This window comes from Arachis hypogaea, chromosome 20, assembly GCF_003086295.3.
Source record: "Arachis hypogaea cultivar Tifrunner chromosome 20, arahy.Tifrunner.gnm2.J5K5, whole genome shotgun sequence".
In the NCBI taxonomy this organism is placed as follows: domain Eukaryota; kingdom Viridiplantae; phylum Streptophyta; class Magnoliopsida; order Fabales; family Fabaceae; genus Arachis; species Arachis hypogaea.
The window spans coordinates 125,319,765-125,391,853 of record NC_092055.1 but is presented as its reverse complement, the minus strand read 5'-3'; the positions used below and the strand labels follow the sequence as shown (position 1 = coordinate 125,391,853).

The window sequence follows — 72,089 nt, the reverse complement described above, 5'->3', positions numbered from 1 at the left end:
AGGTGCTGGCTATACCGGGAAAGATGGTGAAGTACGGGCAACAGAATTCAACGACGTGACTAAGGGATAATGCACTAAAGAAAGAGAGATTGCGTGGGAGGGCAGTAGATGGCGACGTCGACGCTTCTTGTCACGAACGCGACGGTGCTTGGAAGGACCGAATTTAGGTGACGAAATGATGAAGAAAGAATGGAGGAGTGGAAATGTGCTTCAATTAACACAGGGGTGAAGTTTTGATATTTTAAGAAATTATATCATTTCCAATCTCAAATAATAAATTATAAAATAACCCAACTATGGTTAAGTAAGGACCAATTACAATGTGACACATAATGAAGAGTAATTTACATGTTATTTTAGAGGGGGTTAGGCAACATTCACCTTTAATTATAGGTTACTGGGTTAAATTATTTTTGATAAATGAGAATACAAGCGGTGCTTGATTCCAAGGTAACCCACATTATTTCTAGATAACTCGGTGCTCATTTACGACACATTTTTATTTTTAATATTGGATTAACAATGGTATTTTTTGAATTGTGAATTACTGTGTTATTTTTTAAAAATGTGGGATAATTTAATTTAAGAAATAAAAATTGGACAGTTCAATTTTTGTACTCGAATTCTTCGATTTGTGTTTAAAAATTAAAAAAAAATTGGAATACACAAATTAGACCCGTATTACAAATTTTTTAAATTTTTTAAACACAAATAAGAGGATCCAATTTGTGTAACTCCCATAATTTTAAAAATACCAAAAATTATAATATTAAAATATATCACTCATTTTGTAAGACCCAGAAATTTCAGAAAAAATCTTATTAAGAATTAATATTGATTTATTTATTCATTAAGTACCTTAACCTCAGGAATTATTTTATTAAAGAAAAATTAAAACAAATTTTGATTAATTGAGTTTAAAGTAATTTAAGGTTCTATATTTGAATAATAAAGTTTAGCAAATATAAAATAATAAGAATTTTATATGGTTTGGTTTAAGTAATTGAGATTTTGGAATTTAATACTAATATTTTTATAAATAAAGAAAATTAATTATATTACCTTATAATTTTAATTAGAGTATTTGATTTCAAATCAATTAGTATTTTGATCAAATAAATGATATTTCAAAATAATTTTAGAGATTTAATTAAATTTTAGATGAATCCAAAAATCTCCAATTTTATCATAAAATCATAATTCCCAAATCAAAACCCTAAATTCCCAAAACACAACCCTAACCCCAATTTCCCTAACCTAGCCGCCATACCCTTTTCCCCAAAATAACCCAACACCCACAGCCAAAACCCAACAGCCAGAAAAGAAGAAAGAAAGGGGAAGAGATGAGAGGGGATCCGTGAGAGGGAGAGCGTCGGGTAGGAGGGAGGAGCTGTCGCACCACCGCCGCGCTGCTCAGGACGCCACCACACCACTGCGACCAGTCGCCACCGTGCTGCACAGAGAAGGGAGAAAGTGCGAAGAACAGAGGGAAGAGAGAGGAAGAACGCGCGCCAGGGAGCTCAGTTGCGGGGAGAGGAGACGTGTGGCTGACCCGTCGTCGCCGGTCCGTCTAGCTCGACCAGCCGCCGTCGTCGTCTCTGTCCTGAACCGTCGCCAGATCCGCCGCTGTCACCGGGAAAAGGAGTCGATGCAAGGAGAGCCGCGCGTGGAAGGGAGAGAGAGATCCGAGACTGAGCTGGTTCTCCTCACCGCCGATCTGTCCAGCCGCCGTCGTACCCTCCGTCGCCACCGCTGGTGATGGGTGGCCGAGCCTTCGCCGCCGAGAAACGCCACCTCTGTTACCTACGACCACCGTCGGTAAGGGTTTGAGTATTGGATTTCATTTCTTTTAAGTTTTGGAAACGTTACAAGCACTGCTTGTTGGTTTCAGTTGCTGTCGCTGCAAACCGGTCGTCGCTGCCGCGTGAGGTGGCTGCCGAGGCTGCCAAACCAGTTCAGAGACCGCCGCTATTTCGTTTTCGTACTGCAGTAAGTATTTCTGTTTCGGAGACCCTGCGTTAGTGTTTTGTTACATGTATTAAAGTATTTGCAACATTGATATTTTTAAGGATTAGAAATCGAGTATTGCGTGTCGCGATTGAGGCTGTTCTGCTATTGAGAAAGCAAGCGGAGCTGAGGTTTTGGTCGCAGTTGAATTCAGGCTGAGCGAAAAGAGTTCAGTTGACACGTTTGGGGTTATATGTTTTGACTTATCGAGGTAGGGGTTTTCTTAAAATTCATTTTATCTTATAGAGTTGTTATAAATAGATATTAATGTGAGAAACATATGTCTGTGATTATGATTGTCTTATAAATGTGGTTGTTTGTTGGACTGAATGACTGATTGCTTGATTGGTTGAGTAGTTTGTGATTGCTGAAAAGAAATTAGTTTGAAAGGTTATTTAGTTGATTATTATGAAAAGTGGCTTTCTTGGTTTTGAAGCTGTTTTTGAGAATGTAAACGAATTGACTTTGGAAATTATTTGAAATATGAAAATGAATTAATTTTAGAAACGGTTTAATTTTGAGTTAGTCTGACTTTATAAATGATTTAGTATTTGAGCTGGCTTGATTTTAAAAAGAAATTTATTATTGGCATTGATTCGCTTTGGAAATAATTTGATATTGGAATTGGTTGAGTTTTGGAAGATGATTAAGATTTGGAAATGGTTTAGAAAAGGTTTGAGAAATGTTTGGGTGGAACCCAAAAAGGGTGGCAGAATCCGAGTTTTTGAGGAGATGCTGCCGAAATTTTATAAAATTCGAAGTTTTGTTTGAAGTAATTGTTTAAAAAGACTTAGTTCTTAAACGTTATATGTTTAAGATTGATTTATTTAGAAAAGAAAGAATTATGTTTTGGTTTGAGATTGTTGATTAACGAAAAGAAGGATGATGAGGATTGATTTGAAATATGATTTTTGAATGAATTTGGAAATGGGATATGGATTGACGAATGATGATGATATTGAGAATGGCTTAGATATTGATGAATGATGAATGAACTATTTATGTGGCTTATGAATTTGAAATATCTGAGATACGAGGTTCCCTGGATTAAGTGCCGTGGCTTGCCACCACGTGTACCAGGTTAAAAACTCGATACTCTGTTGACCCTACGACGTAAGTGTGACCGGGCACTATATAAATTCCCGGGAATGTTACCCCCATTGAGCAATATTGATTATTTGAGAAAAAGCTATGCATAGACTCTTGGGGATGCACGTCGGGGGACAGTCTAAGGACAATTCAGACTTGTCGGGTTGGCTGGATAACCGACAGATGAGCCTCATCAGCCATAGGACAGGCATGCATCATATGCATTTGTATGCTTTGCTTGAGTTTGAACTTGTTTTGGTTTGCCTAATTGCTAAACTGTTCTTAACTGCTACTTGAACTATTTTCTGTAACTGCTACCTACTTGTGTTTTCCTTGTCTGTCTTGCCTGTGTTTGTCCTGGCGTGCTACATTTGAGAATGAACTTTGGTGCTAAAATAATGATTGTGTTGTTTGATTGCGTGGTTGGTTTCTAATTGATATTTTCTTATAAGAAAGGAAAGGTTTCGGATTTCTGAAAGATTAAACATTGTTTCTTTGAAAAGGTTTTGAACAATTATCTATTGGTTTTTAAAAGATTCATAAGGCAATGATAATCACTGAGCTTGAAAACAGTTTTCTTATTAAATATCTTCTTATGACAACTTTGAAACTTCGTGGTGAGACCGTGTGGTTAGGTTCTCACCCCCCTACAGTTTTACCTTTTCAGGAACTGGATGAAGAAGCATTAAGAAGAGTTATACTGCGTTTGGTTTATATGATGTTGCATTAATTAGATTATTTTCTTCCCTCGTCTTTGTTATTACAAGTTTGTAAGAGGGATAGGAATTGTATGTTTTATATGTATAATATATTGAATTATTAGGTATGGAGTTTTGTATATGAATATATGCCTGTTTGTATTTTTCTTAAGATAAAATATTTATTTCTGGTTTTTCAAAGAAAACAGCAATATAGTGTCGAGTTATAGGCTCCTATTTTATTATTTAGTATGTAAAGTAGTCGTAATACTCCTTGCTATCAGAGTGCGCAGCCGGAAGTGTGACTTCTGATAGTGAGAGTGTTACACATTCTACTTTCACATGTAAATTTTTTAGCCCATTTATGCCGTTTAAAATTTTGTTTCTCTTTTACTGTAGAAAATTTTAAGTTTCTTTTTTTTTTAAATTAATAATGCATGTAATTTGAATCTTGAAACAATGAAATAAATTTGTTTGTGTGTTTCGAACATTCCTATATTTATTTATTTATGTTGTTCTTTCACTCTAATAGAAAATACCCAATTGTAAGAGAAAATCATTTTTATTCCTTATGTTACTAAAAAAAACTGCAACATAAGTGTTCCGAGGGTTACCTGAAACTGGAGGTCGATCTCGGACGAGATCTTCTGTACTGGTCGGTGCCGACGTGTCCGGCTGGCTGATGGCGGCCAGAGCGGTCGCGTCCGACTTGTTGATCTAGCTGCCCTGCTGATCCTTGGTCACCGGAGGGTGGGGGTACCTGCAAGAGACTCCGATGCTTAAGTTAGCATGGGTATTAAGCAGGTTTTATGTAGAATCAGAGTGTGAGTTATACCTGGGTGCTCCAGTGTATTTATAGTGTTTATAGAGTGACCTTTATAGATAAAATAAGTTAGTTATCTTATCTTATCTTATCTTTTGGCGAGGTCAGCTTATCTTCAATGGAACTGCCCTTAGCTCTATAGGCTTGGACCGCCTTTGGATCTGGGTCGTATTCCTTGAGTTGGGCCCCTTTTTTGGGCTTTCCTGTCGATTTGGCCGAGCTCTTTTGAGAAGAGGTCGGATAGTCTGACCTGAAGAGGTCGGTTGCTTTGTTGCCGATCATCCCGGGTCGGATAGCTCGACCCAGGGTATGAACAGTGCCCCTGCTTGAGCTCGGTCTTTCTTTTGGAGGTCGAGTCTTAGTTTTAGGACTTCGATCCTTCTCGGGTGAAGCCAAACTCGAGAATTTTGTCAACTTCTTCTTTTGTAGAACCTTTTTTAATGTAGAACATTTTCCTCTAAAAGCGCGCGCTTTTGTATTAGCGCCTCGTTATGGGGAACGTGCGAGGGTTTAATGCCCCAATTAATTTGGCATTAATTTCCCCTGATTCCCTTAACTTCTTTATTTTTGAACTTTACACTTAGGAAACGGTTTCTCTTCTTCCCTCTTTCTTCGTAACTTCTCCCTCTCTCTCTCGCTTTCTGTTTCTGGCTTTGGGTCCATAGCTCCTTCCTACGACGCTTGCTTTGTTGTTGTTTTCGTGAAAGAGGGGTGATTCTGGATTTTGCTTTCCGTCTTTCTGCTTTTCTCCCATTTTCCAGGTTTGCTTTTCTTCCTTTCTCTTTTCCGTGTCATTTTCTTGTCAGATTTTGAGAAAGTTTTAATTTTTCTTGGAGAAAGTTTGGATCTTTCTGCTTTTGTTGTGCCCGATTGTTGTTGTAATGTGTGTTCTGGGAGTTTCTTTGTCTTTTACATGAACCTTTTCGCCTTTCCTCTTTGTTTGATGCTTGCACGTTTATCACCGTTTCTGTTTGTGCTTTTGATTTTGAAGCTTTGTAGTGATGATTTTGTTTGATTTCTGAGAAAAGGTTGTGTCTTTGACGATTTCTGCTGTGGCATGTTTGATGTTGGTGATGCTCCTTGCTGATAGACTGTAGGAAGATAGTGGCTTCGATGAATTTGTGTTTTTCTTCTTCGAAATGTTTGCTATTTGAGATCTTCTTTTCTTGTTTGAGAAATTTCGGGACGTAAGCTATAGCTTTTTCCTGAAACCTTGCTCTGCCTTCAAAGGATGCCCCAGGACTTTGGTTTGAGTCTTGGGGTTTTCCTTTTCTGTTTGTTCGTCTGTCGAGTTATTTTGCCCATCGTCCGAGATGTTTTTTAGTAATCCAATCTTCTTTTTTTATTGTAGGATTTAGTTGGCCTCATGTCTTCTCGCAATAACGTTGTAGAGATGTCTTCCCAGGTTCCCGAGGGCATGGCCGATTGGGTGGACTCAATGGTTCTTATGTGTGTCTCTTTGGTTGATTCCGACTTTTGCGCGCAGCTTACGCAGTTTCATAGGGTCTGTAGTAATCCTGGTGATAAGAAGAATTATGAACTTGCTCCTCCCTCTTCTGAAGAGAGAGTTTGTTTCTCTACTCGGGTTGTTAGAGATCGCCCTTTTTTCTATGCTTATGACTTCTTCTTTGGTCAGCTAGGTATCACCCTTCCTTTTACTGAATTTGAGACCGACCTGTTATGGTCCTGTAATGTTGCTCCCTCTCAACTTCACCCTAATTCCTGGGGTTTCATAAAAATTTTTCAATTGTTGTGTCATGGTTTTGGTATTCCTGCCTCGCAATCTCTCTTTTTCTATCTATTTGTCTTGACGAAGCCTGGAGTGGTAAAAAAGAAGGCAGCTTGGGTCTCCTTTCGATCTTCCAAGGGAAAGAAGGTATTTTCCATGTTTGACGAATCGTTCCGTGATTTTAAAAACTACTTTTTCAAGGTCCGAGCTGTTGAAGGAGCTCGGCCCTTTTTTCTGGATGAAAATGATGAGCCTGCCTTTCCCTTGGAATGGCAAAAAGATGTGAGAGTGTCCAGATACACGTGGGAAATGTTGGATGAGGCTGAGCGGGATTTTGTGACTATCTTGGAAGAACACTGGGGTCAACCTCCCCATCTTGATACAAAAAAATTTTTAACCAATCCCTCTCTTCTTCAAATTGAGCTGGGTATTTTGCGTTCCCTTTATTATCTGTTTATATTGCTTGTAAATGCCTTTCCGACTTGCAGCTTAATTTCTTACTATTGTGTTTTATTTGTAGAGGCAATGAAGAAAAATGAGTCCATGAAGGCTTTTAAAAGAGCACAGAAGGCAACTGCTGCCAAAAACATCTCGTCCAAAGCGGCTGGGGAGGGATCTTCCCAAGTGCGTGTGAGGCCGTCCATGCCGAGTTCTCCTGGGGCGAGGAAGGTGATCCCCACTCCCCAAGTTCGTCTGGCTGATCCTCACCTAATTTCTGGCGCTCCTCCCAATAAGAAACAAAAAACAGTTGAGCCTTTCAACCTTGATGCTCCCGACTTTAATGCAATTGAATTTGTGGATCAGCAAATCGGTCCCTATGGTGCGCTTTCCATGGACGATGTGTCCATCCTTCATTACTTGGAATTTATGACCCGAAACAGCGTTAAGATGGCGTATATGGGGGCTGCTCTGTACCGAACTGCTCAGAATCTTCCTCTCCATGCCACCAAAGAATTTATGGAGGAGGCAAAGCGAGAGTTCGACCGGATGAAGGGGCTGAAGGAGGAGCTCGAGTTAAAGGTGGCCAAGTTGGAGAAGGATCTAGAGAACGAAAAGGCGAGTTCCCTTTCTCTGGCAGCTTCTGTGAGGTTGGCCGAGGACACGGCAATGATGCATAAGGATAGTTATGTTACGTCTTATCGGGAGGTGATGCGCCTGAGGGGGGAGCTGGAGAGTGCTCGGGAAGATTATTCTGAGCTTCAAGGTCATCTCGTTAGCAGCGTGACTGCTGCTTACGAGAACTTGAAGGAGCAAGTTCGGGTCATTGCTCCCGAGGCCGACCTTGCCCTCTTCAGCCTGGATAATGTTGTCAGGGATGGCAAGATTGTCCCTGATGACGAGAGTGATGATGATGTTGATCCCCCCTGTGTCCTCTGCCAAGGTGTCGACCTCCTCTGCTCCTCCGGTTGTGTCTGATCCGGATTGCCAGATTCTGAACCGGGAAGATGGAACTGTAGATGCTGTGCCTATTCAAACTCGCCCTCTTTCTCCTTGCCCTGATGCTGCCAAGAAGGCTCCTGATGTTTGCTGATCTCTCTCTGGATATTTATGCAGCTGGCCCGGCTTGTGGGCTCTTAAACTTTGTTTTGTTAATTGCTGACATTTTCTAGTTGCTTGCCTAGCAACTTTTACTTTGAAAAACAAAAGTAGCTTGCGAGCCTTTTTAGGTAATTTTTGGTGGCCTCTGAAGCTTTATAACTTTGAAGATTTATCATGCTTTTTTGCGCTTGACTTGGTATCTCTTCTGTTTTCTGAGAGTGTTGGAATCTTGCGGCTTGACCTCTTTGGATTGCTTTGTACTTTATTGTTTGTAGCTTGGATCCTTTGAGGTTGTGGGTCCAACTTTCTTTTTCGGTTTTCTCGCTCTTGCTTGTATTTTTAGCATTTCATAACCGATTTCTTTACGTTGGTCCTCTTTCCAGTTATTTCTGTAATCCTCTTTCTTGGACCTTTGTCTGGTCTCTTTCAGGGATTACTTTTATAACTTGGTTTTTGTAGGGGGCCGACTTCGTTAGGTCGATCTTTTCTAAGTTATTTTTTGTAATCCTCTTTCTTGGACCTTTGTCAAGTCTCTTTCAGGGATTACTACTATAGCTTTTGTTTTTGTAGGAGACCGACTTTGTTATGTCAATCTTTTCTAAGTTATTTTTGTAATCCTCTTTCTTGGATCTTTGTCAGGTCTCTTTCAGGGATTACTTCTATAACTTTTTGCTGTAGGAGACCGACTTTGTTATATCGATCTCTTCTAAGTTATTTTTGTAATCCTCTTTCTTGGATCTTTGTTAGATCTCTTTCAGGGATTACTTTTATAACTTGTTTGTAGGAGGTCGACTTCTTTGCGTCGTCCTCTTTCTAAGTTATTTTTGTAGTCCTCTTTCTTGGATCTTTATTAGATCTCCTTCAGGGATTACTTTTATAACTTGTTTGTTTTTGTAGGAGGTCGACTTCTTTGTGTCGTCCTCTTTCTAAGTTATTTTTGTAGTCCTCTTTTTTGGACCTTTGTCAGGTCTCTTTCAGGGACTACTTTTATAACTTTTCATTTTGGGCTGACTTTGTCATGTCGGGCCCTTCTAAGTTAAAGTAATCCTCTTTAATAGGGTTGGCCAGACCTCTTTCCAGGGTTTACTTATAACTTGGGTTGACTTGGTCTGACTTCTTAACGTCGGCCAGTTTTTAAGTTATTATTTAGCAATCCATAAGACCTCATCAGGTTCTTTTTCGGATCACTTTTGATAACTTCTTACATTATTCTGTGTTCATCTTTGCCGATTTGTAGAAGGTGGTTGCTATCGTTAGATCATCTTTTGGGTGAATCGCGTTTTCACCTTTATCGGACGATTGTCTTTATCGTGATCGTGCAGTGAAATTGTTATTCACTTTCTGCCGATCTGTTGCTTTATAATCGGACGATGAATGCTTCAGATTAATGCATCTTGAAAACTTGTAGAATATCTAAAATATATATTTTATTCAAAGGAAAGTGCAAATATATACATGTGGGAATTTTTCATCCCTTTATGTCGGATAGTGTTTGAGTCTCAACTTGGTGCCTCATTAAAAAACCTTTTCAGGAAAAAGAGTGCATCCAATAGTGAGATCTTTTACTTTTTCTAGCTGTAGTACCTTCTTAGGTTACAGGCGTGCCATGATCTGGGAAGCTCTCGTCCATCGAGTTCGGACAGTCTGTAGTAGGCCTTTCCAAGTACTTTTACAACTCGGTAGGGTCCTTTCCAGTTTGCTGCCAACTTTCCTTCTCCTGGTCGAGTTGTTCCAATATCATTTCGGATTAGGATGAGATCGTTCTCCGCGAAACTTCTCGGCACTACCCTTTGATTATATCTGGAAGCCATTCGACGTTTTAGTGCTTCTTCCCTGATCCGAGCTCTTTCTTGGATTTCAGGTAGTAGGTCGAGCTCTTCCCTCTGAAGTTGGGAGTTTGCTCCCTCATTATAATGAATTCCTCAATCTCTACTGGAATCATCGCCTCTATTCCGTATGTTAACCGGAAGGGGGATTTCTTTGTGGTGGAGTGTGGCGTCGTTCGATATGCCCATAGAACTTGTGAAAGCTCTTCTGCCTAAGCTCCCTTTGCATCTTGTAATCTCCATTTTAACCCGGCCAACATGACTTTGTTGGCAGCTTCAGCCTGTCCATTGGTTTGCGGATGTTCCACGGAGGTATACTGGTGCTTTATGTTCAAGTCGGCTACTAATTTTCTGAAGCTTGCATCTGTGAATTGAGTGTCATTGTCTGTGGTGATGGAGTGTGGAACGCCGAACCTTGTGACAATGTTTCTATATAGGAATTTCCGGCTTCTTTGAGTAGTGGCGTTGGCTAGAGGCTCTGCCTCGATCCATTTTGTAAAATAGTCTACCCCTACTATGAGGAATTTAACTTGTCCTGATCCCTGGGGGAAGGGTCCGAGAAGATCAAGTCCCCATTTTGCAAACGGCCAAGGCGAAGTTACGCTGATGAGCTCTTCTGGTGGGGCGATGTGAAAGTTGGCATGTTTCTGACATGGTGGACATGTCTTTACAAATTCTGTATCTTCTTTTTGTAGAGTTGGCCAATAAAATCCCGCTCGGAGTACTTTTTTGGCAAGAGCTCGTGCTCCGAGATGGTTGCCACAAATGCCACCGTATACTTCTTCTAGCACTTCCTTTGTGTTGTTGGTCGGCACACATTTTAGTAGTGGTATTGAGATCCCTCTTTTGTACAGGATGTTGTTTATAATAGTGTAGTACTGTGCCTCCTTTTTAATCTCTTTGCCTCCTTTTCTTCTGTGGGGAGTGTTTTTGCTTTAAGGTAGTTAATTATGGGGGTCATCCATCCTTGGTCCTGACTTGTTACGGCTAGGACTTTTTCCTCTTCTGAGATTGATAGGTTCTGTAGCATTTCCTGGATGGGGCTTCTATTGTTGCCCCCTGGTTTGGTGCTGGCTAGTTTCGAGAGTGCGTCAGCTCGGGCATTTTGTTCGCGGCGTATGTGGCGGATCTTACATTTCCCGAGTTGTCCGAGCTGTTCCTTGGTTTTATCCAAATACTTTTTCATGGTGGGATCTTTGGCTTGGTAGCTCCCTGTTATCTGTGAGGTGACTACTTGTGAATCGCTGTAAATGTTGAGTTTTTGAGCTCCAACCTCTTTAGACAGCTTCAAACCGGCTAATAACGCTTCATATTCCGCCTAGTTGTTTGAGGCTGGGAATCCGAACTTGAGGGAGAGCTCAACTTGGGTTCCTTGGTTGCTTTCTATTATTACACCTGCACCGCTTCCAGTCTTATTTGAAGAACCGTCCACGTAGAGATTCCATTCTGTGGGGGTTTCCAAGGCATCTGTGAATTCTGCGATAAAGTTGGCCAGATACTGTGATTTAATGGCCGTCCGAGCTTCATATTGGAGGTCGAATTCTGATAACTCGACTGCCCATTGTAAAATTCTGCCTGCTAAATCTATTTTCTGCAATATTCCTTTTATGGGCTGGTTGGTTTGAACCTTAATGGTGTGAGCCTGGAAGTACGGGCGAAGTTGTTGAGATGTTAGAATGAGAGTATAGGCAAACTTTTCTATTTTCTGGTAGTTCAACTCGGATCCTTGTAGCGCTTTGCTAATGAAGTAGACGGGTTGTTGCCCACTTTCGTCTTCTCTGACTAGTGCTGAGGCTATTGCCCGGCTTCCTACTGCGAGATATAATATGAGTGGTTCTCCTTCTCGTGGTCGAAATAAGATAGGCGGCCGTCCTAAGAACTCCTTGAAGTCTTGGAAGGCTTGTTCACATTCTGTTGTCCATTCGAACTGCTTTCCCTTCCTTAAAGTAGCATAGAAGGGGAGAGATCTTATCGCTGCCCCTACTAAGAATCTGGATAGGGCGGCCAATCTCCTGTTGAGTTGCTGCACTTCTTTGACACAGGTGGGGCTCTTCATGTTGAGTATGGCTTGGCATTTATCCGGGTTTGCTTCAATTCCTCTTTGTGTGAGCATGAAACCTAGGAATTTTCCTGCTTCTACCGCAAAGGTGCATTTTGCAGGATTGAGTCGCATGTCGTGCTTCCTTATAGTGTCGAACACTTGAGCCAGGTCAGACAATAATATATCTTCGCTTTATGTCTTTATCAACATGTCGTCCACATAGACTTCCATGATTTTTCCGATGTGGTTTGAGAAGACTTTATTCATCAGCCTTTGATAAGTAGCTCCCGCGTTCTTGAGACCGAAGGGCATCACGATGTAGCAGTAATTTGCTTTCGGCGTTAAAAACGAGGTCTTTTCTTGATCTGGTGGATACATGGGGATTTGGTTGTATCCCGAGTATGCGTCCATAAACGAGAGGTATCTATATCCGGAGGAAGCATCTACCAGAGCGTCGATACTTGGGAGTGGGTAAGGATCTTTTGGGCAGGCTTTGTTGAGATCGGTGTAATCGGTACACATTCGCCACTTCCCATTTGATTTTTTTACCAAGACGACGTTGGCTAGCCATAGTGGATACTTGACTTCTCTTATGAATCCTGCCTCCAGTAGTGCCTGTACCTGCTCTTCCACAGCTTGGGATCGCTCTGGCCCAAGTTTTCTTCGTCTCTGCTGCACCGGCCAAGATCCTGGATAGACCGCCAACTTGTGGCACATTAGCTTGGGGTCTATGCCTGGCATGTCTGCGGCTTTCCATGCGAAGAGATCGACATCATCGCGTAAGAATTGTATTAGTAATTCTTTTGAGTTTCCTCTTAGGATCGTTCCGATATTAGTTGTTTTGTCCAAGGTGTCTCCAATCTGAACCTTCTCTATCTCGCCTTCTGGCTGCGGACGGAGTTCTTCTCGTTGCTGAACTCCGCCAAGCTCAATTGTATGAAACTCTTCTCCTCTGCCTCTGAGGTTTAGAGTTTTGTTATAACAGCGGTGTGCCATCTTTTGATCTGCTTTTATTGTAGCTATCCCTTCTGTAGTTGGAAATTTCATGCATAGATGCGGGGTCGAGACTATTGCGCCAAGTTGATTTAGTGTGGTCTGACCTATTAGGGCATTGTAGACTGAACTCACGTCGACCACAATGTAGTCTATCTTGAGCGTCTTGGATTGGTTCCTTTTTTCGAAGGTTGTGTGCAGTGATACGTATTCCAGTGGTTGTACTGGGGTATCTCCCAGTCCGAATAAGCTATTTGGGTATGCCTTAAGCTCCCTTTCTTCCAAGCCGAGCTTGTCGAAGGCAGTTTTGAATAAGATGTCGGCGGAGCTCCATTGGTCTATTAATGTGCGATGTAGATTAGCGTTTGCAGGTATGATAGTGATGACCATGGGATCGTCGTGTCCCGGGATGATGCCGGATGCGTCCTCTTTAGTGAATGTTATCGCAGGGATGTCGGGTGCTTCCTCCTTTCCCTCGACATGATATACTTCTTTGAGATATCTTTTGCAAGATGATTTAGAGATCCCACCTCCTGCGAATCTGCCGTGTATCATGTGGACGTGTCTCTCTGGTGTCTGAGGTGATCGTTCAATTCGTCCGGCATCTTCGTCCCTTCGTCTCTTTCTTTGGTCATCATCTCGGGTGGCCAGAAATCGATCTAATTTTCCTTCTCTCACCAATTTTTCTATGATATTTTTTAAGTCGAAGCACTCATTGGTGAAGTGCCCTCGGACTCGATGGTATTCACAGTATTCCTTCCGGTTTCCTCCTCCCCTTTTGCCTTTGAGTGGCCGCGCTGGGGGGATTTTCTCTGTATGGCAGACTTCTTTATATACGTCGACTAGGGATGCCCTGAGAGGAGTGTAGTTATGGTATTTTTTTATTTTCTCCCCTTGTCGATCTTCTTTCCTTTTGGATTCCTTGTCTTTATCTCGGTAGGGGGTCCCAGATTTTGAGGTTTCTCCTAACCGAGCGTTTTCTTCCATGTTGATATATTTTTTTTTGCTCGCTCTTGTACTTCGTCTAAGGAGGTAGGGTACTTCTTTGATATAGATTGGCTAAAAGGTCCTTCTCGTAGGCCATTGATGAGTCCCATGATAGCGGCCTCTGTTGGTAAGCTTTGTATGTCCATGCATGTTTTGTTGAATCTTTTCATGTAGTTGCAGAGGCTCTCCCGATCTCCTTGCTTGATCCCTAGTAAACTGGGGGCGTGCTTGGCCTTATCTTTCTGGATGGAGAATCTGGCCAGGAACTTTTTGGCCAGGTTGTCAAAGTTTGACATGGACTTGGGAGGTAGGTTGTCGAACCATCTGATTGCTGTCTTCGTGAGAGTTGTTGGAAAGGCTTTACAGCGAACGGCATCTGAGGCATCGGTGAGGTACATTCTGCTTTTGAAATTGCTGAGATTGTGGTTGGGATCTGTGGTACCATCATACAGAGTCATATCCGGGAGTTTGAAGTCTTTTGGAATTTTGGTTTTCATGATTTTCCTGGTGAATGGGTCTTGTTCTTTGCGTGAATTTTCCTCCGGGGTGGTCCGAGGAGCTTTAGATTTGAGATCGGCTTCTAATTCGTGTAGTTTTTCTTCCAATTCTCGACGCCGCCGTACCTCTCTTTGTAGATCCTTTCCAATCTCTCGTTGTTGTTGGGTCTCTTTTTCAAGCTGCTTTAAGCGATCTTGAAGTGCTTCTATTGCTCCCGGATTTGGTGAGTTTTTGTCCCCGTTGGATTCTGGGATATTTTTCAGCGTAGTGTCCGTGTTTTTGTGCGGCGTTCTATCTTCTAGATCTGAATCGTGGTCGTTGTCATGGTCATCCGCCATGGTGATGGGATGACTTCCAGGTTCCCCGGTAACGCCGCCAATGTTGCCAATGTTCCGAGGGTTACTTGAAACTAGAGGTCAATCTCGGACGAGATCTTCTGTATTGGTCGGTGCCGACGTGTCCGGCTGGCTGATGGCGGCCGGAGCGGTTGTGTCCGACTTGTTGATCTAGCTGCCCTGCTGATCCTTGGTCACCGGAGGGTGGGGGGTACCTGCAAGAGACTCCGATGCTTAAGTTAGCATGGGTATTAAGCAGGTTTTATGTAGAATCAGAGTGTGAGTTATACCTGGGTGCTCCAGTGTATTTATAGTGTTTGTAGAGTGACCTTTATAGATAAGATAAGTTAGTTATCTTATCTTATCTTATCTTTTGGCGAGGTCAGCTTATCTTCAATGGAACCGCCCTTAGCTTTATAGGCTTAGACCGCCTTTGGATTTGGGTCGTATTCCTTGAGTTGGGCCCTTTTTTGGATTTTCCTATCGATTTGGCCGAGCTCTTTTGGGAAGAGGTCGAATAGTCTGACCTGAAGAGGTCGGTTGTTTTGTTGCCGATCATCCCGGGTCGGATAGCTCGACCCAGGGTATGAACAATAAGTAATATGAAAAACAATATAAACTATCCATCGGTATACAAATAAATAAATAAAAGGTTGCATAAATTAAAGAGTACTAATAAAAAATTGTAAATAAGACAACCAGCAAAAGAGAAATAAAAAGTTAAAAACGAAAGAACGACATCTTTATAAAAAAGTGACATTTATTGCTAGAATATAATTAAGGTTAACAATATTTTTTTTAAAAAATAAAAAATATTTTAATATTAACATTGTTTAATTTTTATTGTGAATTATAGTTAAATGAAGAAACTAAAATATTGATTTAAATTCATTTGGAAAAACCCAAAAAAAAAAACTCGGTTAGCATTATTTCTAAAAAAAATAAAATACTTTTATAAGATTAATTTGATTGTTTGATTGTATTAAACATTAGAGATTTGATTCTAATTTAAAAAGATCAGAATACCTTTTTAGTTAGTTTTTAAATAACTTAAATAACCTTTTAAGAATAATTTCAAAATGACTAAAATATCAATTAATTTATTTTAGAGAAACAAAATATCTATACAAAAGATGGTGTGTTTGAAACAAAATATTTTCTTGAATTTAATTTAAAATTAATTGAACTAGAAATGAATTATTATTTGTAAAATAAGAATTGAATTAATTTAAAAATTAATATTATAATAATCTATTTTTATATTTTTGTTTTTTATTTATCAGAATTTTTTATCACCATCAATATCCAGAGCCAGCCGACATAGTTGGATAGGGAGGCTAACCCAATGTTTGGGGCAGCCTCCACATAATATTTAGGCTATATTAATACCTTAACATTGTGTCTGGTTCAAAAGAATATGGGGAGAAAGAAAATATAGAAAAAAATAGGTGAAAATCAAATTTTTCATTGTTTGATTTACCAAAAAAAATAAAGAGGAAAAGAAAAAAGTGGAGTGGAGTCTACATAAAACTTTTTTCCTCAACTATGAGATAAAAACTAACAAAGAAGGAAGAAATAATGATGCAATTACAGAGATTAATAATATGTTCTTTTCAGGTGTACAGTACCACCAAACTTCATCTTTTCCTTAAATATAATTAAAGAGATTAATAATATAACCTATGAATAATTTTTATTAGTCTTTTATAAAATTATTTACTTGTATATATTTAAAAAAGAGTTAATAGTCAAAATCGTTTCTAAAAGATACCCCGATCTCCATTTTCGTCATCGAAAGATAAAATTAATCAAAAGCGTCCCGAAAGTTACTGATGTTGATCGAGTTCGTCCTTCCGTCATCTCAGTTGCTGAGGTGTGTAACGTTTGCTGAGCTGGAATGTTAAGTGCCAGCGTGACACAGACCAAAACGATGTAGTGTCAATCCTCCACCCCCAAATAAATGGAACGACGTCGTTTATGGTCTTGAGTGGGATAGTCAAACATTTTTCCTATCACCTCCTCTCATAACAACCGTCTTCAACTTTCGCTCCAAAACTCCTCGTCTCTTCTCTACTCTGGGACTCTCTGTCCTGAGATACTTGCCTTTGATCAGAATCTCGTTGTGTACTTGACTATTTGTGTGCGTATCGACACTTGTGGAGGAGTTGGCGCTACTATATTGGAAAGTTGGAGGAGCTCTGGGGAAGAACTTACGCTGTTGGAGGAAGGAACAGTAACTGCCATAGGGTAAGATTTAATTTTTTTGACAGTTTTTGTTGATTTTGCAATGTTGGTTTGCGTTGGTTTATGTTGACGTAGTTCTAAGAACCATTTAGTAAGACTAGGGTTCGGATTAGGAAGAACATGTTCTGCATGTGGTTGCTGTTAGGGGTTTTCTGGTTATTATGCCGTGGGTTATTCTCGTGTTTGGTCTTAATCGAGGGTTTGTGATGATTATGATTATGTTGTTTGCTATGTGTTTACATGCAGTTGTTAGGCTGAAGTTGTTTCATATTTTGTTGTTGAGTAAATGTATTTTATTTTTGATTTTGTAGATGGAGGGTCCTCCTATGACGTTTGTATTTCACCATAGTAGAAAGTTTAAAAAGGATGAGGGTGCAAATCTGTACTATGAGTCCGATCACACAGAGGTGTTAATGGGAGTTGAAGGTGACACACTTGATGTGTTCTTTGTGAAGGATTACTTTAAGGAACTGGGATATGCTAAGGTTAGGGAATGTTGGTGGAAATCTCCAAGAGTTTCCCTTGAATTTGGGCTGGGAGGCTGGCCACAGATCATGATTTGATTACAATGGTCAAGGATTGCAGGAAGAACTTCAATTTGATCAACCTGTATTTTGAGCATGGTGTTTCAGAGCCATTTGTGGTTGATGAGCAGGAAGAAGATGTGCAAAAAATTAAGCCAACCCAAATCAAAAAACATTACTCTCAACCCACCAAGTTACCATCCCACCCAAAAGCATGCTCTCAATCCACGAAGGCCTCAGCTGATGGTAGCAGATTATCCTCTCAGCCCTCAAAGTTGCCTTCTCAGTCTACTAAATTGCCTACTCAACCCACAAAGGTACCAAGTCAGCCCACTAAATTGCATATCCAGCCCACTAATCAACCCTTTCAGCCCACTAAGCCCACTGGACCATCATCTAAGCCCGCTGGACCATCTTCTAAGCCCAATGGTTCATTTTCTAAGCCCATTAGACCATCATCTCAGCCCACCAAAAAATCACATCACCCTGTTAAAACTCCATCACAGTCCAAAAAATATTATAGTAAGCCTACCAAGCCTACCCCTGCTCCATCTCAGACCAAAGAAAAGCCCAAGGTCACTACCACCACAAGAGCTGGAAGGCATGTGAAGACATTAGAGGTTGAAGAAGACAGTGACTCTCATGACTCCTATGAGAGTGCTGAGGACAGCCTTTACAAACCTCCAAAGGTACTAGGAGATGATGAATATAGCAGTGACAGTGATGATGGTGTGAACTCTACAAAGGTGAACAAAATGTGAGGTCAAAGAGAAGCACAAGCCTGCTAAAACCATATTAGCAGAAAAAGAAACAGAGACTGACGCTTCGAGCTATGAAGCTTCTGAGGATGAGGATGACTGTGATTCAGGTATTTGACTAACTCAATTGATATGTGTTGGTGATTTCATTTTGGTAAAATGACTAATTACATTGTGGTTTTGATTTGGAAGACCTAGAAGATAATGATGTTGATGATGGTGACTTGGATCTCAACTCGTGGTACTCAGAGGACTCAGGCCAGGAATTGGACTCTGATGAGGAATCACCAACCGTCTATCCTCAGTATAATGACAAGGCAAAGTTCGGGGACCTTAAATTTGAGGTTAGTATGATATTCAAATCAAAGGAACATTTTATGCAAGCAACTAGGGACTACACAATCCAGTTGGGTAGAAACATATTGTTTACAAAGAATGACAAGGTTCGGGTTAGGGCTGTGTGTAAGGTTGAGGGCTGTCCTTGGGTAGTATACTGTGCACGTGGTAAGCAAGACGGGTCCTGGCAGACTAAAACCCTAGTTGACAACCATATCTGTCCTAGAAGGTAAAAAAAACAAGGCAGCCACCCAACAGTGGACACTGAGCAAACTTTTTTCAAAACTTAGGAAACATCCTACTATGAGACATCATGAAGTGTATGAGTGGTTTGTCAGGAAGTGTAATGTAAATCTGAATAGCACCAGTAACACTAGAGCATTGAAAGCTGCTAGGAAAGTGGTAAAGGGGGATGAAATTATTCAGTATGGGTTAGTTTCGGACTATGCTAATGAATTGCTGACAAGTAATCTCGGGTCTATAGTTCAAGTTGGTGTAATCCCGATGCCAGAGGGTCCTCCTCAATTTGAGAGGTTTTATGTGTGTCTTGATACGTGTAAAAAAGGTTTTAAGGCTGGGTGTAGACCGATGATTAGATTGGATGGGGCTTTTCTTAAGACCCTGCACGGTGGGCAAATATTGACTGCGTGTGCCCAGGATGCCAACAATCACATCTTTGTCCTTGCCTATTGTTCATACCCTAGGTCGAGCTATCCGACCTGGGATGATCGACAACAAGGCGACCGACCTCTTCAGATCAAGCGGACCAACTTCTTCTTAAAGAACTCGGCCAAATCGACAGGAAAGCCCATAAAGGGCCCAAGTAGAGGAACACGACCCAAATCCAAAGGTCGTCCAAGCCTATAGAGATAAGGGCGGTTCCCTTGAAGATAAGCTGACCTCAACTCAAAGATAAGGATAAGATAAGATAACTAACTTATCTTATCTAGAAAGGTCACTCTACAACTACTATAAATACACTGGAGCACCCAGGTATAACTCATACTCTGATTCTACATAAAACCTGTTTAACACCCATGCTAACTTAAGCATCGGAGTCTCTTGCAGGTACCCCCCACCCTCCGGTGGTGAAGGAATCAGCAGTACAGCCAGCCAGCAAGTCGGACACCACCGCTCCGGCCGCCCCTCACCGGCCGAACACATCGGTACCGACCAGCACAGAAGGTCTCGACCGAGATCGACCTCCAGTTTCAAGTAACCCTCGGAACATTGGCGCCGTTGCCGGGGACCTGGAAGTCATCCCATCACCATGGCGGACAACCATAACAACGACCACGATTCAGGTCTAGAAGAGAGAACACCGCACAAGAACGCGGATGTCACGCTACAAGATACTTCGGAAACCCACAAAGACAAAGACTCGCCAAATTCAGGGGCAATAGAAGCGCTCCTAGATCGCCTAAAACAACTGAAAAAAGAAACTCAACAACAACGGGAAATCGGAAGGGATCTACAAAGAGAAGTGCGGCGACGTCGGGAGTTGGAGGAAAAACTACAGCAATTAGAAGCCGATCTCAAATCAAAAGCCCCTCGGGCCAATCTCGAAGAAAATTCACGCAAAGAGCAAGACCCGTTCACCAGGGAAATCATGAAAACCAAAATTCTAAAAGACTTCAAACTCCCGGATATGACCCTGTATGATGGCACCACGGATCCCAACCACCACCTCAGTAACTTCAGAAGCAGAATGAACCTCACCGACGCCCCAGATGCTGTTCGCTGCAAAGCCTTTCTAACAACTCTCACAAAGACAGCCATTCGATGGTTCGACAACCTACCCCCAAAGTCCATCTCAAGCTTTGATGACCTAGCTAAAAAATTCCTAGCCAGATTCTCCATTCAGAAAGATAAAGCCAAGCACGCCCCCAGTTTACTAGGGATCAAACAAGGAGATCGGGAGAGCCTCCGCAACTATATGGAGAGATTCACCAAAACATGCATGGACATACAAAGTTTACCCACAGAGGCCGCCATCATGGGACTCATCAACGGCCTACGAGAAAGACCTTTCAGCCAATCTATATCAAAAAAGTGCAGGAACGAGCAGAAAAATACATCAACATGGAAGAAAACGCTCGGTTAGGAGAGACCTCAAAATTGGGGGCCTCTTACCGAGATAGAGACAAGGAATCCAAGAGGAAAGAAGATCGACAAGGGGAAAAAATAAAAAAATACCATAATTACACTCCTCTCAGGGCATCCTTGGTCGAGATATACAAAGAAGTCTGCCATACAGAAAAAATCCCCCCAGCACGGCCACTCAAAGGGAAAAAGGGAGGAGGAAACCGGAAGGAATATTGCGAATACCATCGAGTCCGAGGACACTCCACAAACGAATGTTTCGACTTAAAAAATATCATAGAAAAATTGGTGAGAGAAGGAAAGTTAGATCGATTCCTGGCCACCCGAGATGATGATCAAAGAAAGAGATGAAGGGATGAAGATACCGAACGAACAGAACGATCACCGCGGACACCAGAAAGACATGTCCACATGATACATGGCGGATTCACAGCAGGTGGGATCTCCAAATCCTCTCGCAAAAGATATCTCAAAGAAGTATATCATGTCGAAGGAGATGAGGAAGCACTCAACATCTCGGCAATAACATTCACTAAAGAGGACGCATCCGGCATCATCGCAGGACACGACGATCCCATGGTCATCACCATCATATTAGCAAACGCCAACCTACACCGCACCTTAATAGACCAAGGGAGTTCTGCCGACATCTTATTCAAAACAGCCTTTGATAAACTCGGCTTAGAAGAAAAAGAACTTCAAGCATATCCAAACAGTCTGTTTGGACTAGGAGACACCCCGATTCGACCACTAGGATACATACCACTACACACAACCTTCGGAAAAGGGAACCAATCCAGGACCCTCAAAATAGACTACATCATGGTCGATGTAAGTTTAGCTTACAATGCTCTCATAGGTCGGACAACACTCAACCAACTTGGCGCGATAGTATCGACCCCACACCTATGTATGAAATTCCCAACACCAAAAGGGATAGCCACGATAAAAGTAGATCAAAAAATGGCACGTCGCTGTTACAACGAAAGCCTAAACCTCAGAGGCAAAGGAGAAGAGTTCCACACAATCGAGCTGGGTGGAGTTCAACGACGAGAAGAACTTCGTCCCCAGCCAGAGGGTGAGATAGAAAAGATTCAGATCGGGGACACCTCGGAAAAAATAACTAATATCGGCATAATCCTAAAAGGAGATTCAAAGGAACTACTGATACAATTCTTGCGAGATAATGTCGATCTCTTCGCGTTGAAAGACGCAGATATGCCAGGCATAGACCCTAAGCTGATGTGTCATAAGTTGGAGGTCTATCCAGGATCTCGGCCGGTACAGCAGAGACAAAGAAAACTTGGGCCAAAGCGATCCCAGGCTGTAGAAGAACAAGTACAGGCACTGCTGGAAGCATGATTCATAAGAGAAGTCAAATATCCACTATGGCTAGCCAACGTTGTCTTGGTGAAAAAATCAAATGGGAAGTGGCGAATGTGCACCGATTACACCGATCTCAACAAGGCTTGTCCAAAAGATCCTTACCCACTCCCAAATATCGACGCTCTGGTAGACGCTTCCTCCGGATATAAATATCTCTCATTTATGGACGCATACTCGGGATACAACCAGATCCCCATGTATCCACCAGATCAAGAAAAGACTTCGTTCCTAACACCGAAAGCAAACTACTGCTACATTGTGATGCCTTTCGGTCTCAAGAACGCAGGAGCTACTTATCAAAGGCTAATGAATAAAGTCTTCTTGGATCACATCGGAAAGATCATGGAAGTCTACGTGGACGACATGCTAATAAAAACACAAAGTGAAGAGACATTATTGTCCGACCTGGCCCAAGTATTCGACACCATAAGGAAGCATGACATGCGACTCAATCCCGCGAAGTGCACCTTTGCAGTAGAAGCAGGCAAATTTTTAGGTTTCATGCTCACACAAAGAGGAATTGAAGCAAATCCAGACAAATGTCAGGCCATACTCAACATGAAGAGCCCAACCTGTGTCAAAGAAGTGCAGTAACTCAACGGAAGATTGGCCGCCCTATCCCGATTCTTAGCAGGAGCTGCGATAAGATCTCTCCCCTTCTATGCTACTTTAAGAAAGGGAAAGCAGTTCGAATGGACGACAGAATGTGAGCAAGCCTTCCAAGACTTTAAGAAATTCTTAGGACAGCCACCTATCCTCTCTCGACCACGAGAAGGAGAACCACTCATATTATATCTCGCAGTAGGAAGCCGGGCAGTAACGTCAGCACTAGTCAGAGAAGACGAAAATGGACAACAACCCGTCTACTTCATCAGTAAAGCACTGCAGGGATCCGAGTTGAACTATCAGAAAATAGAAAAGTTTGCCTATACTCTCATTCTAACATCTCAATGACTCCGCCCTTACTTCCAGGCCCACACCATCAAAGTTCGCACTAACCAGCCTTTGAAAGGAATATTGCAGAAAACAGATTTAGCAGGTAGAATTCTACAATGGGCAGTCGAGCTGTCAGAGTTCGACCTCCAATATGAAGCTCGAACGGCCATTAAGTCACAATATCTGGCCGACTTTATCGCAGAATTCACAGATGCCCTGGAAACCCTCGCAGAGTGGAATCTCTATGTGGACGGTTCTTCAAATAAAACTGGAAGCGGCGCAGGAGTGATAACAGAAAGCAACCAGGGAACCTAAGTTGAGCTCTCCCTCAAGTTCGGGTTCCCGGCTTCAAATAACCAGGCGAAATACGAAGCACTGCTAGCTGGTTTGAAGCTGGCTGAAGAGGTTGGAGCTCAGAAACTCAACATTTACAGCGATTCGCAAGTTGTCACATCACAAATAACAGGGAGCTACCAAGCCAAAGATCCCACCATGAAAAGGTATTTAGATAAGACCAAGGAACAGCTCGGACAAATCGGGGAATATAAGATTTACCACATACCCCGAGAACAAAATGCTCGAGCTGATGCACTCTCGAAATTAGCCAACACCAAACCGGGGGGCAACAATAGAAGTCTCACCCAGGAAATACTACAGACCCCGTCGATCTCGGAGGAGCAAAAAGTCCTAACCATAACAGACCAGGACCAAGGATGGACGACCCCCATAATCAACTACCTCAAAATAGGAACACTTCCCACAGAAGAAAAGGAGGCAAAGAGGCTAAAAAGGGAGGCACAGTATTACACCATTATAAACAACATCCTGTACAAAAGAGGGATCTCAGTACCATTACTGAAATGCGTACCGACCTCCCACACAAAGGAAGTATTAGAAGAAGTACACGGCGGCATTTGTGGCAACCATCTCGGAGCACGAGCTCTCGCCAAAAAAGTAGGGTTTTATTGGCCAACTCTACAGAAAGAAGCTATAGAATTTGTAAAGACATGCCCACCATGTCAGAAATATGCCAACTTTCACATCGCCCCGCCAGAAGAGCTCATCAGCGTAACTTCGCTTTGGCCGTTTGCAAGGTGGGGCTCGACCTTCTCGACCCCTTCTCCCAGGGGTCAGGACAAGTTAAATTTCTCATAGTAGGGGTAGACTATTTCACAAAGTGGATCGAGGCAGAACCCCTGGCCAATGCCACCGCTCAAAAAAGCCGAAAATTCCTATATAGAAACATCGTCACAAGGTTCGGGGTTCCATATTCAATAACCACAGACAATGGCACTCAATTCACAGATGCAGGCTTCAGAAAACTAGTAGCCGACTTAAATATAAAGCATCAGTACACCTCCGTTGAACATCCACAAGCCAATGGACAGGCCGAAGCTGCCAACAAAGTCATATTGGCCGGATTAAAACGGAGATTACAAGATGCAAAGGGAGCTTGGGCAGAAGAGCTTCCACAGGTCCTATGGGCATATCGAACGATGCCACACTCCACCACGAAGGAATCCCCCTTCCGGTTAGCATACGGAATAGAGGCAATGATTCCAGTAGAAATTGAGGAAGGATCGCCTAGAGTAGTTCATTACAATGAGGGAGCAAACTCCCAACTTCAGAGGGAAGAGCTCGACCTACTACCTGAAATCCAAGAAAGAGCTCGGATAAGGGAAGAAGCTCTAAAGCGCCGAATGGCTTCCAGATATAATCAAAGGGTAGTGCCGAGAAGTTTTACGAAAAACGATCTCATCCTAATCCGAAATGATATTGGAACAACTCGACCAGGAGAAGGAAAGCTGGCAGCAAACTGGAAGGGACCCTACCGAGTTGTAGAAGTACTTGGGAAGGGCTACTACAGACTGTCCGATCTCGATGGACGAGAGCTTTCCAGATCATGGCACGCTTGCAATCTAAGAAGGTACTACAGTTAGGAAGGTAACAGATCTCATTATTGGATGCACTCTTTTTCCTAAAAAGGTTTTTTAATGAGACACCAAGTTGAGACCCAGACACTATTCGACTTAAAGGGATGAAAAAATTCCCACATGTATATATTTGCACTTTTACTTTGAATAAAGTTTATTTAGGTATTCTACAAAGAATTCAAGACGCATTAATCTGAAGAATTCATCGTTCGATTATAAAGCGACAGGTCGGTAGAAAGTGAAAAATAATTTCACTGCACGACCACGATAAAGATAAATCGTTCGATAAAAGTGAAAGCGCGATTCACCCAAAGGACGATCTAAAGATGCCAACCACTTTCTACAAATCGGCAAAAAATGAACACAGAATAATGTAAGAAGTCATCGAAAGCAATCCAAAAAAGAACCTGACGAGGTCTTACGGATAGCTAAAATAATAACTTAAAGACTGGCCGACGTCCAGAAGTCGGACCAAGTCAACCCAAGTTATAAGTAAACCCTGGAAAGAGGTCTGGCCAAGCCTATTAAAGAGGATTACTTTAACTTAGAAGGGCTCGACCTAACAAAGTCAGCCCAAAATAAAAAGGTTATAAAAGTAATCCCTGAAAGAGACCTGACAAAGGTCCAAGAAAGAGGATTACAAAATAACCTAGAAAAAGATCGACCTAACGAAGTCGGTCTCCTACAATGAAAAGTTATAAAAGTAATCCCTGAAAGAGACCTGACAAAGGTCCAAGAAAGAGGATTACGAAATAACTTAGAAGAAATCGACATAAAGAAGTCGGTCTCCTACAACGAAAAGTTATAAAAGTAATCCCTGAAAGAGACCTGACAAAGGTCCAAGAAAGAGGATTACAAAATAACTTAGAAGAGATCGACATAAAAAAGTCGGTCTCCTACAACGAAAAGTTATAAAAGTAATCCCTGAAAGAGACCTGACAAAGGTCCAAGAAAGAGGATTACGAAATAACTTAGAAGAGATCGACATAAAGAAGTCAGTCTCCTACAAGGGAAAGTTATAAAAGTAATCCCTGAAAGAGACCTAACAAAGGTCCAAGAAAGAGGATTACGAAGTAACTTAGAAGAAATCGACATAAAGAAGTCGGTCTCCTATAACAAACAGGTTATAAAAGTAATCTCTAAAAGAGACGTGACCAAGGTCCAAAAAAAAGAAGATTACTTTAAATAAAAGATTGACATCGGTCAACTACTTGGAAAAGGACAAAGAAGTTGGGCATGGATTGCTAAATCGGATCCACGCATCGACAACAAACCAGTTCAAAGAAGCTAAGACAGGCACAAGCAAGCGTGACATAAAATAACAAAGCCTCAGGGTCAGACCCAAAAGCTCAGAAGCTATTCGTTGTGTTGCTAAACAAGCAACCAGAAAGAGTGTCAACAAAATAAACCAACCACAAAATAAAGAGTTTTAAAGCCCACAAGCCGGGCCAACTACAAAAATATCCAAAATAAATCAGCTAAAGGTTAGAAGACTTCTTAGCAGCATTAGTCTGAGGAGAAGGAGGGCGAGCCTGGAGAGGAACAGCATCCACAGTACCATCGTCCCGGTTTAAGATCTGACAGTCAGGATCAAAAGCGGGAGGGTCGACCTTGGCAGGAGGAACAGTAGGCGCTGACACCTTGGCAGAAGACATGGGGATGGGATCAACCTCATCATCATCATCCTCATCATCAGGGACAATCTTGCCATCCCTGACAATATTGTCCAGGCTAAAGGGGGTGAGATCAGCCTCGGGAGCAATGACCCGAACTTGCTCCTTCAAGTTCTCGTAAGCAGCAGTCACGCTACCAACGAGATGACTTTGGAGCTCAGAATAATCTTCCCGGACATTGTCGAGCTCCCCCCTCAGGCGCATCATCTCCCGATAGGATGTAACGTAACTATCCTTGTGCATCATGGCTGTGTCCTCAGCCAACCTCAAAGAAGCTGCCAGTAATTGAGAACTCGCCTTCTCGTTCTCCAAGTTCTTCTCCAGCTTGGCTACCTTTATCTTAAGTTCCTCCTTCAACTCCCTCATCCGATCAAACTCTTGTTTTGCCTCCTCCATAAACGCTTTAGTGGCATGGAGAGGGAGATTCTGAGCAGTCCGATATATGGCAACCGCCATATACGCCATCTTTACGTGATTCCGGACCATAAATTCCAAGTGATGGAGGATGGACACATCATCCATGGAGAGGGAGCCATAGGGACCGATTTGCTGATCCACAAATTCAATGGCATTAAAATCAGGAGCATCGAGGTCGAAGGGCTCAGCTATTTTTTGTTTTTTATTAGGAGGAGCAACCGATGGAGCGGCAGAAGTGGGGTGAGGATCCACCAAATGGACTCGGGGTGTAGGGACCACCTTCTTCACCCCAGGAGAACTCGGCACTGATGGCTTCTCGCGCACTTGGAGGACCCCTCCCCAGCCGCCTTGGCCGCAATATTCCTGGCAGCAGTCGCCCTCTGCGCCCTCTTAAAAGCTTTCATGGATTCATTATTCCTCATTGCCTCTGCAAATAAAATAGAAATTAAAGCTACAAATCGGATAAGTCGGAAAGACAGCTACAAGCAATATAAACAGATAATAAAGGAAACACAAGATACCCAGTTCAGTTTGAAGAAGAGAAGGATTGGTTAGAAATTTCTTTGTGTCAAGATGGGGAGGATGACCCCAGCGTTCTTCCAAGACAGTCACAAAAGCTCGCTCAGCCTCATCCAACATTTCCCACGCATACCTGGAGACCCTCACATCTTTTTGCCATTCCAAGGGAAAAGCAGGTTCGTCATTTTCATCCAGAAAAAAGGGCCGAGCTCCTTCAACAGCTCGGACCTTGAAAAAGTAGTTTTTAAAATCACAGAATGACTCGTCAAACATGGAAAAGACCTTCTTTCCCTGGGTGGAACGAAAGGAGACCCAAGCCGACTTCTTTTTTATCACACCGGGCTTAGTCAAGACAAACAGATAGAAAAAGAGAGATTGGGAAGCAGGAATACCAAAACCATTGCACAACAATTGGAAAATTTTTATGAAACCCCAGGAATTGGGGTGAAGTTGAGAGGGGGCAACATTACAGGACCATAACAGGTCTATTTTAAATTGAGTAAAAGGAAGGGTGATGCCCAGCTGACCGAAGAAAAAATCATAAACATAAAAGAAAGGGCGATCATCAACAACCCGAGTAGAAAAGCAGACTCTCTCATCAGAAGAGGGAGGGACAAGCTCATAGTTCTTCTCATCACTGGGATTATTACAAACACTATGAAACTGCCTAAGCTGCGCACAAAACTCAGAATCAACCAGAGAGACACACATAAGAACCATCGAGTCCACCCAATCGGCTATACCCTCAGGAACCTGGGAAGGCATCTCTATGACGTTATTTCGGGAAGACATGAGGCCAACTAAATCCTACAAAAATAAAAGAAGAACGAATTACTCAAAAACATCTCGGACAAAGGGGCAAAACATCTCGACGGGCGAATACACAGAAAAGGAAAAACCCCAAGACTCAAACTGAAAGTCTTGGGGCATCCTTTGGAGGTAATAACAAAGCAAGGTATCAAGGAAAATCTACTTACGTTCCGGCACCTCGCAAACAAGAATAGAAGATCTCAAACAGCAAGCATTTTTCATAGGAGAGAGACAAAACACAAACAATACAGAAAGTCATCTTCCTACAGTCTATCAGCAAGAAACAAACATCAAACATACCAGGCAAAAATCATCAAAGATGCAACCTTTTTTCAGAATCAAACAAAATTATCATTCCAAAGCTTCAAAATCGAAAGCATTTCACAACATGCAAAAGCCCTAAAGGTATCAAGCAACAGGAAAAGCGAAAAAGACCATGCAAAAGACGAAGAAATTACGAGACACACAGTGATCAGGCACAGCGAAAAAGTAGAAAGATCCAAACTTTTCCCAACTAAGATAAAAACTTTCTCAAAACAAACACAAAAATGGCGTAGAGGGAGGAAGAAAGAAGAACCAAACCTGGAAAAATGAGAGAAAGCTGCAGAAAAGCGAAAGGCAAAATCCAGAATCACCCCTTCCCCCACGAAAAGGCAAAGTCACAAAGCAACGTCGCTGGGATGAAACGCGAAAACTACAGGCGGAGGCTTCAGAAAAATCAAAGGAAAAAGTTGAAAGTGAGAAAGTAAAGGGAGAAGTTACGAAGAAGAAGCGAAGAAGAGAAACCGTTTTTTGATCGAGAACTTCAAAATAAAAGCCAAGAGAGAATGGGGGCAATTAATGCCAATTAATGCAGATATTAAACCCTCTCGCGTTCCCAAAAAAGTGCTGATATAAAAGCGCGTGCTTTTAGAGGAAAACGTTCTACATTCAAAAGATTCTACATAAGGAAGAAATCGACAAAATGCTTGAGTTCGGCTTCGTCATAGAAGGACCGAAGTCCAAAAACTCGACCTCGACAAAAAGACCGAGCTCAAGCAGGGGCACTGTTCATACCCTAGGTCGAGCTATCCGACCTGGGATGATCGACAACAAGGCGACCGACCTCTTCAGGTCAAGCGGACCAACTTCTTCTTAAAGAACTCGGCCAAATCGACAGGAAAGCCCATAAAAGGCCCAAGTAGAGGAACACGACCCAAATCCAAAGGCCGTCCAAGCCTATAGAGATAAGGGCGGTTCCCTTGAAGATAAGCTGACCTCAACTCAAAGATAAAGATAAGATAAGATAACTAACTTATCTTATCTAGAAAGGTCACTCTACAACTACTATAAATACACTGGAGCACCCAGGTATAACTCATACTCTGATTCTACATAAAACCTGTTTAACACCCATGCTAACTTAAGCATCGGAGTCTCTTGCAGGTACCCCCCACCCTCCGGTGGCGAAGGAATCAGCAGTACAGCCAGCCAGCAAGTCGGACACCACCGCTCCGGCTACCCCTCACCGGCCGAACACATCGGTACCGACCAGCACAGAAGGTCTCGACCGAGATCGACCTCCAATTTCAGGTAACCCTCGGAACACCTATGCAATTGTGGATGTGAAAAATAAAGACAACTGAAAATAGTTTCTGGACCTGTTGCAGTCAGACCTTAGCAACTACAATGATAATAAGTTGTGCATTATTTCAGACATGCAGAAGGTGAGGACCATTTTCATACTCGAATACATAGTTTTGGGTTTTATTTGATTTAATGAGATATACTAGTAGGAATAAATTGATTTAATGATCATCTTTGAGGGATTGATATGATTAACAATCTTTTCGGGTTTGTCTCTTTTGGTCAAGGACTTATTCCAGCAGTGAAGGAAGCCATGCCAAGTGCCTAGTACAGATTTTGTGTGTGGCATCTGTGGTGAAATTTTTCAAAATAATGGAGTAGCACAGAATTGAAAGACCTGGTCTGAGAGTGTGCTAGATCAAGAACACGCAATGAGTTTAAGAGGAACATGAAGAGAGTTAAGGTCATTAACGAGCAGGCCTGGCAGTATCTTGAAAAGTGGCCAAAGGAAGCTTGGACGAAAGCGTACTTCAGTGAGGATCCCAAGAATGACAACATTTACAACAATGCTTGCGAATCATTCAATGCTAAAATCAAGCATGAAAGGACCAAGCCTATTCTGACTTTGGCTGAAGAGGTGAGAAGAATAATCATGAAGAGCATGGTCGATAACAAACTCAAGTTGAGCACTTATCAAGGAATTTTACCCCCGGTTCAGCAAAGCAGACTAGAAGCCATGACAAAGTTATCTAGTCAATGGGCTCCCTAATGGTGTGGGGACGATAAAGAGGAATTGTTTGAAGTTCATGGCTGGCCCACAAATATGGTGATGGACTTGGAAAAGCACACTTGCAGTTGTAGGTTCTAGCAACTCATAGGTAAATCAACCAAACCCTTTCATTCCTTCCCTTACCCTCACTTAGTTAGAGCTGTTTTTAATTTTTTCATTACATTTGTATGTGCTGGCCACATGGATGCCATGTATGCATGCAATTTCAGCCATTCAGGATAAAAATGGTAAGAGGGTTGAGGAGTATTGCCATGAATGGTTAACAATAGAGGCGTATAAAAGGACATACTATTTCAATCTCAACCTGGTGAAAGGACAAGATCTGTGGGAGAAAACATCGTCACCTACCCCTGTCCCACCCCCAATTAAGCCAAAACCCGGCAGGCCTACCAAGAAGAGGAGAAAAGACAAGGGTGATCAGCCAATTGGGTCAAGCACTAAGATGAAGAGGAAGTACAACCTAATCAGGTGCATGTATTATGCTAAAGTTGGACACAACAAGAGAAGTTATGCAAAGAAGAAAAAAGAGGATGCTGAGGAACAAGCTAGGCAAATGCAATTTCAGCTTGCCCTTGTTAAAGAGCCTGCTCCCCCTACAGCTGAAGCAAACACCAACAATGAAGTTCAATCCCATTCTCTCTCTCCTCCACCAGTCCAACCACAACCTGACGTGGAAGTCAGCCAACCAGATGGAATCCCACCAATGCAAGATACCCAATCGCATGTTCAAGACCTTCAGGTTATTTACTTATTGCTATTGATTTATCTTTAACACCACTTGCATTTATTTACTTGAAGAAAAATAATGGTTCTGCAACTGGCCTATGCAGGGTGCAAAGAGAGGAAGGTCACCCAAATTGCATGTCATTAAAAGCAAGGCAAGATTGAATGCCTCCATCAAGTCACCTGTGGCCATATCTGCTGAGACATTGAAAGGAACAACTTTCACAACTGCAAAGAAGATGCAAACCTTCATGACATTTGTGCCTACTCCAGGCTTCAAGCGTCCAAGAAAGAAAGATTAACATCTTTAACTAGGAAATGTATTTTGTATGTAGTTGCAACTCTGCTTTTTGGGAACAAGGTTGTGTAAACTGATTGTGTGATCAGGACCATTTTAGTTAGGCCTATTATGTTTTTTTGGTTTAAGTGAATAATGCTATGGAACTTTTGTTTTGGATTGCTCTGTTAACTTCTGGATCCTTGATTACCCATGTGGTGTGTCTACTAAGACAATATGATATTATTATGATGTTTGTTATAGATTATAATAATCTTGACTATTCTGATGTATACAACTTTTTGGTGAATAAATACTTAGGGTTCAAACATCACCATATTGTATTTTCAGTGAAACCCATCATGCTCAAACAACAAGTTTATGTTGAATTAAATACAATTAAACCCTACTTTCATTCATAAGTCACATCATCATTACATATCAACTAATTCAATCTCAAAGCTCTAACAACACCTCTAAAGCACAACAACATAACACTCAATCTGTGACTTTACTTGGAGATTGATGTGAACAACAATGGTACACAAAAGATAGTAGCCACAACCATTGCAACTGAGACGTACATTATTAGCATCTTCATTGCTCTAACTTCACCCTCCAAGCTACCCAATCTCCATGACACATTCAGTCTCTATTCATCATAGTCACCACCAACCTCTGCATTAGTTTCTGCCCCTGCTGCATACTCATCATCATCAACCCACCTAAAGAAGTTGCAGTGGCTTCCCTTCTGAATATTTTCAAAAAAAAAAAAATCAATTTCAACTGCCCAGCAAAATTGACATAGGAAAATGGAAAACAAAATTAATTTATCCTAACCTAATTCACCGGGTATCTTGCAAAAGTGTGGAACAACACATCTAGATTCACTCTTGCACCGAACTTCTTGATTGTCGTCTTCAACCCGCAAAAGCATGTCTGGTCCTTGATCTTCCTCCTCCTTCGAATGGAAGAGTTGGAACCATGGCTACCAATAGACTGAGACGGCAGGTCACCGCTGTGGCTTTCACTCATCATAACAGTGACTCAACAAACATACAGGGTCATCTACTACGAGAATCACGCACATTTATGCTTCAGATTGGGGTTAGGTTAGGGTTGTAATATTAGGACTAATTTGACCTAAATAAACAAACATATCTGCTCAGCATTACCGTTAGCCATGCTAGAGTGTGCCACGCTGGCACTTAACATTCCAGCTCAGCAAACGTTACACACCTCAACAACTGAGATGACGGAAGGACGAACTCAATCAACGTCAGTAACTTTCGGGGATGCTTTTGATTAATTTTATCTTTCGAGGACGAAAATAGAGATCGGGGTATCTTTTAGGGACGATTTTGACTATTAACTCATTTAAAAAATAATGATACATTTTTTGTTTATCATATTTAAAAGACAATAGAAGAGGATAACTTAAAAAAAAACTGTTGTTATTAACAAAAATATGTTAAAATCTTAAAATACAATTTGAATAACTTTTTTTTATTAAAAAAACAACTTGAAAACATTAATAAATTATAATTTATAAATAATATAAATAAGAGTATTAATGTAATTTTACTCTGATATAATTTTTTCTTTTCTTATTTTTTTTTCATCCAAATAAAAAAAAATTCTTTCTATTTTTTTCCATTTATTTTCTCTTCATCCAAATTACAAACAAAAAAATTAACTTTTTCTTTTATTTTCTTTTCTCTCTTTTTTCTCTCATTTTCTTTCTTCTTATTTTTCATCTTGCATCCAAACAATGCATAAAGGTATATTATTTTAAAACATCAATTCATTTTAATTTCAACCAAATTCTTTAAAAGATGGAGGAATTTGACTTCAATTATAAACTAAATTCATAGGATTCATAAATCAATTCAATTCCTATTTTATTATGCATTCTAAACAAGGACTTGATTTCTAAGTCAAATCAATTTTAAATTTTTAATTCCATAGGATTCCAAAAAGATGATAGACTATTAGAATGTACTAGAAATTTTAACTCTTTAAATTTAAATTTGATTTCAAGAAAAGGCTGGTTAATATTTTGAATAAAAAATTAATGCTAAAAATATAGTTTAACTCTTAAAAAGAATTAAGGTATTTTTTAGTCTTTTAAATATCAATTCCAAAATTTATAATTTTTGGTATAATTAAACATTATTAATTCTTATATTTTTTAGTCTTTTTAAATTTAATCCAAAAATATTTTTTATTCTTTTAAACAATCTTATTTAGTATTAACAGATTATTTTAGCCTTTTTAAATTCAATTTTTAATTGTTAGTTTTTAATGGAATCAAGAAAATTTTTTTGTAAATACAATTATTATTATTATTATTATTATTATTATTATTATTATTATTATTATGGATTACAAAAAGTTATTTTGTTTCTAGCCAAAATATATCATAACCCAAATAAATAACTGGAGTATTTATTTATTTATTTATTTTATTTGCAAACCATCACTTCTAAATTTTTTTTTATCTTTTTGTTTCTTACGGAATTATAACTATTATTTGTTTATTATTTATTATTTTTCTTCAAAAACTTCCTAAAAACTTTCCTTACAAGCAAAGCTGGAATGGTGGAACAAATATGATCTTTTCAATTTAAGCCTTTTTTTTTATCAATTTAATAATAATAAAAAATCACATCTGTTTATTTTTTCTTATGAAAAAATTACATCATAAAATGTTATTAGCCCATTAATTTCCTTGAGTTCTATGGAACATTTTATAATAACTCTAAACAATTCCAAAACTAGTCACCAAAAAAAAAAAATCCCAAAACTATATTAATTATCTACAAAACTTCAACCTCCTTTTTTTCAGGTTACCCATCACTCCTTTTTTGTAGATTCTTTTATGGTGTAATAACCAATAACTTTCCATAGAACAACATAATCAATGAAATCTAATAATATAAATGCTACAGTGCCACTAATTTAATAGTGGTACCACAGAATTTGCCTTAATTAAACCTTTTGATTCCACTAACATAACAAAAATAGTGATAAAAAAATAAAAGATAAATAAAATAAAAATTAAAATTGAATAGAAAAGATAAATTATTATTGAAATAAAAATAAAGATAGGTTGAAATTGAGTACAAAGAGAATCACTTTACTTTCTACCCAATTTCTTGACGCAACAAGAAAGGGACTCCTCAACCTAACTTGTCAATACCATAGTTTGGGAATTGAATCGAAGGGACTCTTGAACCTTCTACCTAATTCCCCGATGCAACAAGAGAGGGACTCCTCAACCTCAATTGTCCACGCTATGGTTCCATCATGAAACCAAAAAAGGGGTTTTTAAAACCTCTAAATCATTCTATACCGTGACAATAATAACTAAGGAGATATTTATAACCTCTTATTAGGTTAAAACAAAGAAAACTCTAAAGCCCATAAACATAAGGCCCAATCTGGTAATTAAATAAACAAAATCAAAATACATCAAATTAAATTAAAACACTCTAAAAATGTAAACTAATATCTTCTAAATAACACTTGAACTCTTCATATCATGAACATTTGAAGCATGTATCAAATAGGATGCTCAATTTGGATGCATCAAAAGAGTTAATAGTCACATCCGTCCCTAAAAGGTCACATATTCTTTATTTTTATCCCTGAATAATTTTTTTTAATCAAATTAGTCCCCAAATAATTTTTTTAAAATCACGTTCATCCTTCTATTAGTTTCTTGACACTACCTTTAATGGTTTACTAACCTAAAACATGAAATGATAGCACAACTTAGTAAACGACGTCATTTTACACTTAAAACGGTCTGGGGTTCTTCTTCATTCTCACTCTCACTCTCTGCTTCCCTAACCCATAACTTACCATCACGAAGACGAAGAAGATCGCGATATCTTTCGCAACCATTAGAGTAGTCGTAGAGCATTGTTAGTATGTCCGTTCTGGAACTTAGAATGTGCTTAGATCAACAACACAACAAGCGCTCTCTAACTTCCATTAACCCTATTCTGGTTCCTATGGAAACTCTCCAATCTGATAAAACAAGAATTTTCATCGATGCTTAGTCAAACACAGCAATGGATCGTGAAATTAATGATGCCAACAAGAAGAATTTTGTTTCATCAATTGAAAAATTGTCCCTCTCTTCTCTTGATTTATAAATAAAAAGTGGATATATGGATGAAGAAGTGAGGTTAGGCAGAACCAGAAGAGAACAACAGAAGCAGTGATAATAAATCTGACTTCTCGAATTGGCTCCCAACCCTTCTTGGGTAGCTTTAATTCGAATCCGTCATCTCTGGCCAGGACAATGGTGTCATCTCCATCTAGAGTTTTATCACAAGACACTTGCCTTATTATTCTTCCTTCTTCGTATGGAGGAGCTCAAAGCGTAGCTACTATGTGAGTGCGATAGCAGAAGTGAAGCGGAGTTCAGAGGTCGCACCGGCATCATCGGTGGCAGCAGCGAAATCATCGGCAACAGAAGCGGAGTCAGCAGAGGCATCAGCAGCAGCAGCGCAAGCAAAGGCGTCGGTAGCGGGAGCATAGGCATGGGTGGAGGCAACGGAAGTAGAGTCGTTGGCAGCGACAGGACCAACCGTAATCGAGGTAGTGGTGGCAGAGACGTTGCCATGGAGGATTCGCGCAGTGTTCCACCATGAAGAAGCAGGAGAAGACGATCAGTGAGGGAGTTATAGTAGGAAACTGGATCGGGTAGTGGTTAGGGTTCGTTTTTCCGGGTTTGGGCCTGTTTACTTGTAACACCCTAACTACCAAAGCTCACGCTTCCGGCTGCGCGACTCTGATAGCTCGGACATTACGATGACTTTTATACTATTTAATACTAAAATATGAGCCTGTTTAAAACTTTAAAATGCAATACCGCTCCAAGAATACTTTTGCTATACAACGTACATCCATACATTCAATACACTTACAACTACTCATAAAGAGTACATCCATATATATACACATATATATAAATAATATTACAAGCATTACCCAATACAATTTCTATCCCTCTTACAGAACATATCAAGATAAAGGCGAGGGTATAAATAATAGTCTAAAGCAATACAGAGCATTTCAACAACTAAATAAAATCTTCGTAACTTCTGCGCCCATATCCTGAAAGGGGAAAAATGTAGGGGGTGAGAACATCATCCTCGAAAGGGTTCTCAGTAGAGGATTTTTAGGAATTACTGTAATAGGATACGTGAAGATAAACCGTACCAGTGATCACTACCCGTCTTATGCCTCTTTTCAAAAACGACAGTTTACAATAAAAGTAAAGTCGGAAATCTTTTCTGAAAGAGGAACCATTCAATTCTCAAAAACTCAAAAGCCTTTCAAAACGGTTTATCTATGCTGAAACAAAATAGCCTTTCATATTTTATTCCAAACCAGAAACACGAAACCGAAATCAACCATCGGTTTATCTCATTCCAACCACGGCCCTAGGCCCAAACAATCCAACCATCAACCAATCACCACAGTCTAACAGAGTCCGGGTAGCAAACACAAATAGGAAGATGCAAGCACAAACAAACAGTTATTGCAAGTAGGACAATTAGCAATTATTCACATGGACAAACCAAGTATAATATGCACACCCAAATAATGTCACATAGATGCATATGATGCATGCCTGTCCCTAGTGGCTGATGATATCATCTGTCGGTTATATAGCCAACCCGACACGTCCTGGTAGCTAACCATGGACAGAAACACCCATCGCGGAGCAAGTAGGTTTGAGCTACAACCCCATTGCTACTACCCGCTCAACCCAGAGCCAGTGGAATAACCACTACTGCGGCTACTACCCAGGCGGGTGTTTAAAAGCTCAACCTGGAGCGAGTGGAATCACCACTACTACTGCTACTACCCAGGCATTACAGTCTCTAACCTGGAGCAAGTGGGACGAACCACAACCCTTGCTACTACCCAGGTATCTCAAGCATATATTCATTCAGTCCCAGCCATGGATCAACATCCATATCAGCCATCCGGCTTAAATTCATAATTCATAGTCAGTCATACGGCCCATAACTCATTCGGCAATCAGCCATAAATCAATATCATACACAGCCATTTCGGCTCACGGTTCAATCCAGAACCAGCCAATATTCATAATCATACACAGCCATTCCGGCCCATAACAAAACAGCACTTCCACCATCCAACATCATCAAATTCATAAAACCGGCATTTAAGCCATAAATCACTTTTTCTCAAATCGCTTCACTTTGAAATCAAGTTTCAACTCTTTTCAGCCTTGGCTTTAGAAATCTCGTTTCTCAAATCATCTCAGGCTCATAAGCCAAATTCACTCAAAATGAGTTCCCTTTTTAAAACAAAGCCACTATCGGCATTCTCTTTCCAAAACTTCCAAAACCATGGCAAGTTAAGGATTTATTTCAAAGTATTCAAAATCACCCATACAACAATAGAATTTTATAACAAAAGTTTCTCGGCAGAGTCCCAAGTCTTTAGGGAAGGTCAACCTATATCAATTCTTTAAAATTCATTGAAACTCTTAAAATCATGGATTCTCGGTTCAAGTAAATAAAACTGAATTTATTATGAAACCGACCATACAAAATCACAAGTTCCAACCCGGTCCAAAAATCAACTCATTTGAAAAAGAACCGGTTCATTTGAATCAAACCACTTTCAGGTTTCTTTTTGGAACCCATTTTTCTAACTCTTCCAAAATGCCTCAAACTTAATTACTCAATCAAAAGTCTAGATTTCTTTGAAATCACTAAAAGCTCCTTTTTATATTGAAATCAATATTAGAGCATTATTCTTTCCTTCAGTGATTCAAACGGTAAAATAGTTCATTTCTAAATAAGTCAAACTCAAGGCATAAAGTTCACTAAATAAATTAAGCTTGAAAATATAAATATTCTCTTAATAAATCAAATAATACAACTTTTCAAATCCAATCCTTTTTAAATAACTTTTTAAACAAGACTAGGATTTTGTAGAAATTTCGGCAGCACCTCCCCTAAAACTTGGACTTTTGCCACCCGGTTCGGGTCCCAACTAAACCGTTTCTCATTCCTTTTCAACAGCTCAAAACCAGAAATCAATTCAAAGCAAGCTAAATCCAACAGTCGTCTCAGTGGCATATCTCAAGAAAACCATTTCAAAGCCAACTCAATATCAACCGATTTAACTCATTTCCAAAGCTTTAAAGAAACGGTTCAGTAACAAATCATTTGTCCAAGATCAAGTCAATTAAAGTAAACCAGGCTGAATTCAAAAGTGCATTCGACTTTTCACATCATCAAATAATTGACTCAAATCAAATCAATCCTCAACGGATTAAACTCAGATTTCAAATCTTTAAAGAATCACTTTAAAACATTACATTTCACAAGGCCGCACAACAATTCAGCCAAACAAACATCCATAATCATTCGAGTCAATCAAATAATACATAAGGCAGATACAATCACTAAATATACCATATCTCACATCAGTATCCATATGTAATAATTCCAATAATAAACTATAGTTTCGGAAAGCGCCCCTACCTCAAAACGCAAACCATAACCCAAACATCTCACAAAGTCCTTTCCGCCTCAGCCCGAACTGACGGCAACCAAAACCTCAGCTCCCAGTCACTTTCGCAATAACCATAGCAACATTAATCGCAACATACAACAATCAGGACTTTACCCCCACGTTACCAAAATTCATAATCATTAACCAACACAACGAAATACTAACGCGAGGCTTTCCAAAACATATTTACCGAAACGAAGAAGGAACGGATGGACCGAACAGCGGCGGTCTCTGAACCGGTTCAGCGGCAGCTTTAATCGTGACCCGCAATAACCGGAGCTTGACCCTATGTTACAAAACCTCAGAATCTGTGGCCAAATATAGCAGTATATTGATTTTCAAGAGCTCCGAAATGAAGATGCTTACTGTGAGAAAGGATTAAAGACTGAATCAAACTGCAGAAGTTTCGGTGATGGTTCCGGCGGCCACAACAGCTTCTCCGGCAGCCATACATGACAGGAGACAACCCCTGTTGCAGCTGGTTAGGCAGTGGCAACTTCTGACTGCCATAGAAGCTCCGGCAGCCAGAACAGCGGCACGGCTTCTCCCTCCTTTCACGGTTCCCATGACAGCAACCACCCAGTTCCGGCGACGGCACGTTCGCAGCAACAGCGCCCAGGCACGCCAGCGATGACGCAAGGCAGCGTCCCTTCCCCTCTTCTCGTGCGCCAGCTTCGGTGGATTAGCAGTGACTGAGGTGCGGCGCGGCTCTCTCTCTTCTCCGTGACACAGCGGCGGAAATAGAGGCAGCAGACCGGCTTCAACAGGGCTCCCCTATCGCGTGCGCTCTCTCTCTCTCTGCCATAAAGGACGGTGACTGGCTCTATGGCAAGGATGACGGCGGCGCAGCTTCCAGACACGGCGCCTTCCTCTCCTCATACGTTCCTCTCTCTCGGTTCTCTGTCATCGGCGACAAGGACGGTTCAGTGGCGACGGGCTGAACGGAGGCAGCAGCGTGGCTCACCTCCTCTCCTGATCGCAGCTCTGCCCCCTCTTCCTTGGTCCGTTTTTCTTCTGCATCTCTTTCCCCCTTTACTGCTGCGACTGATTTGAGAAAGGGAAAGGTTGGTATCATTGCTGCTGGGTCTGAGAAGAGGGCAATTGGAGTAGGGTTTCGGCGGCTAGGTTTGGGAAGGCTTAGGGTTTTATTTTCAAAAGTTAGGGTTAGGGGCATTATGGTAATTTCTGATAAAATTGTGGACAATATAGTAATTGAAACCCAAATTAAATCCAACACTAATTATATATAGAAAATACTATTTGCTCATCAATTTCACAAATTATTTTCCATAAAATGTCCTAACCAAATTAATTAGAAGTAATATACTTAATTTCTTCATTTTCCAAAATGACAGTATTAATATTTAAAATATTAATTACTTAGTCCAAATCATATAAAATCCTTATTATTTCATAAATATCAACTTTATAATTTAAATATAGAAAATAATCCAATAATTATAAAATTGGATAATAATCATAACTTGTCTCAAATCCAATAAATCAAAACTTGCCTTAATTATCTTTAATAAAATAATTTCTGAAATTAAGGCTATAAATAACTATATGATTTGAGACTTGATCATAAAAAGACTTTTCAAAGGTTCTGGGTCTTACATTAGTTCCAGGCCTTGACAAAAAAAAATGTAACTGCCATGTCATTTTTTGTTAGCGCTGTTAGTAAGAAAAATAACGGAAGAATGAACGTGACCAAACTGATTATCTTTTGGGGACGAATTCAATTAATTTATTCTTTTAAGGACGAAAATAGAAATCGAGGTATCTTTCGTAGACCATTTTAGCTATTAACTCTGCATCGAAAATTAGTTTAAAAATTTAATTTTTGTGTAATGTAATATATGTCGAGAGATAACATGAACATTTTCAATTTATTTTTTAATACCAATTCTTGTTTAGGATCCATCCAAAAATATAATATAAAAGCCATTTTTCATCAAGTGAAAAAGTTTAAAGGTTAATAATTTTAATTTATATTAAACAGCATTTTTAGAAAGTCTCACATTGAAAAGATGTTAAGAGACCATCCCATCACTCATCCAAAATTGGTTAAAACTTGATTGGTTGATCCACTCTTTAATTTTTTATTTTTTGGTGTTTCTTTAATTTTTAATTTGATATAGTAGTAATGTTATTTTCACAACTAAAAGCTCTATACGAAATATCATATACTAACATAAATGTATAAAATTATTTATGTATATTACTTTGTAATTTACTATATATAATAAGAATTGAAAAAAGATTTAGTACATAATCTTTTATTCTTAAAATATTATTCGTATATTTATAACAAAAAATTATTTTTATTATTTTAAAATTTGAACCTTGGAAGTTCTAATTAATTTTTGTAGTAACCCCACATTTTGTCAACATAAAGATTTCCCAAAAAGCTTCGTTCTTCGTAGAAAACAAAGCCCCTTTTCTATTGCACAATGGTTATATCTACTTCCCCTAACATAACCATCTCAGTTGAGGTATGATATATAGACACTAATATAGATACGAGACACAACATAACATAAAATATATCCACACATAAATTTTAAAATTTTATAAGATACAAAGATATATATAAATTAGTCAACGAGTTATAATTTAAATGACATAGTCACCCCATATTTACTTAAGAAATCGTAGGTTCGAATCTCCTGATCTTTGGTAAAAAAAAAGATATATATAAACTATAAAGTATCTTTTAGATAAATCGTCATAATATTTTAATATTTTATTGATATTAAAATATAAATTAATTTTTTAATGTCTTATTTTATTATATAAAGTATTTAATAAATTTACTTCAAAAATACATATTAAGAATAAGGTGTGTCTAAAGATGAATTTTTTATTTTTTATTAATATACAGTTGGACACAATAGACATGCGTCTTGGACGAATGTCGTGTCCAAAATATTTCTGACACGCAAACACGACAACTCAGCGATGTACCCGTGCTTTATAGCATCTAAGTACTTAATGTGCCACGTTAGCCTCTAAGTTAACGAAGTAAGTGAGCCACTGATGTCGGGGTATTTTCGACAAACAAACTCAACCTTTCATAGATAGAAAGTCAGTTTTTTTTTTTTAAACAAGAGAGCTCAACACACAAGTGGAACGAGCAAACAAAGAAAAAACTAACAGACCAACACCAATCGAAACTACCTAGCAACCTAGTAAAACAATAACTTATCTCATTGTCATCTCCGGCATTGCCATCAACAACAAAAGGGATCCCCACACATCCACTCCTTGAAACTAAGAAGCAACATGTTGATAATTTTTTCTACACATTTTTCTTTGAGTAATGCTCAATCCGGTCCCTAACCATTTGGACGACGGACAAAGCGCCCCTTGAAGATGTGAAATTGTCCCATCGAACCACAACGACACACGGAGCTGCTTATAGCAGACCCTATGACCGGATGGGAGAAGATGGAATAATGACATGTCAGTTTTTCTGTCAGGTGGATATTATCTTCCTCCAAATTGAGACCAATCGACCCTCCCAGTTTTAGAAACGGTATCGTCAAGGTTGGATTGAATTTCCATAAAATCCCTCATTCTCCTTTGTCATTTACACTTTTCCCTAATCCAGATAAACCCTTCATCTTTATTCCCTCCAAAAATTATACCTGACATTGATGACTTGCGAGTTAAGGTATGAACTCGTAAGCTTCCAAGGACGATGAGTTTGCAACGACGGTACTGCATTGCAAGAGTAATCAGGTGCGGTGAGTGGCATTTCTCTTCTTCTTCCTTTTTCTTCATGTTTTACTTAGCGTGAGTGAAGAACATTGTAACACCCTACCACACGGAGCCTTATGCTTAAGTCATAAAGCAGAGGTGGTGAGGTATTACGACCTCTAAAAGAAAGAGACGTATATAAATATAGTTAAAAAAATTCATATCTAGGAGCCTTGAAGAAGAAGCTAAACAAAAGCGAAAACAGAAAATTGTGTCGCAGTCGCAAAGATATGTAAGATAGATAAACGAGATCAAAAGGAAGATAACACATATATATAGATTGGAGTTCCAAAGATATAGCTATCAAGCTCCAAACCTGACCTGCGAAGCTAAGGCCGGCTAGAGTATACATAAATATATATAATACATAACCTAAAGTTATCCCAAAACATAAACTAAACACTTATTTCTCCAAAAGCAACCTCTAAGAGGGCAAAATACAAAATATACATGCGGAGAATCTATATATACATAGCCTAAAACAAAATATAATAGCCCAAGAGATAGTTATTCGCTTGTATGAAGATATCCAGATGCTCAACGAGGTGCCTCTCGACCTGCATCTAAAAAACAGCAGAAATATGTGTGGAATGAGAACTGGAGGTTCTCAGCATGATAATGGTGCCCACAAAGTTAATATATAAGATCCCGGAAAAGTCAGAGGCAATCCTAAAACTCTGACACTCAGATTAGTCTTAAAATTTATTCTAAATCAATAATATAGGTAATCTTACTAAGGGAATCTAGCCCTAGTCTAACTCTGCACCTTCTGCCTTCTCCAAACCTCCGAATCACTGACGGAACAACCTTCATCATGCCTCTACCATGTGAGGAGTCTCTCAGATACAAGCACAAATAAAACAGACAAGGAAAACACGAATATAGATAGCAGTTACAGCAGATAGGACACGTAGTAGTTGATTACAGATCAGCAATTAGTCAAACCAAGACAAATGCATACCCAAACAAATCATACAAATGCATATGATGTATGCATGTCGATGAGTCTCATCTGTCGGTTATATAGCCAAATCCGACATGTCCGGTAGCGAACCCTGGATAGAAACACCAAACATGGAGCAAGTGGGACCAAACTACAACTATTGCCTCTTACCCAAATTGTAACACCCTACCACACAAAACTTTACGCTCGGGTCGTAAAGCAGAAGTGGCGAGGTATTACGACCTCTAAAAATAATATATATATATATATATATATATATATATAATAATAATAATAATAATAATAATAATAATAATAATAATAATAATAATGATGATGATGATGATGATGATGATGATGATGATGATGATGATGATGATGATGATGATGATGATGATGATGATGATGATGATGATGATGATGATGATGATGATGATGATGATGATGATGATGATAATAATAATAATAATAATAATAATAGTTGAAAGGAATTTTATACAAGGAGCCTTTGAAGGAAAGTTTAAAACAAAGAGCGCAACACTCACGTAAACGGAAAACTTGCGTACGAAGAAAACGTAATATATATATATATATATATATATATATATAGTGTCAAAAGATATATATATATAATAATAATAATAATAATAATGATGATGATGATGATGATGATGATGATGATGATGATGATGATGATGATGATGATGATGATGATGATGATGATGATGATGATGATGATGATGATGATGATGATGATGATGATGATGATGATGATGATGATGATGATGATGATGATGATGATGATGATGATAATAATAATAATAATAATAATAATAGTTGAAAGGAATTTTATACAAGGAGCCTTTGAAGGAAAGTTTAAAACAAAGAGCGCAACACTCACGTAAACGGAAAACTTGCGTACGAAGAAAACGTAATATATATATATATATATATATATATAGTGTCAAAAGATACAAAATATTCAAGCTCCGGGCTCGACCTGCAAAGCCAAGGTTGACCGGAGAATATTTACATAAATATACATAACCCAAAATACCCCAAAACAGATAAAACAACAACCTGTTTTTCCACATCGACCTTTAAGAGGGACAAAATAAAGTTAAACATACAAAGAAGAATCTAAACACAGAATAATAAACATAAGCTCAAAATACAGAGTCCCAAGATATAACACTTCGCTTGCAGAATGAACTCCAGACGCTTACCGAGATGCCTATCGACCTGTATCTGAAAATAACAACATATATATGGTATAAGAACCGGAGGTTCTCAGTATGATAATAGTGCCCACATAACTAACATATAATATCCTGAAAAAGCCGAAGGCGATCCTAGAACTTCCAGTGCTCAGATCATAAAACCAAAAGAATTAAAAAGAAAACTATAAGTAGGGATGGTTCTCTAAGGTTCTTAAACTTAACCAAACTCTAACTAAAGCTCTCGACTATTCCCCTTCTCCATAATCCTCCAAAACACCAGTAGAACCACACAGACAAATAATGCATACAAGAAAATCACAATTAGAATGCAGTTATAGTAGATAGAGCATATAGCAATTAAACATGGATAATCAATTAGACAAACCCAAGCAAAATACATTCAAACCAAACAAATAAATGCATATGATGTATGCCTGCCTTATGGCTGATGATATCAACTGTTGGTTATATAGTCAACCCGACATGTCCTGGTAGTTAACTATGGACAGAAACACCCATAGTGGAGCAAGTGAGTTTGAGCTACAACCCCCTTGCTACTACCCACTTAACCCAGGGCCAGTGGAATAACCACTTCTGCGGCTACTACCCAGACGGATGTTTAAAAGCTCAACTTGGAGCAAGCAGAATAATCCAATGCTGCTGCTACTACTCAGGCGTCACAATCACTGACCTGGAGCAAGCAGGACGAACCACAATCCTTGCTACTACCCAGGTATCTCAAACATACATTCATTTAGTCTTAATCAATCATCATTATTATCAAATCTCAAACATTGACCTGAAGCAAGCGGGACGAACCACAATCCTTGCTACTGCCCAAGTATCTCAATCATTAATTCATTCATTCTCAAGCCATTTATCAATCATAATTCATCAACATTTCATCATTAATCATCCTCAGTTATCATGTTCATTCAAGTTCAATTGGTCTTTTCATCTTAGCTCTCTTTCAATCACGCATTTAGTGCTTCAACATATCTCAAGATTAACTAACCACTTCACAACCTTTTTTCACTCGCAAGTTATTATCCTCTCAAGGTTCAACTCCCTCACTATAATTAAAACTAAGTTTTAGGGTCTCATAGAGTAAAAATAGAGGTTTAGAAGCTTGAAATCATGTTTAAATCACAAAAAAACAATGTTGCTGAAAATAGGGTCCCGCGTACGCATGCCATATTGCACGTACGCGGGGGTGTAAATTTCCTCACTTGCGTACGCGACTCCTGCTCATACACTTCCCACCAATATACTTACTCATCAACTTCAACCCTAAGAACTCATAATCAAACATAATTCCATGCTCAAACATTAAAATAGCATTATTATTCATTCAATACATCCTTACACATTATAACAAGTTCAACCTTTCTCCAAGACCACTAGACATGCATCAAACACAGTTCAACTTATCTTAAGTCGTCTAGCCTAAGTTTTCACGACACATTATATTTTAGTTACGAGAAACCGAAACCATACCTTGACCGATTTCCTGTTAATCCTGAAACGTCACAATTGACTACCGTTCCATAAAACCCAAGGCTCCAAACCTCTCTAATAAAAATTCAGCTTCCAAGGTTCACTCCCAAGCATCCAATTTCACCAATTCCATCTCCAATTCAATATCATTTCAATCTAATGCATACAATGTCATTCATAACCACAAATTAATACCTAAACTTCACAAAATCAAAGTATTCACAAGGGATATGAGTTTCTCACCTTACCCACAGATGTCTTGGGCAAAACCCAGTGATTATCTATCGCTAGAGTACCCCTAAATCATCAAAATCACAAAATCTCTCAAATTTTAAAACTCAAATCACAAAACTAAAAAGGGGAGAACTGGGCACAAAATCAAAATTTTCTTACCAAATTGTTGGATGGGTTTTGTAGAGAATTCCAAGACGAACGCGTGGTCACCAACGGCTCATCAATCGGAGCTCCAAATCAAAAGTTATGGAAGATTAAATTTTTGAAGTAAAAGGAATTTTGGGGATTCATCAAATCTCTTCTTCTCTGTGTGAATTGGAAGAATGAAGAAGAAAGAAGGCTATTTGCAAGCCTTTAATGAGGGTTAGGTGAGTGGGCTTGGTCCCACTTGGGCCTGGTTCGTCCAGTTCAGTCCGTTCGACCCAATCTTGGGCCAAATTCTTTAAAATTAGTGTCAAAATTCTTATTTTAATTAGCTCCATTTCATTAAATAATAAATTTAATTTTCTAATTTTTTAAATAATAATTAATTTATTGGTTAATTAATTACTAATTATGCGTATTTTACACAAGTGGTGTGTTACAATTCTCAACCTTGAGCGAAGGTGTCAAAATTCAACCTTTGCATCTTACTCGGAGTCTCGAACCTTTATCCGGAGCAAGTGGATAACGCTACTGCATCTTACCCTAAATCTCGAATCTTTACTTAGAGCAAGTAGACAACGCCATTGCATCTTACCCAAAATCTCCAATTATACCCGGAGTAAGTAGACACACCACTGCCTCTTACCCGGTGACATATCACAATCAAATTCAATATCATTTTAAATATAATTTCAATTCATTCAAAATTCACTATTAAAATCAATCTCCTCAATATCTCAATCATTCAACATTGTCCATGCATTGTAAATTAAGTTATTCACTTCACAACTCTTTCTCAGTGTCAATCTAACTCCGTCAATAGGTTCACTCTCTTTCTTAAGCCTAACTCTAATTATCGGATCTTAAACAGAATTTTCAGAGGTTTGGAAAACTTAGAAGAATGGTTGATAGTTCAAAAATTGTGAATTTTCAAGAAAACGATGGTTTTGGATGGTTACAAGCTTGTTAGGAAGGTCGAGCAGTTAAAAACAGAGTTTTAGTATAAAATAGGACATCGAGTGTATGCATGGTACTGTGCGTACGCATCATGGTGTGCGTACGCACAACTTGCAAAATTTCTCAGGGTATGCATATGCACACTCTCTCTTGCGTACGCACGAGTCCCCACTTCGCTCTAGTCCATGTGTGCACATGATAGTGTGCGTATGCATGCAAACCAGATTTCCTGGTTTTTAACACTTTCTGTAGAGTCTTGTTTTTAGGCCCAAACTTTGAATGTGTATAACTTTTTTGTTAAAAATCATTTTTCGTCAGTTCTTCAAACGTCATAAACTACTCGAATCCAATTTTTATTTAAGGCAAGTTTTACTAAATTTGAGCTTTCGAGGGTTAAGTTGCAGTGTGTCAAAATTGATTAAAATTGTGTTTTTACCAAAACTCAAAATCTCAAGTTTTCCAAACCAAAACCAAAACCAACCAAATCCTAATCAAATCCATTTCAAACAACATAATAACTCACTAAGCACCAACCCATTACTCATCAATCATTTAGTTACCAAAAATATCAATCTTTCATTGTCAACACGATCTCACATTCAACACATTCATACATATATATAATTATTTCACCAACTCCAACCACACCACAATCATCACAACATATAATTAATCAAAAGCACTTTCTAATTTCAAACTACAATTCACATCCACTCAACATTCATTAACTATATCTACTAAACATGCACCATTCACATAATTCAACTTATCTTACTGTCAACTAGTCTAAGTTTTTACGTAACATGATACATTAACTATGAGAAATCAAAACTATTCCTTGGTCAATTCCTCCCTAAACTCGGAACACCTCAAAATGCCCTCCTTCCACAAGCTCCAAGTATCCAATTTCCTTACCAAACAAAATCTCAGCTTTCGAGGCTCAAATCAATCATCCAACATCTACCAATTTGATTCCAAATCATACAATTTAATTTAATATCACATAATTCACTATAATCAATCATAGGATTACCAAATTTCAGTAATACATAATGGTTTAACAATTTCTTACCTCACCCATGATTACTTGGACAAAATCCAACAATTTTCTCAAGCTAGTTCAACCCTAAACATCAAAATACCAAAATCTTTAATACCTATTAACTACAAATTTTGAAATTAAAGGGGAAGAGACTGGGTGAGAAATGGCTAATTTCTTACCACTTCATTCAGATGGTTTCGAAGAACTCGACGTGGTAGTCGCGTGGCCGCAAATGGTGCGGGGATTAGAGCACCGAATTGAAAGTTATGAAAGATAGAAGATTAGGATGGAAATGGGTTAGAGTTCCTACCTTCCCTCTCTTTTTCAGCGTGATTCATCAATTGTGAAGGCAAGGGGTGGTTGAATTGAAGTTATATATGTTAGACCTTGGGCCCAATTTGGGCTTGGTGTAATCGGTTCGGCCCGTTGGCCCATTTTTAGGCTAAAACTTTTAAAATTAGTGTCAAAATTTGTATTTTTAACATTTTTACCTCTTTAGATTATAAAATTTAATTTTTTAATTTCTTTAAATAATAATTAATTTATTAGCTAATTATTCATTAATTTCTCGGAGTTTACAAACATCAGATTGGCTATATTCTGTAATAGGAAGCTATGATGAAAAATTTGTACTGGTTGAATAATTAGTTTCGTTAAGGTTAAATATTCTGTAATTATTTCATTGCAAATTAGGGCAAAGTAGGACATGTGCAAACTTTAAAGTTGTTTTAGTCAAGTATATTTGATAAGAAAAGTCACAATTTTTTATCCTTATTGCATTTAAATTTTGGGTGTTGAAGTTCCGAAATTTATGTTGGTCAATATTTTGAAGTGTATATAATGTCATTTTTTTAATATGATGCAGATGTCTGTTTTTGTTGTGCCTGTGTTTCATTATGGTGATAGATTTTGTTCATACCCTGGGTCGAGCTATCCGATCCGGGATGTTCAGTAATAAAGCGACCGACCTCTTCAGGTCAGGCTATCCGACCTCTTCTCAAAGAGGTCGGTCGAATCGACAGGAAAGCCCAGTAAGGGGCCCAAATAAGAGGAATACAACCCAAATCCAAAGACAGTCCAAGCCTATAGAGATAAGGACGGTTCCCTTAAAAGATAAGCTGACCTCAACTCAAAGATAAGATAAGATAAGATAACTAACTTATCTTATCTAAAAAGGTCACTCTACAACTATTATAAATACACTGGAGCACCTAGGTATAACTCATACTCTGATTCTACTAAAAACCTGTTTAATACCCATGCTAACATAAGCATCGGAGTCTCTTGCAGGTACCCCCCACCCTCCGGTGACCAAGGATCAGCAGTGCAGCAAGTCCCATAAGTCGGACACGACAGCTCCGGCTGTCACCCACCAGCCAGATACGTCATCCCCGACCAGTACAGAAGATCTTGTCCGAGATCGACCTACAGTTTCAGGTAACCCTCGGAACATTGGCGCTGTTGCCGGAGAACCTGGAAGTCATCCCACCACCATGGTGGACGATCATGACAACGACCACGATTCAGATCTAGAGGATAGAACACCACACAAAAACGCAGACACTACACTAAAAGACGCTCCGGAATCCAACGGGGACAAAAATTCATCAAATCCGGGAGTGATAGAAGTGCTTCAAGATCGATTAAAGCAACTCGAAAAGGAAACCCATCATCAATGAGAAGTCGGGAAAGATCTACAAATAGAGTTAAGACGACGTCGAGAATTAGAAGATAAACTTCTGAAACTCGAAGCCGATCTCAAAGCAAGAGCTACTCGGACTACCCCTGAGGACAACTCACGCAAAGATCAAGATCCATTCACTAGGGAAATCATGAAGACCAAAATTCCTAAGGACTTCAAACTTCCGGATATGACTTTGTACGATGGCACTACGGATCCCAATCATCACCTCAACAATTTCAGAAGTAGAATGTATCTTACCAACGCCTCAGATGCAGTTCGTTGCAAAGCTTTTCTAACAACTCTCACAAAGACAGCAATCAGATGGTTCGACAACCTACCTCCGAAGTCCATCTCAAGCTTTGATGACTTAGCCAAAAAGTTCCTGGCCAGATTCTCCATCCAAAAAGACAAGGCTAAGTACGTCCCCAGCCTACTAGGAATCAAGCAAGGAGATCGGAAAAGTCTTCGCAACTACATGGAAAGATTCAACAAAACATGCCTAGACATACAAAGCTTACTGTTCATACCCTGGGTCGAGCTGTCCGACCCGGGATGATCGGCGACAAAGCGACCGACCTCTTTAGGACTGACTAGCCGACCTCTTTTTAAAGAGCTCGGCCAAATCGACAGGAGAGCCCAATAAAGGGCCTAAATAGAGGAGCACGACCCAAATCCAAAGGCAATCCAAGCCTATAGAGATATAGGCGGTTCCCTTAAAGATAAGCTGACTTCACTCAAGATAAAGATAAGATAAGATGAGATAACTAACTTATCTTATCAGAAAGGTCGGCCCACACTACTATAAATACATTGGAGCACCCAGGTATAACTCATACTCTGATTCTACAAAAAACCTATTTAATATCCATGCTAACTTAAGCATCAGAGTCTCTTGCAGGTACCCCCCACCCTCCGGTGACCAAGGATCAGCAGTGCAGCAAGTCCAACAAGTCGGACACAACAGCTCCGGCCGCCACCAGCCAGCCAGACACGCCATCTCTGACCAAGTATAGAAGATCTCATCCGAGATCGACCTCCAGTTTCAGGTAACCTTCAGAACATTGGCGCCGTTGCCGGGAAACCTGGAAGTCATTCCAACACCATGGCGGATGGCCATGACAACGACCACGACTCAGATCTAGAAAATAGAACACCACACAAGAACGTGAACACTACATTGAAGGATGCTCCGGAATCTAACGGAGACAAAAACTCATCAAATTCGGGAGCAATAGAAGCACTTCAAGATTGCTTAAAGCAACTTGAGAAAGAAACCCAACAACAACGGGAGATCGGAAAGGATCTGCAAAGAGAGGTACGGCGACGTCGAGAATTGGAAGAAAAACTACAGCAATTAGAAGCCGATCTCAAATCAAAAGCTCCTCGGACCGCTCCTGAGGAAAATTCACGCAAAGAACAAGATCCATTCACCAAGAAAATCATGAGAACCAAAATTCCAAAAGACTTCAAGCTCCCGAATATGATTTTGTATGATGGCACCACAGATCCCAACCATCATCTCAGCAATTTCAGAAGCAGAATGTACCTTACCGACGCCTCAGATGCCATTCGCTGCAAAGATTTTCCAACAACTCTCACGAAGACAGCAATCAGATGGTTCGACAACCTACCTCCAAAGTCCATCTCAAACTTTGACGACCTGGCCAAAAAGTTCCTGGCCAGATTCTCCATCCAGAAAGATAAGGCCAAGCACGCCCCCAGTTTACTAGGGATCAAACAAGGAGAATGGGAGAGCCTCCGCAACTACATGGAGAGATTCAACAAAATATGCATGGACATTCAAAGCTTACCAACAGAGGCCGCCATCATGGGACTCATCAACGGCCTACGAGAGGGACCTTTTAGCCAATCTATATCAAAGAAGTACCCTACCTCCTTAGACGAAGTACAGGAGCGAGCAGAAAAATACATCAACATGGAAGAAAATGCTCGGTTGGGAGAAACCTCCAAATCTGGGGCCCCCTACCGAGATAAAGACAAGGAATCCAAAAGGAAAGAAGATCGGCAAGGAGAGAAAATCAAAAAATACCACAATTACACTCCTCTCAAGGTATCCCTAGTTGACGTATACAAAGAAGTCTGCCACACGGAAAAAATACCCCCAGCTCGGCCACTCAAAGGAAAAAGAGAGGGAGGAAATCGGAATGAGTATTGTGAATACCATCGAGTGCGAGGTCACTCCACCAATGAGTGCTTCAATTTAAAGAACATCATAGAAAAGTTGGTGAGGGAAGGAAAACTAGATCGGTTTCTAGCAACCCGAGATGATTATCAAAGAAAGAGACGAAGGGATGAAGATATTGGACGAACCGCGCGATCACCTCGTACACCAGAAAGACACGTCCACATGATACATGGCGCATTCGCAGGGGGAGGAATCTCCAAATCATCTCGTAAAAGATATCTCAAAGAAGTATATCATGTCGAAGGAAAGGAGGAAGCACCCGACATCCCTGCAATCACGTTCACTAAAGAGGATGCATCTGGAATCATCCCGGGACACGACGACCCCATGGTCATTACCATCATACTGGCAAACGCCAATCTCCATCGCACACTAATAGATCAAGGAAGCTCCGCCGACATCTTATTCAAAACAGCTTTCGACAAACTCGTTTTAGAAGACAAGGAGCTTAAGGCATACCCGAACAGTCTGTTCGGACTGGGAGATACTCCGGTACAACCATTAGGATACATATCACTACATACAACCTTCGGAAAAGGGAACCAATCTAGGACCCTCAAAATAGACTACATTGTGGTCGACGTAAGTTCAGCCTACAATGCTCTAATAGGTCGGACAACACTCAATCAACTCGGCGCGATAGTCTCGACCCCACATCTATACATGAAATTCCCAACTACAGAAGGGATAGCTACAATAAAAGCAGATCAAAAGATGGCACGCCGCTGTTATAACGAAAGTCTAAACCTCAGAGGCAGAGGAGAAGAGTTTCATACAATTGAGCTTGGCGGAGTGCAGTGACGAGAGGAACTCCGTCCACAGCCAGAAGGCGAGATAGAGAAGGTTCAGATCGGAGACACCTCGGACAAAACAACTAATATCGGAACAATTCTAAGAGGAGACTCAAAAGAATTAATGATACAATTCTTACGCGATAATGTTGATCTATTCGCATGGAAAGCCACAGACATGCCAGGCATAGACCCCAAGCTAATGTGCCATAAGTTGGCGGCCTATCCAGGATCTCGGCCGGTGCAGCAGAGACGAAGAAAACTTGGACCGGAGCGATCCCAAGCTGTGGAAAAGCAGGTACAGGCACTACTGGAGGCATGATTCATAAGAGAAGTCAAGTATCCACTATGGTTAGCCAACGTCGTCTTGGTGAAAAAATCAAATGGGAAGTGGCGAATGTGTACTGATTACACCGATCTCAACAAAGCCTGCCCAAAAGATCTTTACCCACTCCCAAGTATCGACGCTCTGGTAGATGCTTCCTCCGGATATAGATACCTCTCGTTTATGGACGCATACTCGGAATACAACCAAATCCCCATGTATCCACCAGATCAAGAAAAGACCTCGTTTTTAACGCCGAAAGCAAATTACTGCTACATCGTGATGCCCTTCGGTCTCAAGAACGCGGGTGCTACTTATCAAAGGCTGATGAACAAAGTATTCTCGGACCACATCGGAAAAATCATGGAAGTCTATGTGGACGACATGTGGATAAAGACACAAAGCGAAGACACATTACTGTCCGACCTGACTCAAGTGTTCGACACTATAAGGAAGCACGACATGCGACTCAATCCTGCAAAATGCACCTTTGCGGTAGAAGCAGGCAAATTCCTAGGTTTCATGCTCACACAAAGAGGAATTGAAGCAAACCCGGATAAATGCCAAGCCATACTCAACATGAAGAGCCCCACCTGTGTCAAAGAAGTGCAGCAACTCAACGGGAGATTGGCCGCCCTATCCAGATTCTTAGCAGGGGCAGCGATAAGATCTCTCCCCTTCTATGCTACTTTAAGGAAGGGAAAGCAGTTCGAATGGACGACAGAATGTGAACAAGCCTTCCAAGACTTCAAGGAGTTCTTAGGATGGCCGCCTATCTTATCTCGACCACGAGAAGGAGAACCGCTCATATTATATCTCGCAGTAGGAAGCCGGGTAATAGCCTCAGCACTAGTCAGAGAAGACGAAAGTGGGCAACAACCCGTCTACTTCATTAGCAAAGCGCTACAGGGATCCGAGCTGAACTACCAGAAGATAGAAAAGTTTGCCTATGCTCTCATTCTAATATCTCGACGACTTCGCCCGTACTTCCAGGCTCACACCATTAAGGTTCGAACTAACCAGCCCATAAAAGGAATACTGCAGAAAACAGACTTAGCAGGCAGAATTTTACAATAGGCAGTCGAGTTATCAAAATTCGACCTCCAATATGAAGCTCGGACGGCCATTAAATCACAGTATCTGGCCGACTTTATCGCAGAATTCACAGATGCCTTGGAAACCCCTATAGAATGGAATCTCTACATGGACAGTTCTTCAAATAAGACTGGAAGCGGCGCAGGCGTGATAATAGAAAGCTACCAAGGAACCCAAGTTGAGCTCTCCCTCAAGTTCGGTTTCCCGGCCTCAAACAACCAGGCAGAATATGAAGTGTTATTAGCCGGTTTGAAGCTGGCTACAGAGGTTGGAGCTCAAAAACTCAACATTTACAGCGATTCACAAGTAGTCACCTTGTAGATAACAAGGAGCTATCAAGCCAAAGATGCCACCATAAAAAAGTATTTGGATAAAACCAAGGAACAGCTCGGACAACTCGGGGAATATAAGATCTGCCACATACCCCGCGAACAAAACGCTCGAGCTGACGCACTCTTAAAACTAGCCAGCACCAAACCAGGGGGCAACAATAGAAGCTTCATCCAGGAAATGCTACAGAACCCGTCAAACTCGGAAGAGGAAAAAATCCTATTCATAACAAGTCAGGACCAAGGATGGATGACCCCCAAAATTAACTACCTCAAAGCAGAGACGCTCCCCCACAAAGGAAAAGGAGGCAAAGAGATTAAAAAGGGAGGCACAGTACTACACTATTATAAACAACATCCTGTACAAAAGAGGGATCTCAATACCGCTACTAAAATGTGTACCGACCAACAACACAAAGGAAGTACTAGAAGAAGTACACGGCGGCATGTGCAGCAACCATCTCGGAGCACAAGCTCTTGCCATAAAAGTACTCCGAGCGGGATTTTATTGGCCAACCCTACAGAAAGAAGCTATAGAATTTGTAAAGACATGTCCACCATGTCAGAAACATGCCAACTTCCACATCGCCCCGCCAGAAGAACTCATCAGTGTAACCTCGCCCTGGCCATTTGCGAAATGGGGACTTGATCTTCTCGGACCCTTTCTCCAGGGATCAGGACAAGTAAAATTCCTCATAGTCGGAGTAGACTATTTTACAAAATGGATTGAGGCAGAGCCCCTAGCCAACGTCACCGCTCAAAGAAGCCGGAAATTCCTATACAGGAACATTGTCACGAGGTTCGGGGTTCCATACTCCATCACCACAGACAATGGCACTCAATTCACAGACGCAGGCTTCAGAAGACTAGTAGCCGATTTGAATATAAAGCACCAGTTCACCTCCGTCGAACACCCTCAAGCCAATGGACAGGCCGAAGCTGCCAACAAAGTCATATTGGCTGGGTTGAAACGGAGACTACAAGATGCAAAGGGAGCTTGGGCCGAAGAACTTCCACAAGTCCTATGGGCATATTGAACAACGCCACACTCCACGACAAATGAATCACCCTTTCGACTAGCATATGGAGTGGAGGCAATGATCCCAGTAGAGATCGAGGAAGGGTCATCCAGAGTAGTCCACTACAATGAAGAGGCCAACTCTCAACTTCAGAAGGAAGAACTCGACCTACTACCTGAAATCCAGGAAAGAGCTCGGATCAGGGAAGAAGTACTAAAACGTCGAATGGCTTCCAGATATAATCAAAAGGTAGTGCCGAGAAGTTTCACGAAGAACGATCTCATCCTAATTCGAAATGATATTGGAACAACTCGACCAGGAGAAGGAAAATTGGCAGCAAACTGGAAATGACCCTACCGAGTTGTAAAAGTACTTGGGAAGGGCTACTACAGACTGTCCGAACTCGATGGACGAGAGCTTCCCAGATCATGGCACGCCTGCAACCTAAGAAGGTACTACATCTAGAAAAGTAAAAGATCTCACTATTGGATATACTCTTTTTCCTGAAAAGGTTTTTTAATGAGGCACCAAGTTGAGACTCAAACACTATTCGACATAAAGGGATGAAAAATTCCCACATGTATATATTTGCACTTTCCTTTGAATAAAATATATATTTTAGATATTCTACAAGTATTCAAGACGCATTAATCTGAAGCATTCATCGTCTGATTATAAAGCAACAGATCGGCAGAAAGTGAATAACAATTTCACTGCACGATCACGATAAAGGCAATCGTCCGATAAAGGTGAAAACGCGATTCACCCAAAAGACGATCTAAAGATAGCAACCACCTTCTACAAATCGGCAAAGATGAACACAGAATAATGTAAGAAGTTATCAAAAGTGATCCGAAAAAGAACCTGACGAGGTCTTATGGATTGCTAAATAATAACTTAAAGACTGGCCGACGTTAAGAAGTCGGACCAAGTCAACCCAAGTTATAAGTAAACCCTGGAAAGAGGTTTGGCCAACCCTATTAAAGAGGATTACTTTAACTTAGAAGGGCCCGACATGACAAAGTCAGCCCAAAATGAAAAGTTATAAGAAGTAGTCCCTGAAAGAGACCTGACAAAGGTCCAAAAAAGAGGACTACAAAATAACTTAGAAAGAGGACGACGCAAAGAAGTTGACCTCCTACAAAAAAGTTATAAAAGTAATCCCTGAAAGAGATCTGACAAAGATCCAAGAAAGAGGATTACAAAAATAACTTAGAAGAGACCGACATAACGAAGTCGGACTCCTACTACTAAAAAGTTATAAAAGTAATCCCTGAAAGAGATCTGACAAAGATCCAAGAAAGAGGATTACAAAAATAACTTAGAAGAGACCGACATAACGAAGTCGGACTCCTACTACTAAAAAGTTATAAAAGTAATCTCTGAAAGAGATCTGACAAAGATCCAAGAAAGAGGATTACAAAAATAACTTAGAAGAGACCGACATAACGAAGTCGGACTTCTACTACTAAAAATTTATAAAAGTAATCCCTGAAAGAGATCTGACAAAGATCCAAGAAAGAGGATTACAAAAATAACTTAGAAAAGGACGACGTAAAGAAGTCGGCCTACTACAAAGCAAGTTACAAAGGTAACCCCTGAGAGAGACCGGACAAAGGACTACCAAAATAACTTGGAGGAGCAACTTGAAGAAATCGGTTATAGATCGTCAGAAATACAAGTAAGAGCGAGAAAACCGAAAAACAAGTTGGACCCACATAACCATAACCTCAAAAGATCCAAGCTACAAACAATAAAGCAAATCCGAAGAGGACGAGCGGCAGGGTTCCAACATCCTCAGAAAACAAAAAAGATACCAAGTTAAGCGCAAAAGCATGATATAATCTACAAAGTTATAAAGCTTCAGAGGCCACCAAAATCTACCTCAAAAGCTAGAAAGTTACTTTTGTTTGTCAGAACAAAAAGTTGCTAGGCAAGCAACGAGAAAGTATCAGCAGTTAATAAAACATAAAGAGTTTAAAAAGCCCACAAGCCGGGCCAACTACATAAATATCCAGAATAAATGGGCTAAGGGTCAGAAGACTTTTTAGCAGTATCAGTCCGAGAAGACGGAGGGCGAGTCTGGAGAGGAAAAGCATCCACAGTACCGTCATCCTGGTTCAAGATCTGGCAGTTAGGATCAGAAGCGGGAGGGCCGACCTCGGCAGGAATAGCAGGAGTTGACACATTGGCAGAGGACACAGGGGGAGGTTCAACATCATCATCATCCTCATCATCAGGGACAATCTTGCCATCCCTGACAACGTTATCTAGGCTGAAGAGGGTCAGGTCGGCCTCGGGAGCAATAACCCGAACTTGTTCCTTCAGATTCTCATAGGCAGCAGTTACACTACCAACAAGATGACCTTGGAGCTCGGAGTAATCAGCTCGGGCATTCTCCAACTCCTCCCTCAGGCGCAACACCTCCCGGAGGAGCACCAGAAGCTGCAGTAGAAGATTGGGGGGCTCCACCGGACGAACCCGAGGAGTGGGGATCACCTTCCTCGGACCAGGAGAACTCGGCACGGGCGGCTTCATTGAAACTTGCGAAGATCCCTCCCCAGCCGCCTTGGCCGAGATGTTTCGAGCAGCAGTTTCCTTTTTTGCCCTTTTGAAGGCCTTCATGGAATCATTATTTTTTGACATCTCTGCAAAATCAGCCACAGCAAAGGATCACAATTACAAGAAGATGAAGCAAAGCCAATAAAACAAGTATAGAAACAAGTCTGGCAAATACCCAAAACAGTCCGAACCAGAGATGGATTGTTTAAAAATCTTTTTGTATCAAGATGAAGAGGCACCCCCCATAAATCCTCAAGAACAATAACAAAAGCACGTTCAACATCGTCAAGCATCTCCCAAGTATAGCGAGACACTCTCACATCCTTCTGCCACCATAGAGGGAAAGAGGGCTCATCGTTTTCATCAAGAAAAAAGGGGCGGGCCCCCTCGACGGCACGAACTTTAAAGAAGTAATTCTTGAAGTCCTTAAAGGACTCATCATACATAGAAAAAACTTTATGGCCCTGGGCAGACCTGAAGGAAACCCAGGAAGCTTTCTTTTTCGAAGAACCACCAGGCTTGGCGGATACAAACAAGTACAGGAAGAGAGTCAGAGAAGGTGTTACACCTAATTCTCGGCAGAGTAACTGAAAAATCTTAATAAAACCCCAGGAATTTGGGTGAAGCTGGGAGGGGGAAATATTACACGACCACAACAAGTCGGTCTCGAAGGCAGTGAAAAGAAAAGTAACGTTCAACTGACTGAAGAAGTATTCATAGGCGTAAAAAAAGGGACGCTCCCCCTCGATGGAAGTCGGAAAACAAACTCTCTCATCAGAATCAGGAGCAACAAGCTCATAATCTCCCTCCGGGCACTATTACCACAAATCCTATGCCGCTTTCTCAGCTCTATACAAAATTCAGCATCCAAAACAGAAACACACAGCAAGACAAGGGAGTCTAGCCAATCGGACATCCCCTCAGGAACTCGGGAAGACATCTCTACAATGTTATTGCGAGAAGACATGAGGCCAACTAACCCTACAATAAGAAAAGAAGATGGGGTTACCAAAAACATCTCAGACAAGGGAGAAAATGACTCGATTAATATGATACAGGTAAAGAAACAGCAAAGGCCTGGGGCATCCCTTGGAGGCAATAACAAAGCAAGGTTTCCAGGAAAATCTACAGCTCCCACCCAAGCATTTCTCAAAACAAGAAAAAGAAAAAGTCATCACAGTCTACCATCAAAAGCATTCCTAAAAATCAAGTACGCCAAGAAGAAACTATCAAAGATGCGAACTTTCTCAGAATCAGGCAAAGTAACCTTCAAATAAAGCAAGAAACAGACACAGATTTTCTAGATAAACGGTGTCAAACAGAAAACAACCAGAAGCAACAAAAAAAACCCTAGACAGCCTCAGTGGAAATGCCAAGAGAATGCATAGCAGAAAGTCAGGAAGAACGCATTACAGCGACAAGCAAATACAAGACCACGGAAAGATTCAAACTTTTCAAAACATGCAAAATCGAAGCTCTACCAAAAACTGAAGACGAAGCTACAAAAGAAGCAAGAAAACTAGAACCAACCTGGAAAAAGTGGCAAGCTTCAAAGAAAGATTGAAGATGGAAGACGAAATCTGGAAATCACCCTCTCACAAGAGAAAACACGAACAAAAGCAATGTCGCAGGGAGAAACGCAAAACTGCAAAACCCCGGGCGGAAACAGAAAGCGAGAAAGAAAAGGGAAGTTACGGTAACAAGGGAAGAGAAACCGTTTTTGGGGTATAAATATTCAAAATAAAAAGGGAAACGGAACATTAAAAGCTAATTAATGAGGGTATTTAAAACCTCACACGTTCTCAAGAAATGAGTGCTAATACAAAAGCGCGCGCTTTCAGAGGAAGACGTTCTACATTCGAAATTCTACAAAGAAAGGAATTGACTAAGTGCTTGAGTTCGGCTTCACTAGAGAAGGACCGAAGTCAAAGACTCGACCTCAAAAAAGAAGACCGAGCTCAAGCAGGGGCACTGTTCATACCCTGGGTCGAGCTGTCCGACCCAGGATGATCGGCGACAAAGCGACCGACCTTTTTAGGACTGACTAGCCGACCTCTTTTTAAAGAGCTCGGCCAAATCGACCGGAGAGCCCAGTAAAGGGCCCAAATAGAGGAGCACGACCCAAATCCAAAGGCAATCTAAGCCTATAGAGATAAAGGCGATTCCCTTGAAGATAAGCTGACTTCACTCAAGATAAAGATAAGATAAGATGAGATAACTAACTTATCTTATCAGAAAGGTCGGCCCACACTACTATAAATACACTGGAGCACCCAGGTATAACTCATACTCTGATTCTACAAAAAACCTGTTTAATACCCATGCTAACTTAAGCATCGGAGTCTCTTGCAGGTACCCCCCACCCTCCGGTGACCAAGGATCAGCAGTGCAGCAAGTCCAACAAGTCGGACACAACAGCTCCGGCCGCCACCAGCCAGCCGGACACACCATCTCCGACCAAGTACAGAAGATCTCATCCGAGATCGACCTCCAGTTTCAGGTAACCCTCGGAACACTTACCAACAGAGGCCGCCATCATGGGCCTCATCAATGGCCTGCGATAAGGACCTTTTAGCCAATCCATATCAAAGAAGTACCCCACATCTCTGGACGAAGTGCAGGAACGAGCAGAGAAATACATCAACATGGAAGAAAATTCTCAACTAGGAAAGACCTCAAAATCTGGATTCACCTACCGAGACAAAGACAAAGAGTTCAAAAAGAAGGAAGATCGACAAGGGAAAAAAATTAAAAAATACCATAATTACACCCCTCTTAGGGTGTCCCTGGTGGATGTTTACAAAGAAGTCTGCCATACAGAAAAAATACCCCCAGCTCGACCACTCAAAGGCAAAAGAGGAGGAGGAAACCGGAATGAATATTGTGAATACCATCGAGTCCGTGGGCACTCCACCAACAAATGCTTTGACTTAAAAAATGTCATAGAAAAATTAGTGAGAGAAGGAAAACTAGATTAGTTTCTGGCCACCCGAGACGATGAGCAAAGAAAAAGGAGAAGAGACGAGGAGGTGGGAAGAACCGAGCGATCACCTCGAACACCAGAAAGACATGTCCATATGATACACGGAGGATTCGCAGGAGGAGGAATCTCCAAATCATCTCACAAAAGATATCTCAAAGAAGTATATCATGTCAAAGGAAAGGAGGAAGCACCCGACATCCCTACAATTACGTTTACCAAGGAAGACGCATCCGGCATCATCTCAGGACACGACGATCCCATGGTCATCACCATTATACTAGCGAATGCAAATCTCCACCGCACACTGATAGATCAAGGGAACTCCGCCGACATCTTATTCAAAACTTCCTTCGACAAGCTCGGCCTGGAAGATAAAGAACTCAAAGTATATCCAAACAGCCTGTTCGGACTGGGGGACACTCCAGTACAACCACTGGGATACGTCCCGCTACACACAACCTTCAGAAAAGAAAACCAATCCAGAACACTCAAAATAGACTACATCGTGGTCGACGTGAGTTCAGCCTACAACGCCCTAATAGGTCGGACAACATTAAATCAACTCGGCGCAATAGTTTCAACTCCACATCTATGCATGAAATTCCCAACTGCAGAAGGGATAGCTACGATAAAAGCAGATCAGAAGATGTTGCGCCGCTGCTATAACGAAAGTCTAAACCTCAGAGGCAGAGGAGAAGAATTCCACACAATCGAGCTTGGTGGAGTTCAGAGGCGAGAAGAACTCCGTCCACAACCTGAAGGTGAAATAGAGATGGTCCAGATCGGGGACATCCCGGACAAAACAACCAATATTGGCACGACTCTAAAAGGAAACATAAAAGAATCACTCGTACAGTTCTTACGAGACAACGTCAACCTCTTTGCATGGAAGGTTGCAGACATGCCAGGCATAGACCCCGAGTTAATGTGTCATAAGCTAGCAGTCTACCCTGGATCTCGGCCAGTACAACAGAGGCGTAGAAAGCTCGGAACCGAAAGATCCCAAGCTGTGGAAGAGCAGGTACAAGCTCTACTGGAGGCAGGATTCATAAGAGAGGTCAAGTACCCACTATGGTTAGCTAATGTCGTCTTGGTGAAAAAATCAAACGGGAAGTGGCGAATGTGCACTGACTATACAGATCGCAACAAAGCCTGCCCAAAAGACCCTTATCCACTCCCAAGTATCGACGCTCTGGTAGATGCCTCCTCCGGATATAAATACCTCTCGTTTATGGATGCATATTCCGGATACAATCAAATCCCCATGTATCCACCCGATCAAGAAAAAACCTCGTTTTTAACACCAAAAGCAAATTACTGCTACATTGTGATGCCTTTTGGTCTCAAGAATGCGAGAGCTACTTATCAAAGGCTAATGAATAAAGTCTTTTCAGATCATATCGGAAAAGTCATGGAAGTCTACATGGACGACATGTTAATAAAGACACAAAGCGAAGAGACATTATTGTCCGACCTGGCCCAGGTGTTCGACACTATAAGGAAGCATGGCATGCGACTCAATCCTGCAAAATGCACCTTTGTAGTAGAAGCGGGCAAGTTCTTAGGTTTTATGCTCACACAAAAAGGAATTGAGGCAAATCCAGATAAATGCTAGGCAATACTCAACATGAAGAGCCCAACTTGTGTCAAAGAGGTACAACAACTCAACGGGAGACTGGCAGCCTTATCCATATTCCTAGCAGGGTCAGCGATAAGATATCTTCCCTTCTATGCTACTCTAAGGAAAGGAAAGAAGTTTGAATGGACAAAGGAGTGCGAACAAGCCTTCCAAGATTTCAAAAGATTTCTGGGACAGCCACCTATCCTATCTCGGCCACGAGAAGGAGAACCGCTCATATTATACCTCGCGGTAGGAAGTCGGGCAGTAGCCTCAGCGCTAGTTCGAGAGGATGATAAAGAACAACAACCTGTATACTTCATTAGTAAAGCGCTACAGGGATCCGAGCTGAACTACCAAAAAATAGAAAAATTTGCCTATGCGCTTATATTAACATCTCAACGTCTCCGTCCGTACTTCCAAGCTCACACCATTAAGGTTCGGACCAACCAGCCCATAAAAAGGATATTGCAGAAAACAGATCTAGCAGGCAGAATCCTACAATGGGCAGTCGAGTTGTCCGAATTCGACCTTCAATACGAAGCTCAGACAGCCATTAAATCAGAATACTTAGCCGACTTCATTGCAGAATTTATAGACACCCCGGAAACTCCCATAGAATGGAATATTTATGTGGACGGTTCCTCGAATAAGACCGGAAGCGGCGCAGGTGTGATAATTGAAAGCAACCAAGGAACCCAAATTGAGCTTTCCCTCAAATTCGGGTTCCCTGCCTTGAACAACCAGGCGGAATATGAAGCACTACTAGCTGGTTTGAAGCTGGCTAAAGAGGTGTGAGCTAAAAAACTCATCATCTTCAGCGACTCACAAGTAGTCACCTCACAAATAACAGGGAGCTACCAAACCAAAGATCCCACCATGAAAATATATTTGGATAAAACTAGAAAACAGCTCGGACAACTTGGGGAATATGAGACCCGCCACATACCCCGCAAACAAAATGCCCGAGCTGATGCACTCTCAAAACTAGCCAGCACCAAACCAGGGGGTAACAATAGAAGCCTCATCCAGGAAATGCTACAGAACCCGTCAATCTCGGAAGAGGAAAAAGTCCTAACCATAACAGGTCAGGATCAAGGATGGATGACCCCCATAATTAACTACCTCAAAATAGAAACACTCCTTACAGATGAAAATGAGGCAAAGAGGTTAAAACGGGAGGCACAATACTACACTATCATAAACGATACTCTATACAAAAGAGGAATTTCCATACCATTGCTAAAATGTGTACCAACTTCCAACACGAAGGAAGTTCTAGAAGAAATACACAGTGGCATCTGTGGCAATCATCTCGGAGCACAAGCACTCACCAAAAAAGTACTTCGGGCAGGATTTTATTGGCCAACTCTACAAAAGGAGGCTACAGAATTTGTAAAGACATGTCCACCATGTCAAAAACATGCCAACTTCCATATCGCTCCGCCAGAGGAGCTCATCAGCGTAACCTCACCTTGGCCATTCACGAAATGGGGACTCGACCTTCTCGGACCCTTTCCCCAAGGATCGGGACAAGTTAAATTCCTCATAGTAGGGTAGACTATTTCACAAAGTGGATCGAGGCAGAACCCCTAGCTAACGCCACTGCTCAAAGAAGTCGAAAATTCCTATATAGGAACATTGTCACAAGGTTCGGGGTTCCATACTCCATCACCACAGACAATGGCACCCAATTCACAGATGCAGGCTTCAGAAAACTAGCAGCCGACTTGAACATAAAGCACGAGTTCACTTCCGTCGAACATCCCCAAGCCAATGGACAAGCCGAAGCTGCTAACAAAGTCATATTGGCCGGGCTAAAACGGAGATTACAAGAGGCAAAGGGAGCTTGGGCCGAAGAACTTCCACAAGTCCTATGGGCATATCGAACAACGCCACATTCCACCACAAAGGAATCACCCTTCCGATTAGCATACAGAACGGAGGCAATGATTCGGGCAGAGATCGAAGAAGGGTCGCCTAGAGTGGTCCACTACAATGAAGGAGCCAACTCCCAACTTCAAAGGAAAGAGCTCGACCTACTTCCTGAAATTCAAGAAAGAGCTCGGATAAGGGAAGAAGCACTAAAACGTCGAATGGCTTCCAGATATAATCAAAAGGTAGTACCAAGAGGTTTCGCTGAGAACGATCTCATCCTAATCCGAAATGATATTGGAACAACTCGGCCCGGGGAAGGAAAGCTGGCAGCAAACTGGAAAGGACCCTACCGAGTCATAGAAGTACTTGGGAAAGGCTACTACAGACTATCCAAACTCGACGGGCGAGAACTTCCTAGGTCATGGCACGCCTGCAACCTAAGAAGGTACTATAGCTAGAGAAAGTAAAAGATCTCAACATAGGATGCACTCTTTTTCCTGAAAAAGGTTTTTTAATGAGGCACCAAGTTGAGATCCAGAAAACTCTATATGTACATATTTTTATTTTATTTTAAATAAAATATATTAGACGTTCTACAAAGTTTTCAAGACGCATTAATCTAAAACATTCATCGTCCGATTATAAAGCGACAGATTGGCAGAAAGTGAAAAATAAATTCACCGCACAATCACGATAAAAACCAACAAAGATGAAAACCAAATTCATCTAAAGGTCGACTAAACGAGGATTTAATCCACTTCCTACAAATCGGCAAAGATGAAAACAGAATAATGCAAGAAGTTATCGAAAGTGATCCGGAGAAAGGACCTGACGAGGTCCTGATGGATTGCTAAATAATAACTTAAAAAGACTAGCCGACGTTAAGAAGTCGGACCAAGTCAAACCAAGTTATAAGTAAACCCTGGAAAGAGGTCTGGTCAACCCTATAAAAGAGGATTACTTTAACTTAGAAGGGCTCGACATGACGAAGTCGGCCCAAAACGCAAAGTTATAAAAGTAATCCCTGAAAGAGACCTGAACAAGGTCCAAGAAAGAGGATTACAAAAGTAACTTGAAAGGGCCCGACATGACGAAGTCGGCCCAAAGCATAAAGTTATAGAAGTAATCCCTGAAAGAGACTTGAACAAAGTCCAAGAAAGAGGATTACCAAATAACTTGATCCGACATGACGAAGTCGGCCCAAAACATAAAGTTATAGAAGTAATCCCTGAAAGAGACTCGAACAAAGTCCAAGAAAGAGGATTACAAAATAACTTAATCCAACATGACAAAGTCGGCCCAAAACATAAAAGTTATAAACGTAATCCCTGAAAGGGACCGGAACAAAATCCAAAAAAGAGGATTACAAAGGTAACTTAGAAGGGCCCGACACGACGAAGTCGATCCACATAAAGTACAAAGGCTACAAAAAGTAACACTTGCCAGAGACCTCACAAAAGGTCCAAAATAATAGGATTTTTGCCTCAAAAAAGGAATCAAAGCCAAAAGCACAAAAGTCACTCAAAGAGATCGAGCAACAAGACCCCAAGAACTACCAAAGGCCTAGAAAAAGTGCCTAGATGAGATAAAGATCGACATGATACTAAAGGTGTGAAGTTGTGATAAAAACAAATTCAAAAGGGCTACCCAAATCAGCCCCATGAACTTGGAAGCTGTTTTTTGTTTTTTAGCCTAAAGTTGCTAGACAAGTACCTAAACAAGTATCAACAGTCAGCAAAATACAATTTACAAAATAAAGAGTTTAAAAGCCCACAGGCCGGGCTATCTACACAACCAAGATAAAAAGTCCAGTTAAACATCAGAAGCCTTCCCAGTAGCATTAGCACGGGGAGAAGGAGGGCGAGTCTGAATGGGCACAGCATCCACGGTCCCATCATCTCGATTCAGGATTTGACAGTCCGGATCAGGTACGGGATGACCGACATCAGCTGAAGGAGCTGAAGAAGCTGACACTTTGGCGGCAGGCGCAGGGGGAGGTTCGACATCATCATCATCTGAGTCGTCAGGGACAATCTTACCTTCCCTCACAACATTATCTAGGCTAAAGAGAGAAAGATCGACCTCGGGAGCCAGAATTTGAACCTGCTCCTTCAGGTTCTCATAAGCAGCATTCACGCGGCCGACAAGGTGACCTTGGAGCTCGGAATAATCAGCTCGGGCAGACTCCAACTCCTTCCTCAGACGCATTACCTCCCGATAGGATGTAACATAGCTGTCTTTATGCCTCAATGCCGTGTCCTCGGCCAACCTCACAGAAGCCGCCAAGGCAAGGGAGCTAGCCTTCTCGTTCTCCAACTCCTTCTCCAGTTGTGTCACTTTCACTTCGAGCCCCTCCTTCAAGCCCTTCATCCGATCAAACTCCTGTTTAGCCTCCTCTATGAATGCTTTGGTGGCATGAAGAGGAAGATTTTGGACAGTTCGGTACAAGGCAGCCCCCATGTGCGCCATCTTAACACTACTCCGAGTTATAAAGTCCAAATGGCGAAGGAGCGATACATCATCCATAGGGAGGACACCGTAAGGACCGATCTGTTGATCTACGAACTCGACCGCGTCAAAATCTGGGGCATCAAGGTTGAAAGGCTCAATGGTTTTTTATTTTTGTTGGGAGGAGCACCAGAAGTAGAAACAAAGGCTTGGGGAGGATCAATCAAACAAACCCGGGAAGTCGGGATTACCTTCCTCGCCCCAGGTGAGCTCGGAACGGCTGGCTTCGATTGAGCCTGGGATGATCCCTCTCCGGCTACCTTGGCCGAGACGTTTTTGGCTGCGGTAGCTTCCCTCGCCCTCTTGAAGGCCTTCAAAGATCCATTATCCTTAATCATCTCTGCAAGCAAAGCACAACAGTAAAGAATCAATTAACAAATCAGAAAAGAGCTTGCAAACAATATAGGAGCAGACAAAAGAGGAAAATCAAAAGATTAACTACCCAGCTCAGTTTGGAGGAGAGAGGGATTGGTTAAAAATTTCTTTGTGTCAAGGTGGGGAGGCTGACCCCAGGTCTCTTCTAGAACAGTCACAAAAGCTTGCTCAGCCTCATCCAACATTTCCCATGAATATCTAGATACCCTCACGTCCTTTTGCCATTCCAAGGGAAAGGCGGGCTCGTCATTTTCATCCAGAAAAAACGGCCGAGCTCCTTCAACAGCTCGGACTTTAAAAAAGTAATTTTTAAAATCACGGAAAGATTCATCAAACATGGAGAATACCTTCTTTCCCTGGGAAGCTCGGAAAGAAACCCAAGCAGCTTTTTTCTTTACTACCCCAGGCTTCGTCATAACAAAGAGATAGAAGAAAAGAGATTGCGAGGCAGGAATACCGAATCCATGACACAACAATTGAAAGATTTTTATGAAACCCCAGGAATTTAGGTGAAGTTGGGAAGGAGCAACATTACAGGACCATAACAGGTCGGTCTCAAAATCAGTAAAAGGAAGGGTGATACTCATCGAGCCAAAAAAGAAATCATAAGCATAGAAAAAAGGGCGATCTCCAGCAACCCAGGTAGAGAAACAAACTCTCTCTTCAGAAGTGGGAGGTACACACCAGCACTACTACAAACCCTATGAAATTGCCTAAGCTGCTAACAAAATTCAGAATCAACCAAAGAAACACACAAAAGAACCATTGAATCCACCCAATCAGCCATGTCCTTAGGGACCTGGGAAGATGTCTCAATAATGTTCTTGCAAGAAGACATGAGGTCAACTAGTCCTACAGTAAGAAGAAAAGAAAACAGATTACTAACCCAAAAACATCTCGGATAAAAAATAAAACATCTCAGAACAGCTCAGACAAGCGCGACACGGAGCAATACAAACAAAAGAAAACCCCCGAGACCTACACTAAAGATCCAGGGGCATCCTTTTGGGGGCAAGTTAAGGAGCGAGGACTCAAGGAAACCTACAATTTTACATCTTTACATCTCTACACGTCCTGACAAGAAGATAACACTCCGAGAAGAAAAGCCACAAGTTACAAATCAAAAATCATCAAAATAATTACCTCCCAAAATTCACAGTTTCAGACAGAATAAGCAACAAAAGCATTAAAAGGAAGTCAAGAAAACGCACTCCAAACAAAAGGCGAAAATTAAATTATGGGTATCGTTATCTCCTACAAAGATACAGCAACAAGGAAAGCCACCAAAACAGAGCAGAAGTCAAGGGGCAATCTTTTGAAATTATGAGCAAGATACAGTTTTTTCGAAATAAACAGCCAGAAGCGACAGTAGAACATGCAAAGCCCTAGGAAGCCTCAAACAAGAAATACCAGGAATATGCATAAAAACGAAAAAGAAAAAACACATTACAGTGATGAGCAAACACAAGATTATAAAAAGGTTCAAGCTTTTTTCGACATGTAGTCAAATATCAAAGAAAACCAAAGACAAGGCAACGAAAAAAGTGAAGAAACTGTAAATGGAACTAACCTGGAAAAAAGCGAAAAGTTTCAGAAGAGTTAAAGATGGAAAAACGGAATCGCCAGATTGCTGAATGACGCCGCAACGCAAGAAAAGGCAAGCTATAGGTGAAAAACAGAAAGCGAGAGAACGAAGGGAGAAGTTACAAAGAAAAATAAAGGAGAGAAACCGTTTCTGATTCCGAAATTCAAAATAAAAGCCAAGGGAAACGGAGCAATTAATACCAATTAATGAAGGTATTAAACCCTCACACGTTCCCAAGAACAGAGCGCTGATATAAAAAGCGCGCGCTTTTAGAGGAAAACGTTCCACATTCAAAAAGGCTCTACAAAGAAAGGAATCGACAAAATGCTCGAGTTCGGCTTCACTAGAGAAAGATCAAAGTCAAAGATTCGACCTCAAAGCAGAAGATCGAGCTCAAGCAGGGGCACTGTTCATACCCTGGGTCGAGCTATCCGATCCGGGATGTTCAGTAATAAAGCGACCGACCTCTTCAGGTCAGGCTATCCGACCTCTTCTCAAAGAGGTCGGTCGAATCGACAGAAAAGCCCAGTAAGGGGCCCAAATAAGAGGAACACGACCCAAATCCAAAGGCAGTCCAAGCCTATAGAGATAAGGGTGGTTCCCTTAAAAGATAAGCTGGCCTCAACTCAAAGATAAGATAAGATAAGATAACTAACTTATCTTATCTAAAAAGGTTACTCTACAACCATTATAAATACACTGGAGCACCCAGGTATAACTCATACTCTGGTTCTACTAAAAACCTATTTAATACCCATGCTAACTTAAGCATCGGAGTCTCTTGCAGGTACCCCCCACCCTCCGGTGACCAAGGATCAGCAGTGCAGCAAGTCCCACAAGTCAGACAAGTCATCCCCGACCAGTACAGAAGATCTCGTCCGAGATCGACCTACAGTTTCAGGTAACCCTCGGAACAGATTTATTATAGATGGAAGTGGTATTTTACATTACAGAGATGGAAATGTGACAAGATTTCCTCCCATGGATGTAGATTTTGTGAATAAGAAAGACTTGGAAGAATTGCTTAAGAGCTTAGGGTATTTGGAGTACAAGACAATATATTGGTTGGACTCTAATTACTCTAACATGGAGTTTGGATTGCATATTCTGAAGTGTGATAAGGAGATTAACGACATGTGTGATTGCACCCTTAATAATGATCACCGAAAGGAGTTTTATGTATTTTTTGAGCATCCTACTAGTAAAGAACCTGTGATTATAGAGACAGATTCTTCTTCTTCTTCTTCTTCTTCACATGATAGCTATGAAAGTCCAAAGGATGAAGCATACAAGCCAACTCCACCTGGTTATGAGAGTGAGAGCAGTAATTCAGAATCATCAAGAGAGGCTAGAAAGGGAAAGAAAAAACTTATTACACCAAAGAAGCCATCACAGAAATCCTCAAAGAAGGTTGGAAAGAGGAGAAAGAGACATGTTTTAAGAAAGGCTATGGAGAGTGGAGTATGGACGATTGGGTCAGCTACAAAGAATTCAGGGAATAACGGTTCAAGACTTAGTGGGTGAGGTGCAAGTGGAGTCGGACCTAGTGCAGAAGTTGGGCCTCATGCTCCAGTGGTGGCTGGTGAGGATATGGGCTTAAATAGTGGCCCAATAAGAGTAGGTGCCAGAAACCCAAATGTTCGAAGTGAGTCTGAAGAGAAAATTATTTATGATTATGCCTCTGAAGAGTTTGATACTCCTGTCTCATCAGAGGATGAAAACGTTGTTGCAGGTCCTGATTTCAATGAGGACAATAAATATAGCAATGTCAGGTTTGAGTTGAGAATGCAATTTGCAACAATGGAAAGGTTTAAAATGACTTTGAAGGATGTTTTTGTATGGGAAGGTAGGAACTGCATGTATATTAAAAATAAAAAGAGAGGGTTAGAGCTAGGTGTGCGGAAGAAACATGTCCTTGGTTGATATACGTTGCTAAGAATTCTACTACATTGTCGTTTGAGGTTAAGACATTCCATGACAAGCATACTTGTAGGAGGAATTATGGGAGAAGTTTGGTTGATAGGGTGTGGATGACTGACAAGTTGGTTAAATGCCTAGCAACTCAACCTCGTTTGAGTCCAAGAGAGACCATAGAACAATTGAAATAGGATCTGAATGTTTGGGAACATCCTAAAAATGATAACTAGAGCTCTTAAGGCTACCAGGGAGACTGTACTTGGTAACAAGAAGGCTCAG

General features: G+C 40.8%; 1 long non-coding RNA gene across 1 annotated transcript; it reads right to left on the bottom strand.

Moving 5' to 3' along the window:
- Positions 1 to 36,492: 36,492 nt before the first annotated feature.
- LOC140182843 (uncharacterized) lies at positions 36,493 to 40,242 on the bottom strand. The gene is made up of 3 exons (XR_011879039.1): positions 39,503 to 40,242; positions 39,106 to 39,422; positions 36,493 to 36,691 (listed from the first exon to the last, which is right to left on the bottom strand). It is a non-coding gene; the product is annotated as an uncharacterized lncRNA (long non-coding RNA).
- Positions 40,243 to 72,089: the final 31,847 nt, after the last annotated feature.